We start from the raw sequence: 63,799 nt of genomic DNA on the forward strand, positions 1-63,799 counted from the left end.
GGGCACTCAAAGTGCTTACATTGAGATGCATTATTCATTCACACCATTCACACAGTGGTGGTGGTAAACTACACATGTAGCCACAGTGCCACAGGAGGAGACTGACAGAGACATGGCTGCCAGTGTGCGCCGACGGCCTCCCTGCATTCACACACTGGTCAGAGTGCTGGAAGCAATGTGGGTACCATGCCTTGCCCAAGGACACACAACAATGACCAGGGAGGAGCGGGGGTTCAAACCCAGATGGATGTTCAGATGTACAGATAGGTTGACCTACCACACAGCTGCAGCAGGTGCTGCTTAAAACAGATTCAGCCTCTGAGCAGTGGTGCAGCATGGATGTCTGAACATTTCACACAGATACTGCAAAATCTCTGAAAGATCTTCAGTGTGGACACATGCTTCTTTTCACAGTGCTACTCATGTAATGGGTTTAGGCCATGTGGTGACAAGTTAGCTGATGGATGAGGTGATTATATCCCCCTTTCACTTCACTCGAGGACAGTGCCTAGTTCCTAATTGGTAAGAGAGCAGAAAACAAGGGAAGAGACGTCTTCCTCTCTTTCTCCCTTTCCCCCCTCTGTCCCTTACTACTTCCCCCAGTTCCCAGTCATTTAACTAATCTTGTTTTATCCCCTTGTCGACAGGCACAGGACTCGGGCAGTAAAATGGAGTGCAGTAGAGATAACTTGCATGGCAGGGCCACAGTAATTTAATGGGAACAGATGTTTCCCCTGCTAGACTGACAGCAGATCCTTCTCCAGCTCCCTGAAGGAAGGAGCAGAAATGTTACAGATGGTTGTTGTGCCTGTGGTCATCATTACTAAAGCCTGGGTTTAGACTGGGCTCCAGTTCAGCTGAAGATATGAGGCAGTGATGGACAGAGGAGCTCCTGGAAAAAATGACTTTAAAAGACCTTTGACCTCAAACCTTGAAGCACAACCAGAGAGGAGCAAAACCATGTGAGTGTGAAGAAGTGGGTTTAACTACAATGTCTTTGTGTGTGTGTGTCCTTGGATCCATCACCTCATTTCTCTGTGTTTGTTCTGTATGACTGGACATTACTTTTATGTACAATTTGTGTATGCTGAGACACAGTGTGCGAAATCTCATCACCAGAGGGAGCCTCCACAGACAGTGTGGGGCGCTGCACAACAGTGGCAACACCACAAAACATTAACAGTTATGTAGAGACGAAGAGAGAATAGTGCCTGAAACATATTCCTCTCTACCTATTTTCCCTCTGTCTTGTCTCTTCACATTTAAAAGACAAATCCCTCTCCATAACCTGCTCAAATTGAATTCTTCCCTCTTGTGTCATGAAAAGAAATGAAAAAACATTTCATCCAGGCTCTGCTTTTGCATCATGCTTGTAATTTGACTTGTCAGCTGTGCTGCATAGGTCACACCATGTTTTCCTGACTGTAGAACTGCCACTTCCAGTTCTTTCCACTCTGTTAGACATTAAAATTGAAGAACAATTCTCATTGGCCACATCTATTTATCTGATAAAAATCATGACAAACATGGACTTACACTCTAAAGCAAATATATACAGTACAAGAAAAACAAGTGGCAATATAAGTGGCAGAATAAGATATAAGGATATTTGCAATGGAATGAAGATCTGTGCAAGTATATCCACGGTATGTATAAGAGAAGTATATTCATAATTTGAATAAATAAATAGAAACAGTCTTTTTACAACCAAGCATTATATTATGCAAACAAAAGTAAAAGTAAAGTAAAATAATATAGTGCAGCAGAAACCAGTACAAGTAGTGTTCTTATTTTGATAGTCCTGCCAGTTCATTCTGCACCGATATTTCTCCATGATTGCATCTTAGTGGTTTCTCTGAAAGGTAATCCATTCAAGAAAAACAATGATTTGGGCAATCACTCCCTGTGCTTCCATCACCAACCCCTTAGTGGAAATGCATTTTATGATACAATCTAACCACATTGTACTGTATGCAGCTTTTACTGGCATGGACTCTAAAAGCTATGTTTTGCTTTGTGCGTTATCTCCAATGTGTGTATTTTGTCTTCATTTTGTACTTTTTCTCACAAGCTTTCTATACCAGTAGTTTTCATTGGATTTTCATTGAAGGTGTGAAAATAGCTATAAAGAAATACTTTTTTTCTCCCTCTATGTTCAGTCCATGGATATTACATATTACTGCAAAGAAAGTTTATTTCTCAGTATTGTATTACAGCCCATTAATTCCCTTCATTTCTGAGCATGGCCACATTTTTTTATTGACTGCAACAACACACTCATGCTACATTTCTTCTTATTATGTATCACCATACTGTGCGTTAAATTAAGTCACATTTCAGCATATCGCCCAGGCAACTATAGAAATCATTTCCTAGAAGGAACACTTTTGTCCGAATGGTGCAGAAAGACGAGCACAATGAGACTCCCATAAACTTTCACTGACAACTGACACGTCCAACGTCAAAAAGCTCCGCCATGCTGATTGTACAGTACGTTCTCACTCAGAGTTCCCCAACAGGCGAAAAAATGCAATTTATGTGCATATTAAATGTGAGATCACTCCTGGTTTTGGGAAAGAAAAGCTGTCATATTCGTAAGAGGATGTGCCAATTGGAAAGGTCACAACTGTCTATAGAGAACAAATGAGGCCGGTAATCGTTTTTCCTGCCAGCCTTCTACAGGCACATAAAAGACCAGGTGCTTGTCTGAATCTTGATGATCCCCTCTAAGTGAAATCATTGACGCACATCCAGCTCAATTAAGCAGCCGCTATGGTGAGCAAGGAATGATCACATTCGGTAGACAGTGAAAAAAGTCACACTGTGCTATGAGCATCATGAGGATAAGTCAAATTATTGGTTATGATTGGCTGTAATGTAACAGGGCAACCCTACAAGGAATAGCAGCGCTCCTTAAGTCCTGTTTAAAAACAACCTGTTCAGCCGTGAAATCCGGCAGCCAGAGTGCGTCTGACATCAACTGTTCCTCTGTGAGAACTCAGATGCTGTTAAAACAGTGTGTACTGTTACACCTCAAGGTCGTGTGTGGCAGTGGATGAGGAGGATTACAGGGGCTAATGGACAGTGCTCCAGTTTAATGAAGAACCCTGATGAGGAGGCAGATTGGTCTCTATCGACAGATCAGCTGCTGTCATTTCCATTTTCATGGGTGCACAGATGCTTCACATGGGGGAATATCACAGCTGGCTGCTGATCCCTGTGGACTTAATCTGCCTTTTTTTTACACATATGCTGTGGTAGATTTACAGTAACAGACAATACATGTATAACAGAGCATGTGATTAAGTTAGCTACTTTCTTACAAGTCAAATGTTCGAGTCGCCCTGACAACACATTTTCACCCAGCGTAGAGTTTTGTTTCCATGTGTGGTTAACGTTTTAATTGCTGAATTTGGCATAAAAGCACAAGTGGTTAATGTTTAAGTGTAAGGCAACAAGTGAAAAACAACACCTGCTCATTTTGTTTGCTGGTTTTTTCTCTGAATTGATGCTGTAGAAAAAAAAGGATAAACAGCATTTTGATCCTTTTGCAAGAGTTGTTTAGAGTGATTTCTGGGTTTAGTGTACTTAAGGTAGTACCATTGTTTTACATGCAACATTAAAAATAAGACACTGTTGAAGTTCTGTTACCTGTAAGCTACATAATATAAAAAAGGACCCGCCCAGCGCTGTGTGTGACAGACAGGTAGGCACATTTCAAATACAGCCTTTAGTTCAGCTTGAATTCTCCCCTCAGTGTTCACACTCCTCCTGGTTTGGACTTTGTAACATGTGGCGCATTCAGAAACACAATGTACTGCAAAAGGATTTTAGGTCATAAGTCAGACGCTCTTACACATACACACACACACACACACAGTGTCTATGAAGAGTAATCAAAGCTGTTAGAACTTCTCGTTTGCTTCTCTGCTGTTTTTTTTTTATTTTTTGTTAGTCTGCAGAGCAGCCGGGGAGCGTGAATTGGATTGTGGTTGAGTCCACGATACTTAATCATTTTCTTATCAGTGGTGGCTGTCAGAGCCCTTGCTAAGGAATGACCCCAAAAGCAAGAGGAGAAATGAAGGACGGAGGGCACCACATGTTAGCCTGTCGTCTTCTCTGGCACTCGGCAACACACCTGCCTATTGACACCGGTGCTTTATTCTACCTGAAATCCCCTCCTGATACCCACTCTGTGAAGGTTAATGGGGGATAAAGCATTTTGTCATAAAGCTCACAGCAGCACCTTTTCTCTTGCTCTGGCATTAGAGCCAACAGGCAGGACAGAAAGAAAAATTTATACCACTGCCAGCGGTCACTAGTGAACAACTTGTCATCATGGCCTATTTCAGAACGATATACCGATATAGTGCCAAGCTGTGGATGCTACACACACAAGGGCACAACTTCAGTCTGTACTTTGGCTGCGTCACTGTTTATAGACATGATCTCTGCTCTATATAAAGAAATTAATGAGTCAGATCAGTGTACTGTAATTAAGCAATGTAAAAAAAAACATAGCAACTGTTATATAAAAGCTTTGATGTGAAGAAATCCCTCTCGGCTGAGATGAAATGAAGTGATGAAGGTCAGATCAGGGTGTTTTTCAGGACAGCAGTCTATTTGACATGCAGGTGGAAAACATTTTCCTCCCTAAAGGTCTCCTGAGCCTTGAGGAAGTGAATGTACCTCCAACATAGTGCCTCATTGTCCATCCGTGACATGACCTTCACTAAAAGCCTCTGTGCTGTTCCCCTGTGAAACTGCAACGCAGTAACAGGAGGAACAAAAGACGTCCTGGTGTTTGTTTGTCTTTAAAGCAGTGAGGATTAAACATTCAGAATATGATGATTGTTGCTAACGCTGATGAGGACAAAGAAAGTGAAGTATTTAAGAGATCATTCTTTGTTTTTTTTTTAATAGCAGTGTTTCTTCTGTGGCAACTAATGTCAGCTCAGTGAGCCATCCACATGATTCACACACACACACACAGAGTTCAGTTTGGTTAATTAGAATGGAGCGTGATGGCTGGATCTCTTTTGACTTTATTATGGAGTGAAACTAAAATAATTCAATTATATGATGAAGTAAATTAGAGAAGTGATTGGGTAATTGTTGCACACACACACACATCTTTATGAATCACTGAGCAGTGCTCAGCATCAGTAAACGTTTGTGCAGCATTTGTGGGACAACACTGCCCCCAGCTGAAGTGTGGTACATGCTGCTGGTACTGCAAGATCAATGAAGTTCATGCTGCAAAGGAGAGTAAACACTTAAAAGCAGTCAGTACATTATGTACAACATAAATGTGTTTGCAGCTTACAGGCAATGATTAAGTGATGCAGCTTCTCTTAAACCAACGTTAGACACAGTGCTGCATTTGTCTTTTACTTCCTGCACAAATGTGTTATTATGTCTGCCCTTAAAGCGTGTGATTTTGTGTTTGGTGCATAGGAAACTTCAGCTGACTCTGACACAGTGCTGCTCTTTTAGAATCATGCTATGTTTAGTAACCACAAAAGGTTTGATTAAGCTTATCTGAATCAAATACCAAGTGACCCTGGTCATGTGGACTCATTAGAATTACTGCTTACGGATGTTAACCTCCATCAAAGTCCAATAATCTATATCTGTCCAGACCCATAAATTATACTAATAACGACTCCAGCTCATCCTTAACTGGAAGGAAATATTTGTGCCAAATATGAAGACATGTCCTGTATGTATTCCTTGGACAAAGATTCACCAGATTGACAGTGATATTGACCTTTGACCCTTGAATCTGTGTCTGTTCCTACTTAGGAAAACACAATGACCTGTAACTAATGCTAACTCAGAGGCATAAAAATTGTGTTACGGTTCAGACTTCAGATTAATATTTCTAGGTTTTTTTGACAATCAATACAAATGTTGTATTTTCCCTAGCCTTCCATACAGATTTCTTCAAGTTTTTTTTTTAGTTCTACTACCTTTATTAATTTTCCATACCGGCCTATTCTCTATAGTGCTTGTATTCCATTAGGTCATTGCAGTTTCCACAAGAGGTCAGCATTACTGCCAATTTATATAAAAAATGTTCCTTATGTCATAAAGTCACAGAGGATTATCCCAACAGAAGTGCATTTTATGTATGGCATTTTGTGTCAGATACAATCATCGTGGTTTTAAACAGCCTCTGTAGGCTTGAAATCTGCTGTCATAGTTGCACACATTTTGGGAACAAGACAAGCTTTTCTTACACACATTTTGCCCTTTAACAGAACTGGCCGCAAGTTTTTTTTCCCCTGGAGCTCATATTTCAAACACATGAGTCACATGCAAATGCCACTTGCTGTGCACAACTCTAATGTTAACAAAATGTGACTGTAAATGCTGTGAAGCAGCAGAGTGAGGTCATATACACACACACACACAGACACACACAGGGTATTGATTCACATGTAATAATTTATATTTAAAAAAATGCAAACATGCTTATGTACCCTGTGCACACAGGCCTTGGAATACATGACACTGTCTTTCCAGTTTTTATACATACAATACAGCTTTATTTCAGTTTTTATATGTGTTTTTAACCATTTGAATGCAGCATAGCAGGTTCATTATTTGCCAGCAGGTGGCTCTACCACCAGTGAAATCTTAGTTACACTAAGATTTGTAATTATTATTTGACTCAATATCTTAAAAACACACTACAGACAGCTACAACAAATATACATTTAACAAGTTTCTTAGTAAAACTAGACGCCTGTAGCGTCACATGACAAACAGCATAAAGCCTGAGAAGGTCAATGTGAATGCATAATGTGATTCCCCAGAGGAGCACTACAGGAATGTTACAGCTTGACTGTATTGAACAAACATCATGCTTAAATGTCAACCGAAAAAAAAAACAACCATAGGGAAGAAAGTGATAATGCTTGGATCCTTCTTTCAATGCACAGGCCTGCCCTTTATCGTCCAGTGATGCAGGAATGCAGGAATGTGAAGGATGCTGAGTGCCCACCTGATACCGCTTTGTGCCCGGGGGAGGGTCTCCAGCCTCCACTCTGGCTGCCATAACACGGTTCAGTTCAGCTCGGCGCAGGCAGGCAGCGCATCCTCAGAGAGACACATGATCATAATCAGAAGAAGAACCTGAACGCGGCTCCGCTCAGACGATTCGCCTGGTTTTGCGTTATTCTCCAAAGGACACAAGATACGAGACAGCTTGGCGACGGGTTCGTGCGTGGAGGAACGAGACAAGCCGACATCATCAGCTGCCGCTGCGCCGTGTGAGGCGAGGTCATCGCAGTGTTACTACGGTAAGATGCACGACATGACACACTAGAAAAAAACACGAGGGTCTACTTTGCGTATTTACGCGTAAACACGGCCGGCTGTGTTTGAAGCCATATTTTTCTTTAAATCTCCTTCTGCGTTCAGCGCAGCTTTAATGAAGCAGCCTTCGCGCATCTCTCATAATTAGACCGCATTTCGCTGAAATAAGAAAACGCCTCTGCTACACCAGCTCCCCGGAGAGAGGGGGGAAACGCCTGCAGGCTATGGGGAATGGGCATTATGTATACCGCCTGTCATTCCTGAACATAGACAACATGGATTGCAGTAAATATGGGTTAGTGGAGCAAATCCATGCGCCCTGCGACCACCAGGATGCTCCATGTGGTGATTATATATTTAACCAAGCTCTGCCTTTACAATGACTGTATATATATGCCATGATTTGGCAGTTATATAGAGCATCCTCACTGGCCTAGACAAAAAATACTGAAGGGGGGCGAGTACGCATAGTACACGTAGTAGACAGGCCTATAGGCAGCATTCTCCACAGTCATGCTGTAGCTCACAGAGATGATATCACATGAGGGAATAACAGCATGGCCTATGTTATTCTGAGGCAACTGCAGCATAATTTATGTTTTTATTTATCGTTGAAATCCCTTCCACATATCTATTGAGGCAATAATATCAAAACATCCACAAATCTGAAACAAGTGATTCCATGTACAACAACTACACAGCTGTATAGACTGACAGTATAAAACTGTGAATTGATGGTGTCATAATTGTTGTATTATGGGAAGCTGATTGGAATGCCATGTGTTCATACATGAATTATAAATGCCCCTCATTCAGAATAACCTCATTCACAATAATATAACCTTCAGTTGTATCTCTGATTAAATGGCCTAATAAAGCTGCTGTTATTTTTAGAATTACCTCCTCATCTTTGTATGTCAGTTCATGTTATCACCAAGGGAATACGTGAGCTATAGTTAGACACATGCTAATACAGAGATTCATTTTTGATGATGACTTTTCAATATCCTAAGAGATGCTAGTGAAAGCACACAGTGGTCTTTGTTTGAGGTTGGTTTGCACAGCTGTGTTATGCCAGAATGAATAACAGCTGAAATGTGGGGTATATACGCAGAACACTGAATAGCTGCATTTCTTTGTCAACAGTCACTAAATATGACCCATCTGCTTGAGGTGTAGTTGTCATAGATATTGGATACATTGCCTTAAAGTAGGAGATGAGTTACGCTGTCAAAAACAATATGTCCATGACATACAGCAGTACAGTGCCACATAACTGAGGACTATCTTCTGGATTACAGTTATCCACAACATATTCCAAACAACTACCATGTTAGCTTGTTAGGTCATGATACTTGCAGAAGATTTGGATCCACCACTTTCAACTACCTGTCATTTTCTCGGATGTGAAGGTTTTGCTTCTGGTGGAGTGTGGTCACACTATTACAAGTGCCCTTACACTGATCTCTTGAGACAGCTATGGGAGAAAATGAAAAGGGTTCAGCGTGGGAAGCTGATAAAAGGAGGACTCTTCTACCACAGTCCTCAGTGATGATGGCTGCCATTCAGGATTTGAACTCATTCAATACCTGACATACTCACATGATTTGACACCTTCAGACTGAGCTCAGTGGATGTCTGCTTACAAAACACTTATCACATACATTAACTTTATGAACCCCTCCTGTTTTTGTAGCAATCCACACTCTGAAATCTTTAGTGCATGCATGGCAGTGATGCATTATTTTTCTTATATAAGATAAGATAATCCTTTATTAGTCCCACAGAGGGGAAATTTCTTATGTGATCGGACACACAGTAGTACTCATTTGTACTGCTATGTTAAATCTCCAGGGACTACTGAAAAATGCAGCATCAAAACCTGGTTTTAAATAAAGTTTCTTGCTTGCATTTATTTTCTCATGCTGTTTCTTGTTGATGATATTTCATTAACACAGTCTGTTTCTAGTTTGGCTGCTAGCCATGCGAGGTTGTGTTTTGTAAGTAAACCATGACTTGTGCTGCAATTCATGGTTTATGCCTGTTTATGCTTGTACTTGCTGTGAGAAGAGGAAGTGCTTGTGTTGTCACACTGTCTGAGTATGGGTAAGAAAAAAAGTGTTCATTTTAATGCATGCACTTTAAACACACAGTGCTGTTTTCCACAGCACTGAACAGGGCTGTGATATTTACAAAATCAATGGTTTGATGGGAAAGAAGCTATAAAATGCTTTGAAACATTCCATTTTACAATAGGACTGCAGTGGCTGTTTGTTTCACTTTGTTGTTCTCACGCTTATAGAGGACTCCAGTAAAAGGGACTTGTGGCCCTTTGCTCGGCTGCAGTGGAACGAGTGGGGAAGCTGTAATTGTGATGATTATCATCTCTTGTCTCTGATTTCACCCGCACTGTGCCCCAGAAGTGTCATTTTCAGAATACTCAAACTGCAGACTGGAGATTACTCTGCTCATCCTCTGATATAAAAATACACATTTCTCAGCCATGAGCATTGACAGCATTTTGAAGTTCAGGTTCAGGCCCTCCTGGACATGCTCACTTAGGTTTCAGGATTCATGCGAATGAACTTTAGTGTGAAACATTTTTTTTAGATATAATTTATAAAATCCTTTATCCATCATACCATGTCTTAGCTAAACTATGAAAATGTTGTCTTGTTGTCCAGGCAATTTCTCAGCAGACGGCCTGGCAGATGAAATAGTTATTGTTAGAACAAGAGTATGCCTACAAGTGTGAAATCAATATTGCAAAACTGACTGATAAAAGCAGTCTCAGATTGAGCCTGCATGGATGTGCTTTCTGATGAACTTATATGACACCATCATTTAAGGAAACCATGTGATCTTTTTAAATAAAAGCCATCAATGTTAATTTTAGATGTTGCCATGGCAGCATTCACATGCACTCTGCATGATACTTTTCGAAAAGCAACCATTGCATTTGTGCATGTAACATACAAATATTTGGACCATGCACATCAAAAGCTGTATTTACTTCATTGCTGTGCTTATTGCTGAAGTACTCAGCGTTGCCTGTTTTGGTATAAATTAATGATTGAACCACAGAGTGCTGGGTGATGACTGCACTCACATGAAACTTTGATGATGTGCATGTTTCCCCTAGTTAGTCAATGGGCAGAGTGGCAGCCCAGAAAGGAAGTGCTTGTGTCTGTAATAGCTGCCTGTGTGCTGTGAGCATGTCTCTCTTTTCTTTGGAGGGAAAGTGTGGGGCTGAAAAGAGGAAAAATAGTATGATGATGGCTCCATAAAAGTGTCCCAAAGGACTTTTAGGCAAGTGAAATACAGTATGAATAACTAAGCACATCCTATACATTTTTTATACCTATTATCATTTAGCTCAGGGTTTTTAATATTCATAATAATATATTAACATCGCAAAATCAGTTAATCCATGCGTATTATTACTTCAGTATAACACATTACCTATTTCATCCATTATTAATAACTTTTTACCGCTGCTTAAACTTTTCCCTCAGTGTAACAGTTTTGCCATTTTAAATAAGTCTATAAGACGGAAAGGACGGAAAATGTGCTGAGATTCAGAGAAAAGTGCTAATATTTAAATTCCTGCTTCTTTATACAGTGATTCATCTTTGATTGGCGGATTCATTAACAAAACTTATTGCATTCCAGGTCAAAGGTCAGCTGTGATGCAGCACTTCCATATTTATATATATGGAGAGAGAGAGAGAGAGAGAGAGAGAGGTGAAATCAGAGAGGCAGATTTGATACGACAGTGTGTCCACTTGGGAGTAATACACTATACACTGTGTGACCTTGCTTATCACAGTTTATGTGGGCAAAGGGGAAAATGAATAAATGAATGAATGTGATCATCACTGAATGCAGGTTTTAAATATGCTTTTTCTTCCACACCACTAATTATGAATCATCCCAGTGAAAGTCCACATGTTTTAACCACTTATGACATGCATCAGTTGAAAACATTGCTTTTGTTTCTAATGATAGAGAAAACCCTGTTTCTCATAAGTCTCCTAACTAAAAAGTGCCACGTGAAACCATAACAACAAGCTAAGTGTCAAAGGCGTCGTTTATGAGGGATCTTTCAACCAGAGTTACACTGTGTTCTTTTAATGGCAAAACATGTCAGCCAGCAGCTTTATAAAGCGTTTGGAAAAGTTGAGGCCAGCTCCTACAGGGAAAAGAGGTGTTTTCCATACTTCTTTCTTTCATTTTCCTGAGACTGAGTGGGCTCATCCAGCTGGTTCCAGTGACTAATTCACCTCTCCTTCTCCTCCTTAGCAGCGGCTAAGTGTTAACAATACGCCTTTGTGTCTCACACCTGTGGGCAGCGATGCTCTGGGAGAATAGGAGTGAGTGGGCAAGTGGGGCATGCTTTCTTTCTGTGACTCCAGATAAAATAACATGACAGTAATGTCTTTGTGCAGACAGTGGAGAATTAATTCCAAAGTAGTTGATGTGTTGGTTTGTCTTGTCTAGACACATTAACAGACAGACTCAGAGCTGTGTGTGTTAGCTTTTAATGGTTTTGTGTTGTATTCTGCAAGGGCAGCATTAAGCAAACAGAGCATGTGCGGAACAAACGTCTGCACACACACGCACAGCTGATTAAATGCATTGCACAGTCATCCCTTCTGACACATTGCACAAATGCAAACCATGCTTCTCTTTTGTTTTGTCTTCACAGATTCAAGGGTTTTCTTTGTTTCTTTGAGCCAGCCTCTGATAATGTACTTTTCTAACTATTGTCTTTTGTTCAGTCTTCCAGGTGATCCCCTTGTGCCTTGACCCCAATCTGAATCCCTGACACGCCAATCTCAGCCACCTCTTCATCCACTGCTATTATCGACGTCTCAGAGGATGTGAGCAGGAGGAGGACCGAGGGAAGAAAACCCCGAATAAATCCAATCAAGAAAGGAAGTAGGATCACATGGTGGTTATGGACTGACAGCCGGGTCATCTGATAGCAGATCACAGTGGCTTTGCTTGGAAGTGTAAGTCTTTTATTAATCTATCTGACCACAGAGCAGGTCAAACCTCTTGCTGCAGAATCAATTGAAATTCAATCCATTAATAGGAACTAATTAGATAATGACACTGTCTCCTTTTCTGTGGGTTTTCAGTTGACCCCCCCTCCAAATCAGAGACATGTAAACGTGGCTAAAAATGTGACATCAGCATACAATACCATCCTCAGTAGTGAGTTAAATGTCCTCTTAAATACTTGTAAAGTGACAGGTGTGTTTTCAAAGGCAGTCTAAGCCTCAATCCTCAAACACAACAAGATGCATTGGAAGATACAGCTTGACAGTAAAGCATCATCCTTTTTTACTACCTCTGTGTACCAAGGATATCTTCCATTATGGATGTTATCTCTGAAGCCAGAATCTAGACATTCATCTCCTCCAGCTCCTCTCCTCTCCTGTCTTTTTCTCATCTCTCCTCTCATCTTTCTTCTCTTCTCCGCTGCCACACTTTACTGACATGTGTTTGTGCTCTCATTCTATCCTTTTGCTCGGTACTTCACAATGGAAGCGGTGGCTCTGACTGGTATTTTCTTGCGCTGCCTTTGTTCCTCTGTTTCCTGGAAACACACACAAACACACATACACACAAAATATCTTTTATCTGTTTGTGTACAAGACATACCATTTATTCTGAGCTGAGCACAGAAATGTGGCTCTGTCTTTGAGGCCATATTGATCTGTTAGGAAACTGAGACATGATTGGTAGAGCTGTCTGTTTGATATATTTTCTTTGAGAACATTCTTTACCTTTCTTATAAAGCTGTTGGTTCCTACTCTTCAATACTGCCTGTTCCAGATCAGAAATCATATACTCAATAAGCATACGCGTACGGAAATATCCACAAATGTCCTCCGCACTGTGTCATTGATGGAACAGGCTGAATAATTTAGAAATGCATGCATTTTTTAAAATCAGCGGTGCCTTCACTGGTAGTAAGCTTTTAGCAGGGTCAGGTCAGCGAGGTACTGCTATTTGTTTGCAGACCATCCAGTCTCTTCTGTGCTTAAAAACATATAATCCTCTTGTAATGGAAGAAAGTGACACAGTGATGCATTAGTGCGTAATTTAGTCAAAGTGAGGATGGGATAGAGACAGAGCACAGAAAAAACACAGAGGGGAAAACGATTCATGGCCATTTACCAAGTTTCATATTTGTCCATTTTTCAGGGAAAAAGAGACACTGATGTGACACACATATAGCTACACATGCTAAACATAGCATGTTAACATGTCATAGTCCACCAATGTGCAGCCTTTCAGAGACCTGGTTTTATTGCGCTGTGCATGGTGCCTGTGTTAAGCTGTGTAGTAAACTGAAGTTCGCAGAATATCCCTTCACCCACAATAATTCATGTCAGTATTCATTAATAGAGTACTAAACTGAACGACATGTTTGATGTGTGTTTATATGGACCCTTGTCTATATCTATATCTGCACTATATAAAAGGTGACGATGAGCTGTCCACTGTGTACTCAGGCATCTCTGCCTGGTGCATGCTGGGAGAGATTCAATGCAAGCATACAGTATAATGGCAGCCTGGCTCAGCAGGGTTACATTAGGACCTACACAAAGTCAATGTGAAACAACAAGCCAGGGTGCTGCTGGTGTCATTTTGTTAAACAGTACCAATACAGCATTACCTGTGAAAACCATTATTAAGTGATAAGGGCCACCTTGCGCCTCACTTCAGTGCCTCTATATGCATAAGAACACGAAGCAGAAATGGCTGGTTATATATACCACAGAAGGAGGAAGGAAAAAAAGCCAAGGTATAAATAAATGTGGTAACAGTATGTTTCTTCTAACTTACCGCCACTCTTTTGGCAGAAGCAGTATCTCTGCTGTTACACATGCCCAGGTTAAATGCATCATTTTACAGTGTGCTGTCTTAGGAATTATACAGAGCATCACAAGTAAGCATCACAAGCCATCACTTTAAGGGTAAATACCTATTTGTTTTTATTACACAAGCTCATCATCAGTCAGTGAAGTGTGAATATTTAAAATGTATATAGTTTAAAGTTAAGCAGACAGCAGTGAGCAGCATGCATTGGCTTTATTATTTGCCTATATTCAATGAATTCAATGTTCAATATTCAATGTTTAGCAGAGTGGTTACATGTGTAATGACCTTCATTTTAAGAACTCTTCTCACCGGCTTCTAAGTACTTTCTGTTTCATCATCTCCCCCTGCACAGTTTGGTTTGAATTAATGATAAAAAGTGTACTCATTCCTGTGGTGGGTGTTTCCATATTTCATGTCTGTTTCATTTGCGTCTCAGTTTCAGCTTTGTATGAGTCAGATAGGGGAGATGAGGTCAAACATCTCAGATCTGTTAGTGTGGGGTGTTGTGGTGGATTAATTATTGATTATAGATCACCGAATTGTGTTTCTGTAGCTGCTACACATTTTCAGTAATATACTGTCATATGGTGATCAGTCACATTATCTCTATTTACAAAGCAAAACTGATAAAATAAGGGTTAAACTGGACATTATCCCAGTAAGTTCATGGATACTACCACTGATTTCAGTTTAGCCATTGGGCACCAGGCATTTTGTGCTCTGTTATTAATGAGGCAATGAAATTTACCATACCAAGGGCATCTATAGTATGTAATAGTAATGACCAATCAGTTTCTGCTGTTAACAAAACCATGTAATGATGCTAAATAATGCATATCTGTACCAAAAGTATTAACCCTGGAGGTTCCTACAGAAGATTATGCATTTTGGATCTCAGCATTACATCATGCATGGGTGGGATGATTTGCTTTTGCACTCCCAGCACAAGTGATGCAGTGTAATTTAATTCACCGGGAACATTTGTGTGGAGCAGGTGCCGAAATGTGATGTAATGGTGCTGTTGTAAGTATTTCATTAAAGGAGAAATAAAGGAGGGATCTGGAATGACAAGACGCGTTATTTCAAGCAGGTCTCTTCAGCAAATTACATTTCATATGAGGGTCATATGATGTCATATTCTAATTAAGATATATAAATAGTGCATAGCATGAGCCATAATCGGTCATAATGAGCTGTGGCAAATGGCTACAGTACAGTCTCCTCCATTCAATGCAGATAGTTATGTTTCCTCATTTATTTTTACTATTTGCTCTTAATATGTGCAGAAAGTCATTTTTTATTTAATGCCATTACAGTGCATTTATCTTACATTTCAATCTCGCCATTTCTTCTCCATGTACTGTATAGTATGGCTGCCAGAATATGACAGATATGCAGTGGCCTTGTGCAGTGACCCATTCGCTCAGCATGCCTTGCAGCATAGAGCTGTAGGACGAGGCTGTGTGAGTGGATGTGACTTACCCAGTGGGGGGAGAGCAGGGAACAGGTGCTGGCACTGTCAGCTTGTTAACACTGGAGAGAAAATTGGCATCTCCAACGGAGTGCGGCACATATGCAACACATAGCCTTTGGCTGTGGGACGTATGTGCAAGCATGCATACATGGGAAATAGGAAATGAAGTCTGTGTGTTTATGTGATGGTTATTTAGTTGATTTATTTCCCCAGTTATTATGTAGGTGAAAAATAGACTGTGTTCCAGGCCCAAAATGTGTGTGTGTGTGTGTCAGCATCCTGGGTGTGCATTACTGCAGACAGGGGCTTTATAATGCGCAAAACCCTGAGCCCCTAATTTGTTGTCTTTATAAGTTTTGACATAAATTTTGTTTGGGGAACATTGTTAGAGTGTTATTATGAGGCTTGGTTTTGTACAAAAGCTTTGAGAGAAATAGTTATATGAAACCCCCAAAGGGTTATGTGCAAGAAATTCTCTCAAACATCACAAATTAGGCCCCTAGATGACCCATTTCTACAAGAACTAAATTGACACAATGAATTATTCCATCCAGTCTTGTGGCCTCTATAACAAGAAGGGGACCGAGAACAGAGGATAAATTAGGACACTCAATTCTGGCTCCTCTCATTTATTCCATCAAAGCCATTTACGCAGATTTGCCCCGTTTGCCCAATTTATTCTGTGATTTCTTACCCTCTGATATAGAGGACGACGGAAGAGAAAAAGAGGAAATGAATGAGAAACTGGCTGCTACACTTTAAAGTTAAAAATGGATAATGTGACAGAATCAATTTAATTCTGGTGTAGTTGTGAGGAACGCGACATATCCTTTTTTTTCCTTTGTAAAGACACTTGCGGCGCCTTGCCCCAAATACATCACTAATCGCTTTTAGCAATATAGAAAAAGAGAGAAGTGAGTGTATTTTAGAAAAAATAATGGTTCAGTGAAGAGGGAGGGGAAGGACCTTCTTCATAAAATATTAGTATAACCTTTATATGTATTTAAATGTATACCGCAGTCATAATTCCCCTGAAATGAAGGCCACTAGACTTTTAAATAATCAGGAATACATTAGGGAACAGTGTCACTGTCCTGGTGTCACTAAGCTGGCTGCTTTGCCAGGCTGCTGCACATCAAAGCCAGCCCTGCACAATGAGATGGAGTGTAACAACTTGAGCTCCACTCCATTGGCAAATCCACCGGGTCCACAGGGTATATGGTTACTGTCACCTGTGGGTTAAAGCCTCCTCCCTGGTTTGATGTCTGAATATCAGGTTATTTGACGCTGCTCTTTCAAGTCAGCCTGACAGGACACGACTGCGAGCAGATTTCCCATAAGGACTTTAACTGCTCAGCAGAGAGATGCACAGACTTCACTCTCAGGCCTCATCAAAGCACAGCTCTTCTTTTCTGCCCTCTGCTGTAACCAAGCTGCAGATGTGTTTCATGTTGGTGTGGTGCCGACTGGTGGACTATGTGCAGTATTGCAGGGTTTAGTGTGTGAAGTGGCTGTCGGTGTTGTTTTGTTGTCATATGAGTACAAACAATGCTAAAAGCTCGTACCACCAGCAGAGTTCTTGCTCTAGCGCTTACGTTATGTTTAATCATTGTTACTTATTAATAACTTTATCTTTTTGCAGGTAATGTTGCACAGTCTTGTGGTGTAGGATGACAAACTAAACTTATTTTTTTTAATCCACAGTGACAATGGTGTTGTTTCTGATTGGTTCCACTATTGCTGTAAATAATTCATCTCATCTGAACCAAACTAAAGGTAATTATTCAAACTACTGAGTTGTTATATTGTACAGAACAAAGATCAGTTGAGACTGTGTGAGGTTCCACATAAAGCTGAATCCATCAGCATTAAATCACACCCTTGCTCATTTGTTGCATCATTTTTCTGACTCTCTGGTTAGACGACATTTTTTAACCACAGCTGTCACTTACAGAGTTGGATCTACTGACAAAAAAGTTACATTTGTAATATTTTCTTCATTTTCTTCACTGAAGCTAGTGTCTTTCTGAATAAAAAATGAATCTAGTACCAAAAAAGGATTTAATTGATAATTTTTTTTTAATTAATGATAATGCGTTAAATCATTATCACCAAGTCCTTTGTAGATAATTACATTAGACATTACTGCTAAAGATCATGAATGAGATGATAACACGTTTCATCTTAAACGGTGTGACTGATTATAAAAACCTTTGAACAGACACAAATCTTCTTTCATTATAATGTGTTTGGTTGTACAGTTGGCTCATACTAATGTGCTTCATTATCTTTTTTTATAGAAAACTCCAACATTCATGGGGAAGGCCATGTGCTGCCCTCCACGCTGGTCATCTCCCTGCTCCTTATCATCATCGTTTTGCTGACAATCTACTGCCTGAGGTAAATAAACCTGCACATTTTTTTTAAACCTGCTTCTTTTTGTAAGTCTGTGCGTGTGTGTGAGTGTGGTTGGGTGTTTGTGTAAGGGTCTCAGGGTAGGGGGAGGGGGGGCTGGTTTAGAAACAGGCGGTGAGCAGAGGCTTATGGGTAAACAGCTGCACTTTAAGTAAGACAGCAAAGGGAAAACAGCCAGGTCAGGTCAGGCCACAGACAGTCATTCACTGACCAGCTCCTCATTCTGATCGCAGCATGAGGAGGAACAGCTTTGATCTGAGATGGTTGATATTAGTTTTTGGTGTTGTTTGGTGTTGTTTTACAGCTCTGTTCTAAGGAGCAGAGTTTGCTCTTTTTTTTCCTAATAGATGGTTTTACTTTCTTCACTTCTGTAGGTTCAAAAACCACCGGAAAGCTCTGGTTACCTCAGTGGATAAAAAGATTCCTAATGGCTTCTTGGACGAACAAGGTACTCTTGTGCTGTAGTCAATTGAACCACCAGTGCATGAAAATATAATGCAGCCCTTTTGCAGTTTTATTTCTTTTTTATTTGATTTGTAAATTTAAACTCTTAATGGACAAGTAAAGTTTCATGATCTTAAGTCCAGTGATGTAAAGGTTCAGGAAGGCTCTTGGCTTTCTGAGCACACAGGGAGTCGTATAATCTTACACGTTAACTTACAAAATAAATAAATAAATGTAAAGGCCAGATTCTTAGCTAAGACAGTTTGGTGCAGCAGCACCATGTTTATGACTCAAGAAATCATTTCTGTCATGTATCCACAGAAGTAGGAAATCTTAATAGCCATCAGGGTTGTTTTTGCAGGTGCAGTGAGAGCTTGTAATGTTTTCTATAGGGAAGCATTAGCAGTCTGACCACCATTATGTTCTTTTAAACACAGGAGAGCAGACTGTGGTCCTCCTCCCTAGATCTCCCTCACCATCCAAGAGGTACTTCCCCATCCCTCTGGACTCGCTGGAGGAGGAGTACCGGATACGCTCTGCAGACGATGGCAAGCTCTTCAGAGAAGAGTTCAATGTAAGCACAAGTTTTTATGGTGTGGATGAAGATCTTTGTCCTGCAAGCGCACTACAAGCACAGAAAAACAGTATTGAAATATCATGTTGGAAGGCTTTGTAGCATTGGCTTTAGTTTTTACCTCATGAGGATTGGATTCTCTCTTTATAGTCACTGCCGTGTTACTACCACCATGGGTCCTTTGAGGAGGCGAGCAGAGAGCACAACAGAGAGAAAAACAGATACCCAAACATTTTGCCATGTGAGTGAAGATCTATGTTCCACGGCAGACAATATCAATATGGCCTTCTGTTATGATTGCGGTTTTATTGATATCTAAATCACAGTGAAGTGGGCTGAAACTTTTATTTTTCTCTTCCACAGATGATCATGCGAGGGTGGTGTTAAGTCATCTTGATGGACATCTGTGCTCAGACTACATAAATGCATCTTACATAGACGTGCGTATTCTTTACAGGCAAGCTGGATGTTTGTGCTCCTATGATGTCCTCATAAATGCAGTTTTTTTCCATGCAGGGTTATAAAGAGAAGAACAAATTCATCGCAGCTCAAGGTAAAAATGTGCATTTAATGTCATTTTATACCAGCAGGTCATTGAGTTCATGAACATAATGAACACATTTTCCACTTTTCCTGGTTCTGTTTCAGGCCCAAAGCTTGAGACGGTGGCCGACTTCTGGCGGATGATTTGGGAACAGAAAACAGCGACAATAGTAATGCTGACGAACCTGAAAGAAAGGAAGGAGGTAAGATTTTTCTCCAGCTGCACCGCATTACTGACACATCAACCCAATTTTAGAGCTATCAGCAACAAAGACTGATGAGTATGTCATAAATTTAGCTTTAGAATGACTTTAAACAATATATGGCTCCACTGCACAATTAGTGACAAAAAATAACCTTTTGTATCCTCATGGCCCAAAGTCATAGGTATAATTTATTTGACCCCTTTTTTTTTTCAACCGAGAATCTATTCAAAGTGTCACCCAGCAGATTACTTAGCATCGCATTAAATTTAGCCTCTGAGGGATGATCAATTGAGTGCTCAACAGCAGGTTTGATGGGGCAGAATAGAGGCAGTGGGGATCAATGATGAAATAATTGTTGATAAGATCCTAAGAGGCTTCATGATAATTAGTCTGAGATTCTAGTTAATGAGTTGAAACGTCACTGAGAAGATTTTATTGACTGTCGACAAAGTCGCTGTGATTGCCTTTGGATCACATTGTGAAATGCAAGTTTATATACATAGAATATACACAATGAATGCACTCTATAGTGTAGTGTGTCTGTTTTGTTGGCATGCATTTCTCATTGTTTTAAATCTTTCTCCAGGATAAATGTTTTCAGTACTGGCCAGAAAAAGGATGCTGGATGTATGCGAACATCAGAGTAGTAATGGAGGACGTCACAGTGCTGGTGGACTACACCATAAGAAAATTCTGTGTCCAATATGTAAGTCAAAACCACACACAGATAAAACAGTTTATTCCAAAAATGACTTAACTCTAAGAGAAATTTGTAGAAATAATTGTTGTTCCTAATATCACAGAAAGTATAAAAATCAATTCTCATAATAGTTACACACTTATTAAAAATTAACCACGAAACAAAGCTGCACTGAGGTGGTGTAAAAAATAATGTTCCCCATGAGGAACTTTTCAGAGAACTGTAATAGAATACAAAATATAATAAACAAAAGAAAACCAGCACAGAAACACATTAAAGAATATTAAAGTATATAGATATGAGGCGCAGCATAAATTATGAATATGTAGGTGTATTTAACGTTTCTACAGTGAGCGCTGCGTCTTTAGAAATTCATACTTATCTGTATTTCTTTCCTTGTCTTTTGGAAAGTTGGATGCCAGCTCCGTGTACTGTGAAGCCTTCAGATTGCAAAATTCACTTTGTTCCCTCTCCATCTGAAGGCAGACAAGCACAGACATCCTCTCTGGCTCTAAAAAACTGTGACTGTGCTGCAGCTTCTCACTACAAGCTGACAGACTGGCTGCTTTTACATTTAGCTGTCTGAACACAGAGCATCCGAGTGTTCAAGAGAATGAATTTATGCTCTCCTGAGTATTGATGAGATATGAGAGAAAGGCAAAGGCAAAGCCAGCGTTTGATAATTACATTCTGTCCCCCCCAAAAAAAACATTTAGTTTAAGCTTCCTTCTCTACCAGTTTGTCAGCTGACTGATTTGTGTCGTTGCCGCATTATTCGTCCATTGGTGTAAACTTTGTGTGTCTGTGGTTCGCAGCAAGGCAGCGATGGTCCCCGGGCTCCAAGGCTAGTCACCCAGCTACACTTCACCAGCTGGCCAGACTTCGGGGTGCCATTCTCGCCCATCGGCATGCTGAAATTCCTCAAGAAGGTCAAAGCTGTCAATCCATCTTATGCTGGACCCATTGTTGTGCACTGCAGGTAAAATGTGCACTATGAAATAACTCAGAGTTTGTAAAACTCACTGAAAAAATATGAATAACTGAAAACATTTAGTCCTCTCAATGTGGCAAACATCAGGAGACACTGGCTGTTTATTGAAGAACAAAACAAAAAAAAAAAAAATAAAAAAATAAAACTAATACAAATTAACGTATATTAAAGAATTGAAAATCAAAACTGCAATAAGTAAACCCACTCTGGAAACTAGCTTAAAAGGTAATAAAAATACAAACACTAAAACTGTAATAAATCCAGACCAATCAGGGTGGAGCCTCCCACAGAAATCTGCAGCCGACTGTAACAACTGCAGGAACAGGTGCTGAGGGACAGGGACTGTTGTTCTTGAATGGGGCCCATTGAAGAGGCCTCGCCGCCCCATTGTGGAATCCCAGCTCTGCACTCCCAGAGGCGCAGTCGGCTGAAATGACCCTTGTAAATCTATTAGAGGTTCAGAGGTGAAGCACTTCTACATATGGCTGTTCACGTCTGTGTTAGGAATATGTAGTGTACAGCAACATATGGCAAGAAGGGAGATATACTCTTAAATTTATACACATAGAGATGTAGCAGTTTGACCAGCACGTGCCCAATGAATTACACCTATTTATAGTAAATACTGCACAGTAACTTCTTTATTTATTAAAAATGTTCAATATGAATGAATGGTGTAACTATCTTCTAAATTTAACTAATCTAAATGTAGAATTGTGTATTCTAAATACATGCTCTGTTATTTCCAAACACTATATAAATACAGTGCTGTTGGACATGTTCTGTTTTGTAACCGCTCTCGGCTAAGACCTTGTGCCTTCTTCTTGTTTGTGTTTGTGCAGCGCCGGGGTTGGGAGGACTGGGACGTTCATTGTCATTGACAGCATGATCGACATGATGCACGCAGAACAGAGACTGGATGTCTTTGGCTTTGTGAGCAGAATACGAGAGCAGCGCTGTCAACTTATCCAGACAGATGTAAGTGTTGACCCTTTCTGACCTGTTGTACCTCGGACTGACAGCTCCACTCGCTCGCTCTAGTCGCGGCATAAACAAGCCAAAGACTTGGAAAACAACCATGTCTGTGATGCAAAAATAGTAGGATATAGTTTGGCAAACTAAAGCAACTACTTCGACGTCTTCCTTCTCTTCTTCTCCTCAGATGCAGTACTCCTTCATCTACCAGGCTCTGTTGGAATATTACCTGTATGGAGACACAGAGCTGGATGTGTGCTCTCTGGAGGGCCATCTGCACAGGCTTCACAACACCAGGGCTCCCCACGACAGGCTGGGCCTGGAGGAGGAGTTCAGGGTACGAAGTAAAGAAGCTCCCTCTTAAACCTTTCATTCAGTAATGAATCGTCCTCGACACCGTGCACCCTGCATGAGTATATCTTCATGGAAAACTTGCCCAGGGTGCTGCTCTTGGCGGTAGTAACATAAATAACAATGCTTTGGATGAACTAAAACTTTATAAGACAGCACCACCTGAAAAAAATGCTGCACCGTTCCCTCACTCTGGATGGCATTACTCCCTTCATCTGATCTTTTTATCTACTTATATGAAGCGCTCTTGTCCATACATATTGTCTGTTTCAGCTTTTAAAACAAACTTTTTTTTGATCACGCTGGTCCGTTCGTGTTTTCTCCCATCAGAAGCTGACCAACGTCCGCATAATGAAGGAGAACATGAGAACTGGGAACCTTCCTGCCAACATGAAGAAGAACCGCGTGCTTCAGATCATTCCGTGTAAGGACTGCTCCGATACTCCCAACAACTCCATAATACATCACATCCGAGTAACATCAAAGTATCACACTGCTGCTGATTTCGTAGATGCCGTACACAGATATCTGGCTAATCAGTTCATGTCTGTGTGATCAATGACACTTAAACCGCATCTCTGCTTTGAACAGAGTAGGGAAAGAAATCCTGGGTAAAACTTTTTACACTGAAAGCTGATACAGACTGTAGCAGGCTCGGCCTTAATAACACGGTTAAAGTTTTACTTGGCTGTTTCTTTCTTCTTCCATCAGTTCTTTCAAACTTTTATTTTATTAGGAATCACTTGTGGTAAGTTTCACCCCCCCCCCCTTTTTTCTTTTTGCAGATGATTTCAACCGAGTAATACTCTCAGTGAAAAGAGGACAGGAGTTCACTGACTACATCAATGCCTCCTTTATTGATGTAAGCACTCCCGCACGACCTTCTGTATAGATTTCCCATAGAAGTATAAATAAAGCTCATTGTTTCCTTTACAAACAATGCAAAATATTATGTTTGCTGCACTCTCATGTCTTGTTTACCGGATGATCTGCCCTCCAGGGCTACAGGCAGAAGGACTATTTTATCGCAACCCAGGGCCCCCTGTTTCACACGGTGGAGGACTTCTGGAGGATGGTGTGGGAGTGGAGGTGTCGTTCAATCGTTATGCTCACCGAACTCAAAGAGAGGGAGCAGGTACAGTACGGTGCTCTTGCAAAAGCACAGGCTGAGAAGCAGAGTTGCACATTAAAACAGCCTTTTTTATTTTTCTGTACAGCCTGTGTATATATTCAGTTGTTTTATATTTCTTTGTGGTGCACACTAAAAATTTTGTAACAAAAACAGCATATAAATCAGTCAAATGAGCCCTAATTGTATTTCCATCTGACCTTTCTAACCAGGAAAAGTGTTACCAGTATTGGCCATCAGAGGGCAGTGTTACCTTTGGAGATTATACTGTGGAGCTGACTGGAGATACACAGTGTGAAACCTTCACTCTCAAAGACATGATTCTCACCTACAGACCAGTAAGCACACACACACATATATATATATATATATATATATATATATATATATATATATATATATATATATATACTGTGATTTTCCTTACATTCTACATGAGGCAGTGTGTACATTTTTATATGTACACACTATGTTTGAAAATAACACAGTAATTTGCTCCTCTCTCCAGGAAAAGCAGTCGCAACACGTCCGACACTTCCACTTCCACGGATGGCCTGAGATCGGAATACCAGCCGAGGGCAGAGGGATGATTGACATCATCGCTGCTGTGCAGAGGCAACAGCAGCAGTCTGGAAACCGTCCCATAATTGTGCACTGCAGGTGAGGATCTTCACTTTTGACGATTCTGCAGCATGATGCGACCATCAGATGGAAATTATACGCACTACGTTACAGACTGTATCCGTCCACTTCAACTCTGCTTTTATTATCTGACCACTTGAAATCCCAATTCCAAGAATACATGTTTTTTGTTCCTGCAAATGTCTGCTACAATAAATTGTACATTTTATTTTCTCAGTAGACCTGGTGTTCTCTGCCTAAACCACTTATGTGATCCCTTATAAAGACTTAGCAGTGAAAGCTTTGATCAGAACCTAGCTTCAGGTGAAGTGATTCTAAAGCAGCATGCCCCTGTGGGATTGATCCAATCCACTGATTCACAGTCAATTAAAACCTCTCAAAGTGAAATCTCCTCTGACTCCCACTATGATTAATCTGATAAGATGAGCTAACGACAGGAAATGGTGTCATCACTCTCTTCTATTCCTTCATCACCACTTGTCTAAGAGGGGCTTTTTAAAGCTTTTTCTCCATCTCTGGGGAATGGGGCTAACCCGTTGCAATCCCTAACGTCTCTACACTTCTCCTCTGAATCACACTCGCTCCCTGTCTTTTCTCTCTCCATCCCGCCATCATTGTAAACATTGACTCAGTCAAACACTGAGCTTCCAAACTGATTAGTGTTAGCGTTTGGATTAGCCTCTCTTTAAGTGAGGATAATTATTAGCACCATTACTAAAAGGTCACCTTTTCTCTTGCAAACTCTTTGAGTTAAATGGATGTGGTGAGAGTTTCAAGGCAGAAATGGAGAAGTTGTTTGATATTTCAAGTTTGCTTTTCGTACTTCTGGTGTGCACAAATTGCTACCGCCTTCAAGTGTTTGCATTATATGTGTACTGCAGTTGCCTGATCGTTTTGTCCTTAATGTCCTCAGTGCCGGTGCGGGACGGACCGGCACCTTCATTGCCCTCAGTAACATCCTGGAGAGAGTGAAAGCTGAAGGCCTCCTGGACGTTTTTCAGACAGTCAAGAGTTTACGCATGCAGAGACCACACATGGTTCAGACCGTGGTAGGTGGAAAATGAGATATCATCAAACCTGCTGTGCAGGAAACATCAGCGATTTTACATTTGTCTAGGTTTGCACATACAGTATGCATGGTAACAGTCTTTCTTCTTCTTCATCTTCTCTTCCAGGAGCAATACGACTTCTGCTACAGAGTGGTTCAGGATTTTGTCGACATTTTCTCAGACTACGCCAACTTCAAATAACAACTGTCAGACAATGCTCTGTATGCTTCTGTCAAATTAACGTATGCAATTTTTTTCCTGAATGTTGTTTTTTCTAAAGCTCTTTCTACATTTTGCACTTGATTACAGATCAAAAAAACAATGTTGTAACATATTGTAATATAACTGGAAACATCTGTGACACAGGAGAATCTGTCTCTCAAGAATGTTTGACCATTAAGTAAAATAAAGACATGTAATATAAGTGGCTATTTAATGCGTCGGTTGAATATGTAAAAAATAGTTTTATTAAGGCAGAAATCCAACATTTTTAGGGTTAAAATGTTTAATAAGGATTATTAAATATATTCCAGCATTGTCATAATTAGTTATATATAAATTACATGATATTTATTACTGAAATACATCAACAGTGTGTTGTAGACTATGTTATTAATGCTATATTTTGACCACAATGCCTTTGATTGTCATTTTTTTTAATGTCCCCATGCAAGTTGTTTTAGTGCAGTGCAGAGAACAAACTGTGTATTTGAAGTAAGATACAACATCTTGTTGGACAACAATATTTATGATATATATTTTAGCTCCAATAAAATTTTAGACACATTTTATTTTGCAATTCACCTCACGTCTGTCTGGAACAGCAATTTCATTCAACTTCACCAACTTTTTATTATTATTATTATTATTATTATTATTATTATTATTATTATTTGCCTGTGGCAATTATTACTTAGTGATTTGGTGCCTGAATCTGCAGAAGGCCACTATAGCTCACATTAGAAATAGTTTATTATTGTATGTGAATTTAAATGTATCATTGCTGAAAAGGATCAAGTGTTTTTTATACACTTTAACAAGCCAACTTTACACTTGCATGTTTGCATAAAGCAGTGCCATGTTGATTAGAAATAAAAACAAAAAGTTCTAATCAGGGAAACTTGTCACCAAGTGACACAATTTTTCATATAGTTGAGACAAAAGTTTACTTAATAGTGTTGTTTCTGAATGGTGGTTTCATGTATGGGCCATCAGTCGTTTTGTCTGTACCATATTTAAGTTGTAGGAAATTAAGAGAGCAGAAAAAAATGTGTTTAAATGAATTACTGACAATGTTGCAGCTGATTTTTTAACTAATGTTCTGCCAAAGTATGAAAATGCACACAGATGCATTTCGACACGTTTGGCCCATGATAGCTCTTGGTTTCATATTTAAATCCCAACAAAGCTGCAAAAACCAAATCATATATTTTTTATGCTTATGTTTATAATTCCATTTGTAAGATTGGTTTCTACATGACACACTATCATTTTGCTCATTTAGTGTACATAAATACATGATGTGGTCATCATTAAGGTTTACTGCATTGTTGAATTTAACTTATTGTCATGCTGAAGGATAATAGGAAGTGACAGTTGAGGCCTGGTGTACAAAATGCACAAGCGTCTTGTTGCTCTGATGGTTCAGCCTGTGCGCATTTGAATGACTATTTGTTTGCTAAAAGCAGAATCCAATAAATTATAGATGGAGAGATTTCATCCTAATGTTGTCTCTCCTTTTTTTTTGTTGTACGTCTTACCTCCACACAAAGATGTTTTTCATGCTGTTTGAACCCTGATGGTGATGTCAGCATATCTGAGCACTTAGCTGGCTCCATTAGTCGTATTTTGTGTCCCATTAGTCAGTAAATGTGTCACACCTGCAGAGAGGGGATTATAATCCTTGTACAACACCTATAAAGTCCCCCTCTGGCTAATGCACCACATGCTAACAAGGCAAATACAGAGGTGAGTCAGTCTCCGCTGAACTTTCTTCAATGTTCATTAAGTTAGAATTACTCTTCTTATTAATTTGCAGTGTGAAATGTTGTTTGCGAGCGCTGGGTGATGCTGTGTAACCCCTGATCTGTCGAGCTGTGGAGTTAAGTGAGTGAGGAGGCTGATGTTATTGTGTCTGTTTTTGTTTTTATTACAAATGTGGCAGTCCTAATGGAAGCGAACAGCAGAGTAATGGTGCAGGTGTTGTTGCTGGCGTTGGTGGTTCAGGTCACCCTGTCCCAGCACTGGTCCTACGGATGGTTACCAGGTGGAAAGAGAAGCATTGGAGAGCTGGAGGCAACCATCAGGGTGAGTGATTAAAACTTTAACAGAAGCACCTTCACTGAATTGTTCCATTAAGGCTGACTTTTTGTCCTGTGTGTGTGTGTGGGGGGAGGGTCATAGTTTGTTTCATCTTTTTTTTTTGTGCTTTAGATGATGGGCACAGGAGGAGTGGTGTCTCTTCCTGAAGAGGCGAGTGCCCAGACCCAAGAGAGACTTAGACCATACAATCTAGTAAGTGCTTATTATACATAATTTATAACCAATGTCTACTTCAATTGTACAATATTAATGTACACTACACCACTGTGTTCCAAAGCAGCAATGACAATATACAAACTGCTCAATGGCTGTTTTTATTATTCCCTCTTTGTGTGATTGACTGTGAGCATGATTCATTTTTATCACTTCAGACTTGTTGGGTATTATATACATTAAAATTTAAATATTTGTCAGATTAAATATTCAGGCAGCAGCAGCTGAAATAATCCACTGATATCTAATTTCCAGATTAATGATGATTCCAGTCACTTTGACCGAAAAAAAACGGATCCCTGATAATTGAAGAGAAGAGAAACAGAGACTGTATCATTATCAACAGCAGTGACGGATCAGCCGGGGGGGGGGGGCAGGACTTCAACAAATCACAGTTTATTACACTCATATCAATTACACGTCTTTAATGTTTAAAACCGTGTAAAATTGTAATAAACTTTTGAATTCATGATGTTTATTCATTCAATCTGATTTTTTTTAAAGCTTGTATTTGGTCATTAGGGCTGAAATGATGCTCCTTTTTAATTGCCTTTGTAAAGCAGCCACGACCGACAAGCATGACAAACTTGTGACACAACAATCTTAGCATGACAACAGCTGGTGATTAAGCCAATTTATTAGAAATCAATGACTTAATTGAATTTGTTACAGTTTTGGTAATTCCATTTTCTGCCACGCCAGTCATGTGCATATGTGATGTGGGAAATTACACAAGCTGATTTTTTTTTTTTTAAATCTGAATGTTGATAAGACAACATGCTCCTAATGTCCACAGCAGCTCCCCGCTAAATGAAGCTTACTGCAGTCATCCAAAACAGACCAAACTTCTTTTTTTTTCTCTCTTTCCTTCTCCTCTCTGTACAGGAAATTGGTGTTCATTATAAAAATTGGAATTTCATATCAGGAAAGGAAAAGAATCAGCAGGGGGCATATGTTTTAAAGAGAACTCATTTTCTGGCAAAGCCCCTACAGACAGAGCACCATACTAATCGCCTGGTGCATAAGGGGCCAGGATTCATGAACTGTGCTGACACCAGGGGAGGCCCCCGCATTGTTAGAGCGCAGTTGTAATGCACACCAATGAACCCAAACCCGCTGGCACAACTGGGAAAAGGTGAACATTATAAAAGCACATAGAATTAAAGAGAAATTAAAACACATTCCATTGCACTTGCAGAACAATGCTTGTTCATTTGTGATACTTCACATCGTTGGTTTAATATTCATGGTTGAAATTTGCATAACACAATCATTTTCTTTGATGAGGAAAGTGCTATATATTCTACTTCTACCTTCTTTGACAAAGTTACAGAAGGAAATGTTGTCCTGGGCATTTTCTTCTTTACACTTATCTTAATTTTCAGTGACTCCGGAACATCCTCATGAAAGATAATTATGCTTTTACAACATTTCTAAAATATGGTTTTAATTCAATTTGGACCATGTGTGTGAGAATAATTAATGTTTACAGATAAAGCATAAAATCCTATAAATTCCCTTTAAATAATCCCAAAGCACTTGCTGTGAAACTTTCTCCCTCCCAGTGTCCTCATCAAGGACCTGCCTAATTGCACGTATATCAGGACAACAAAACCTGCTGGTATCTATGTTTCCAAATTTGATTTAACCTCACTTTCTCCTTCCCAGACCCCCTGGTGGATATTCACTTTGTTTACCTCAAATTAAACTTCATATTGTTTACAGCCTCCCGGTCCCTGAACATTTTATAGCATTTTAGAATTATTTATTTATTTATTTTTTGTAATGATTGTAGAGTTGGGATTCATTTGAATGTTTCCCTCATCTGCATGAAAATTATATAATTAACTTTTGATTAACCAGCTCAGTTGAGTTGGTTCCCCCATGCACACTGGTGAATAGTACCCACCGCATTTTAATGACTGTTTTCCAATTGAGTGGCGACCTTTTCATCAAAGAGCCACAACTGGGGCTAAACAACGGATAGAAAATAATCACGGCGAAGACAATGGTAGAGGCCGACTAGGCTAGGATGTCATCCTTAAATATAACAAACAAAGATGAAAGCCGCCTTACTGCATGTAGCGGCTGTGGAGAGAAGCCAAGTGCTTATGCTGCTGGATGCCCCATTGTTAAAGCTGTTGGAGGTCACGTCCATTGGCATAGAGAGGGAAAGGACAGGAAGCTGAGAATGGCCCATTGTTACATGTCCTTGCTCAGAGGGAATTCCATTATGAAGGGCAATACATTTTTGATACTTTGATTTTTGTGCCATTCATTTGTTTGAAAAACAGAACATATTTGGATAATGGCTTCAGGAAAAAAGGGGGTCTCAGAGCACCTCCATCCAAGGCTACAGCAAGGCATTAAAACACCTGCCAATCAAGCACATCCGAGCAGATGTGCATCCTCGCCGAAGCCTAGCATCAAATAAGCATTCTATCATATGCATAATATACTTTTCATTTCATCACTATTATGCTCCTTGCACTGTGTGTGTGTGTGTGCATGCTACTGATGGGTCATAGGAAACTTTCATTGAAGCGGAGTGTATAATAAAGTCATTTTCCAGGTGCTTGTTGTGGCTCTTATTATGAACAGAATGATAATTTCCCCTAGAGGAATCTGGCACTGCATATCAATTGAAGTTTAGTGTGGGTCTTACTATGTTCCCGGAGGCTATAGTAGAAGGCAAAGTCATCTTCAGAGAGAGTCTAAATGTCAGGGAGGTCTTCAAACACTTTTTTTCCCAGAGCCTTACAGAAAAGGGTCTGTTGGAAGTGCAATGTCTTGGAATTGATATAGTGGACGTGAGGTAACAAAAAAAGAAGGGGGGGGGGATGCAGGTGACATGAAATTTAATTAAGAAAATACATATAAAAATACAGGTAGAAAAAAATAACATTATTGCTTTTCTTACTGGGTTCTAAGGTGTAGAATCTGTTCATAGTCACTGTTTTGTCATGTTCGCGCCTCTCCACATGGTGACACTCTTGAGCTGCGTGTTCTGAGTCTCCTCCTGGACGCCGGCTTCTCAGCAATTCCATCACTTAAGTTGCAGAAACTGTTATTCCCCTCTAAATCTAAGGCTTCAATCAATCATCGTGAACAAAAAAAAAAAAAAAAAAGAAAAAGAAAAAATTGCTAATTTGCCTGCACACTGACTGACAGAGTTTGTGTTTATAACAAGGGTTTTGTACAGTTTTGCAGCAGAGCTCCTCGTGGCCTGGAACTATAAAGCTCAGTGTTTAATAAAAAAAAAATACATTTTATCTGTGGAAGAAGTCATTCTTACTTTTGCATTTGTAAGAGCGTTCATTTATTTAATTCTATTTTTTCTTTAGTTCTTCTGTGAGCAAAGTGCTGAAGCATAGCTATAGCTATACGGTAGCATGTACAGTAGTGGATTGGCCTTCCTTCTCCTTCTTGGCTGGCAGGGAACCTTCCTGTTGTGATCCGACTTCTCTCCTTTGATCAAAGAACAGTGTTAAAGCACTGGGAGAAGGAGGAGGTATGAAATATGAATGAATACAGCTGTGTTTTGATGGATATGTCTCAAAGTATCCCAGTAAGAGACTGCTAAAGGCCAGGAAATCTGTTTGTGTTGTGGAAATAGGCTCTTCCTCGCTTGTTTCTTTACCAGCTTCATCTTGGGTAGCTTTTCACTTCATATTTTAGAGATCCTTTGTTAGGAAAGAGATCAGCTCCTCATCCATGCATTTGTAGGAAACTGTTCTAAGAGGGCCTAGTTCATAATATATATCATTAATGACACCAATTCCTTTGTTTGGTCTTGAAAACACCTTTTGAACAAATCGAGCGTCAGCCATGAGAGGAAGAGGATATTTATTATTTTTCTAGGGTAGACCCAAAGTTCTCACAGATGGAATGAGATCTTATGTGAGGTGATGGAGGCTTTGTCACTAGTTATGTCTGTGATTCCATTTCCTTTTCTAAAACCCCACAGGGGAGCTGTGACTCATTTTGAAGTTGGAAGTTGATACTGCAGCGTAAAACTAACATTCCCATCTGAATTAAGAAACTATCAGAGCTCACACACGTTTCAGATTCTTCTGAGTGAGATAAACTCATCTTTCTAATGACTCGTCTTTAATAAACAAAGATAATAAAAACACAGTTATTAGCAGACAATGTAAAATGAAAATGGGCGTCTATAGATTACACCACACAGCAGCTCAACTGTGCGATTAACAAGACTCTCTTTTATATTAACTAAGATCCAGCCTTTGGACCTGTGGCAGGACAATGTCTCTGGGCTACTGAAGGTTCAAAAGTTTCTGCGTGAGCTTTATTAGCCTCACTAATAGCTGGGTTCCCCAAATGCCAGGGTCCACCTCTGCTGGGAGTCGGGGCTCAGATCCTGTCAGAGTGGGGTCGCACTAACCAACTGTAATCTTTAGGGTACTCCACTCCCGCTGACCTACATCTAACGCCGGTTCCATCCCCCCCGCTTACCCCCAACCGTCATCCTTTCCCTTCCCAATCTGGCCTACCCATCCCACGTCAGTTATGCCACCCTTGGCTATCCCTCCCACATCTTACCACCCTTGTGTGATAGCATCCCTCCACCCAACCCGCCCCATGCTTGTTCCAGCCTTGTCCGGCTGGCCGCAGCGAGGAGCACGCCTTATCCTGTGGTAATGGCAATTAGCAGAGTAAAGCAAGCTGTGGAGAAGACTGGATCCCTGTCCACGTTTCAACCCCAGATCACGAGTCTCCAGCTCGACTTCAAGGCAAAACATGCAATTAGCTACAATAATGATAATGTGTTGTAGGGGAACAAAGAGAGGGTAAAACAGACTACTGGTGTGAGGGAGAGTGGGGTGCTAATAGTAGGGGGGTTATTTGAATGCCCTGGTGCAGATAGGAGACCAAATCAGACTGATTATCAAACGTATGATGAATTACATTTTTCCTCTAATTATCCATGCCTTTTATGTGTAAACCAACTGAGTGAATTTTGCATTCTAGACATCTCTGGTCAGTGGTCTTTGGGCATCACACTGGGGTTACGTCTTTTATTTCCTCCAAGAAACATACAAGGAGTTACTCATGTGGCTAGGCTGATGGGAAGAAGGGAGAGATACACTGACAATTTTCTTAGTTGACTTAATTAGATACTTTCAAAAATGTTTGGCAGCCGTACAGTGATGGAGAAAGGGGGGAAGTATGTGGTTTTGATGTTTGACTATCGCAGATGTGTTGACACAGAGTCAAAACATGCTGGAAACAAACCGCAAAACCCAGACCACAAATAACAGCATTTCAAGTCAAGGTTGTGAGTAGATACAGTTGAGAAGCAAGACTTGCCGCTTTTGGTTGGAACACAAAAGTGCAGCGCCTATTCTCTCCGCTGTGAGCAGAGACCATTCCTACAGTCTTACATCCAGAGGTTTATAGAGGATATTTTGCTGGGTGTTGTGCAAAACGAACCGTGTCCCCAGAGCAGCAGCAACTTCACCTTGGCGGAGTAATGCTGTGATATTCTGTTTATTCTTCACTCACTTCATTTTACTCAGAGGAAATCCTCTGGAGATGGCTTATCTTGGAGCTGGAACAGGTGCACTCTAATTTACTCCTATTGCTTGGGGAGCCCAGGGGCCCCTGTAGAGAAGAAAGTAGCGATGTAGCACACTCCACTGTAAAGCACAAACAGTCAGAGAAAGAGCATTTAATCGAAAGAGAAGAAAACTGTGAGCTTTGAGTGCAGCCGTATCATTTGGATGCAGAAAATCAGTTTTTTTTTCCTCAGGAAAAAGGACCCGTCATTTCATTTAACTTTCATTTGTTCAACACTGTTTACTTTGCTTGAAACTGTCATGCTACACTTGGCAGAGCACCAGATGACGTGGGGGGGACCTGTTGTGTTACCCCTGCATAATAAAACACCTTCTCACCAGCCATTCCTAAAATATCTAGAATATTTAGCTTAAAAATGTTTTATAGCATCCTAGATATGAACCAGTTAAGTTAAAGTATAAATAAATGTATATGCTATGGCCTATTTGTTTTAGTAATGCTGCAGGAGGGAAAAAAAAACAAACTTTGTTTCATCTTTCACCCTCATCCCTGCTTTCACTACGAAAAAGGCTAAGCTTTCAACTTTGAATTTACTCTCCAATTCCTTTTCTTTAGAGAACTATGGTTTTGAAGAGTGGAGCTGGTATGTTATTTGTTCGGTATATTATAAGTCTGAATTCAGTCAGTATTTTTGTTTTGTGTTGTTCATCTCTTGGGAATTATGCAATCAAAGCAGATGCCTCAAGCAGTCTAGAAAGCGCCCCTTGTGAATAAGAGAAAATCTTGTACACAGCATTTTTTGTATGTGTGTATGAGGAAGGGGGGCATGACAACAAAGCAAATATATGGCATTGTTCTCTGTATACTATACCCGTATGCTGCACCTTTTTAAAAAGAGAGTATCGCCATCACACTTGTGTTCATTTCTTAAAAAAAAAAAAAAAAACGTCAGACCATTTGACTCTGCTCAAATGACAATTGTGCACCACTGATGAAGTGAATAACTATGAATGATGCAATGGTGTCTCAACCGTAAATGCATCTCTATGCTGAAAAAAAGGTTTGAAGACTGTGTAGCTAGCAGAATTTCACAGAGAGACGTTTCTCACTCAGGAAAAACAAACACACAACAGACAAAGGCAGAAAAAAGTGAAGTAAACACAAAGAGCAACACAAGGACAACAAGAGAAATATCATATACACTTTTAATGAGTGTGCCTGCCCCGAGCTTCTGTTTTTAATCACCTTTCTGTGTGACATAATTTGCTGCAAGATTGTATATGCTTGAGGGACTTTCAGTTCTTGTCAACTCAAGAGCATTTGAACCAATCAATACCTGTCTATCCTGTGGCACACTCATAGTTGGCCATTAGGAAAGAGCTGCTTAAAGTAAGCTCAGCCAATACCATTAGCCCTAGCCTAAGGGCAGTTCCATGCCTTAGTCAGGGTAGGCACCTGCCCCCGTCACCCCCACCTCACCCCCTTAACCCCCCTCCACCCCTCCCCCTACCATTAAGAACCTCCCCTGAGACATCATTTGGACACATCGGCCAAAGAGCACTTCTTTATTCCCTCTCTTTTCTTTCCCCGGCTCTACCAAAAATCAATACATCTCCCCTTTTTCTTATTTTCACAATTTTGCCTCAATATTATTCTCTTCTCTGCCAGAAACCAATGGACTATCCTCTTTTGTCTTTTCATCTACAATTTCCTGTGACTAATGTCTCCACACCTCATGTTTCCAGGGAAGGAATTGGAAAATAATTAAATTATCTTGTCATGTTGATATCAGACACACGTGCGCAAACATTTTGAAAACATTGTGCACATTCTGTATGCAGCTGCTCCCACTTTGACCCTTTATATAGATTTATATCTGTATATATGTGTATGTGTGTGTGGCACTTTTACAGAATTGCGTTTTTATAGAATTGCCTTACAAACTCAGCAGATTTTGTAGCTGTGCCTAAACTGAATCATTTGTTGTTGACACTCAATAAGGGAGACATCAGTGCTCAGATATCTTCACAGTAATGAGTGAACTTCCTCTGTGTCAGTGTTTTTCTGCTTCAACCATGTCATAATACCAAACCCTAGAGAACAGAGCAGCATACGCAGTAATGCCTCCTGACTGCTTCTAATTTTATAGCGAGGCAATGAGTCCACACAGCACAAAGTTTCCCGACGAGTGATACAATATTATGTCCTTAGAAGGGTCACTCAGTTATTGCCCTACCCAACCCAATAGAAACAGCAAAAGTGGGGTACTGCCCTAAATCTTAGCCAGTGCTGTTTACGATAATAACTCTGAAGAGTGATAGCTGGTTCCGCAGCACTGGCGATTTCTGTGGCCGCCTATATCGATCGGGGGGTCCTAATGAGCAGCAGCGGAGCTGTGGCTAATGGTGTTGTGTCTGGTGTCCGTGGTAAACGCCCACGTTGAGATTATCATTCCCAGGGGGGACTGAGAAAGGTTTTGCCAGCCCAAGCCCTCAGGGTGTGAGCGACACACTTCAGGGGTCAAGGTAAACTATCAAATGAACAGCCCGGCCTTTTCCTCCCTTCCTTTAAGGACCATACCATACCACTTCTACAGTAACGTTTCAGTCTGCACACAAACACACATTTTCTTATTTCATACACAAAAGAATATTATAATCTCACCACCCTGTTGCAACCATACTTGATTACTTCCCTTCTTTGTCTCTACAGTAGTTGTAAAAAGCAATTACCGGAGCATTGATGGAGACTTCACCAAACTGCCTAACTGTTATTAAGAGACCTCAAATGAGACCTGGCTTGACAGACTGATAATGGCTTATTTGACTTCAGAGATCGCCCTGGCACAAACACTCCAGCCCCTTCACATACCCATGGCAGTCATTGTCCTTTGCTATGCATGGCCATTCTGGTGGTCTTGAGTGACATCCAACAAGTTCAGCAGATTCCGAATGTAAGTGCACACTAGATAGTATCTTCAAAGAAAGAGCCGGAACTGTCCTGATGCAATGAAGGGAGTTGTTGCTCCCTTCATAAACCTGGCTAGGAAATGGAACCTGCTGTCAACTCACATGTGGGAAACTCTTTAAGCTACGTGGACAATTAAGTTTAAAAAAAAAAAAAAAAAAGCATCTTTATGGCTGCAGCCGCCTCCTCCATTCAACAGACTATCCCTCCATGGATTATGCTTGATGGTATTCAGCTCAGGGTGCGTGCAGAGCATTAGTAGGGCACATTCTAATGAAGTCAAAACCAACGCACAGCACCTCTCAGAGTCATGCCCTGTTTGGAGTCACACTTCCATGTCCTGGCAAATGCTGAGCATGTAAAACAGAACTGTCAATTATTCAACATGAACAGGAGGATGTATGGAGTGACATGGGGGGTGGACAGGGGCCGACTAAGCCTCGGGCAGATAGGGGGTACCACTTTGATGTGAGTGTGTGGGCCTGCAGAGTTGAGCAAGGTGCACTGGGTAATCCACCACCATCACCACCACTCCTTCGTTTTTCTCTCCCCTCCCTTCCAGTGCTGAGGCTCTTTGCACCCTTTGTGTCCTGCTTCATTTTCCCCTCTGACATGCACTCCTCCCTCCATCCCCTCACTGCATCTTCGCACATACATAAACAAACCAACACACTCATGCAGTACATGCACATGTGCACACACAGTGACATGAAAGCAAGCTTCCTTTGTTCGTTAACCAAACAAGAGCAGGCAGCACTTGTTACAGATAATAAAGTTGTGAATGGCTGATTTTGGAGAAATAGCGTTGTTGCAGTGTCACAGGAATGGCATTACTCATTTATACAATGAATACTAAAAGTTCCTCTCTCTAGAGTCTCCTCTCGTAGTCATACAATAGCAAGCTTAATTACATTAAGTTCTGAGAAGAGAGAAGTTAATGGATGACATTTTGCTACACCATGAGTGCTCCTTCCAATAACAATAGAAACCCAAATAAGACCTAATTAATATGCATAGCAGAGCCAATGAACTTAATTGTCAAGTTGCTTTTATCAACCTGTCAAAGGATTGACAATTAAAACAGCCTCCGTTAAAACTTTAATGAGAAGCAAGTAGGATAGAGGGATGATGAGGGAACAAAAAGACGCAAGCTTCATCCGTCATGAAAGACGCTACAAGACAACTACCCATTATTATTTCCTATCAGGATAAAACTATGCAAATCATATTATGCATTTTTAAATAATGAGTCAATGAGTAATATTTAATTTATTACCTATACTCTTAGAATGAATATTTAACGCTGTTTTTAAGTTGATGAATTCATTAGATAATTTAGTGTTGAGCTGTAACAGGAAATTCTTTTCTTTTTTCTTTCCTTTTTTTAAACCTACTACGTCCTTCGGTTTCTGTCCTGCAATCCAGAACAAGTGTGTGTCAGCGTTCAAGTTCAACAAGTAAACTTCCTAAAGTCTTCTCTCAAGGAGGCCAGAGCACCTGATTGTTTTCAGTGCAGCCTGAGCACTGCTCAGGTCTGTACTTGGACCTGGAACTGAGGGAAAGGCTGCATTCTGACTTGAGTTTTTATCCCAACATTGACACCAGCATGTCGATGTTCCAGAGGGGAGTTAAAACTGCTGACTCACTCCCAGTGTGCTGGTTGTTGTTCTCCCTTACAGATGTGACCGTTAATAGGCCTGCATCCATAATCATTAGTGTGTCTCAGTGCACAGGTACCCGATGGGCCCCGTGCGTCTGCCATTTGGTCTCGGTTCACTGTGCTTGCCTGCAGATGTGAGCGAGACACACACCTGCTCAGGGGCTCTCAAACAGACCGGCGCCATCCGTCACAGCTCACGCTACACTCGCTCTGTCGGAACAAGGCCTTGGTTCCGGTCCAACGGCCCTCAGACTGTAGGTCAGCGGCCGTCTCTCGTGATGAACCCACCCTACCATGAATCATATTCTCTCGTCCCTTTATACCCACTCCACTCCATCCAACCCAACCCTCATCGCCCCTGTTCATGGTTCGCTTTTCCCTCAAACAAGCACTCAAGCGCACTGAGGTAGCTCAGGTGAGCCAGGTAAAGACAGCACCTTAAAGAGAGACATAAACTAATGATCATGTTTTCCCACATCCTGTACTCCCCCTGCCCATAAGCCACAATGCACTCAATAAAAAAAAAAGAAAGAAAAAAAATCCGTGTGGGTCTTTCACGGGCATCAGGCCACGCTTCACACTACATTTGTTGATGTGTGCATGCATGTGCACGTCTCATGCCAGCCCGCCTCCCATCAAGTCCTAATGAGGCCAGCTGGCTCTGTGCTCGGACCAAACCAAACTGGAGACGGCACAGTCCTGGCTCTCTCCGCCTTGTACACCCCTCCTCCCAGAAGCCTCCCACCCACCCTCCTTCTCCTCCAGATATCTTGGAGAACCATGGACGGCTGAGCACACAAGGCAGATTTGGAAATGGCCAGTGTGTTTGTTAAAATCTACGATGTCTCCCAGATCCCTTGGCCAGGGCCTGAATTAGAAAGTCCACGGCTGCAACCCCAGACCTGCCTCCCCCAGTTTCTTACCACTACTGTGTTTTCTGCATCTACAACAGCAGCAGTGATGTTAAGGTCTGCTGCAGAACAGCGGAAAGGAGGAGATACCCTGAGGCACAGTCAGGGGAATATTGTACCTGACTATGGAAACAGAAACACAGTCAATGTTACATATATCTACAGTAACTACAATAAAAACACAGACAGATAAAACAGATCCTAGATGACATGTCATAATTTGCTTCTCAAAAATTCAAACAGTTAGAGACATCATTTTAACTTTAGTGTCCATTATCACTGAACTATTTTTTTTAATGGTATTATCGGGAAGATTATTTCTTATTAGACTCCAACAGTTAATTTCACTGCAGACTAATTAGAGCCATTTCACATTATTAACAAGCATTATTGTTGATAAGGGCCAAAGAGGTCTGCAGAGAGACGTGCATTGTCCGGGCTGTTTCTTGGCATGCAGTTATGTCCATGTGGGTGAGTAATTCCAGTTCCCTTGCAACGTCTCCTTGACAACTAACAATAAAATACCTGCTCTTAGCAGCACACGAAATCACGCTCTTTGTGAATGCACATTCAGGGAACATCTCCACGTGCATGATTTAGCAGACACTACACCCACATTCACACATAATCAATGTGTCCGTCTGTGCATAAGCGTGTGTACATCAACATCAGTTAACATTCAGTAAACAATACACAAACACATGTCTTGTCCCCCTTCATGCAGTCAGATAGCAGATCGTGTTCACTATAGTGTGAAGACAGCAGACTGCATGTGAGCTTTTTTGCCCAGGAAGAGAGACTGGACCAGGGGGAACACCTTAACAGGTAGCCCTGGGGTGCTTACCAGAGTTCGGGCAGCCAGGGGGAGAGAGTGGCTCTGGGAAGCCGTACCACCACTATCCTCTCTGTCCACTGATTATGAAGCAGGTCCCAGACGGGTGCCTTTAGGAACCCCCCAGGCTACTCACAGCCTCCTTCTCCTCTGTTACAGGATCTGTCGCTGGGGGATTCGACTGAAGTGTGAAGAGGGGTGTATGTGGAAGACATGCCGAGAATTCTAAATAGGTACATTCTGATTTCATTTGTTGTCTCTGTGTTAAGTTTTGTTCTGGTTACAGATTTGAAAAAAACATTTTTTTATTTATTTTTTTCCTATCGCATTCAGTGTCAGTGTGGAATTGATTTCAGATCATTTCGATTTGACTTGTGTATTCCCCGGATTACCCTGCATGTTTCAGTTGTTGAAATACTCCAGCTCCAAACAGAAAATGTCCTGCTTTGTATGTGCTACAAGAGCTGAGAGGAAAAGGTCTCAACACTTGGGCTCAACTATAACCCTGTCTTGAGTTATGATGACGTCCCAAGTTTGCAAAAGCCCTCTGGCTTCAACTATCTCTGACATGTTGTGCGTGTGCGTGTTTGTGTGTGTGTGTGTGTAAAACTCCTTGCAAAGTCCAAAAAAAGAAAGAAAAAAATCATAACTAATGAGCCCATTTAGCGCCCAGCACCTGACTTTGGCCCGTGATCTCCGGGAGACATTAGAGGCAATTTGCCATCGACTTCAGGGCTCTTGTCCCAAACGTTATCAATGAGCTTGTCAGGTAGAGACCTAACCTCCCTTTGTTTCCTCCTGCACCCCCCTCTCTGCTCCAGTCCCCCAGCCTGCTCCCCGGGCCCCTGAAGAGGAACCAGCGGCATGATGTCACACACCTGTTTGGCTGGAGGCTGCGGCCCGGCGATGCTCGCAGCCGTGGGTGTCGCGTTGGCACCCCTCGCTCCCCCCTTGTCGCTGCCTGCTACGCCCCGTGGATGTGTCAAAATGGCAGATGATGGTTGGGGTGTGTGCAGCTGCTTGGGAAGAGGAGTGCCAAGGGCGCTCATTTCCTGCGGTGAGTTTTAATTTGCTCTACCCGCGTCTTCTGAAGAACCCTACCACCCCTCCACCCCCCCAACACACACACACAAACACACACATTCATCTATTCCTATAAACTTACCTCAGTGTACACTGACTTGCGATAAACACACATACTGTATACAAATCTGCCACCACCCAAGGGAATAAAAGCCCCACATGCCCACATAGAGGTGAGTGCATGGGGGGGGGGGGGGGGGGGGGGGGTTAGCAGGATGGTGCCAGACTTTTGGGTTTGAGTTTTGGAAGCACACTTTTCTTGAAACTTGATCTAACTGGTGCATCTACAAATCACTTCTTAGAAGCATTCAGCTGGGTAAAAAGAGACAAGTCACAAAAACTGCTGCTGCAATATGCGGCTAGCATAGCTACGTTATGCGAGGGGTCTGTGTCTCCTGACATCTGCTGTGCAGTTGTCACTGGTAACTTAAATCCCCATTGATCAGACAGCTAGAGTGAATTTGTGTTTCTGTTTTTTTTCTAACTCCCACTTTGCGAACAAACCCATTTTCACACGGGGCACACGCATATACCTGACAGTTACACCCAAACAAGCCTTGCTGTTTACTCGAGAACAAACACATAGACGCCAACCAGCAAATCTATTCTCAATACACACATCACCCTAGACGTAAAGAGATTCAATTTTCGCCTACCGGGAGTGTTTCCTTTTTTTTTTTTACGCAACAATTTTTTCCTTTCTCTCCTGTGTCAAGACAGCTGCCTTTGATGTTAGCATCTAATATACGGGGCTAAAAAACTATAGTTTGCTGTGAGCTGACAGATAAAACAGTGCAAGACGCCATTACCCCGCAAAGCGGAATAATGAGGAGACCTGAACACACAGAAGACAGGAGCCCAGTTGAATTACCGTGGTCTCTCATCCAAGGTGGGAGCTTTTTGACAGCTTTCCAGGCAGCACAACACATTACCATACTGACGCTGCTCTGTAGTGCCAAAGAAAAGCTTTGATGAAAACATAACTGGGAAACTGGGAAATCTTTATATGTGTGTGAGAGCATTTGTGTGTGTGGCGTGTGTGTGCGTGCACCTCTGCGCGTGTGCACATCCATGTTGCATACGTGTATCTTCATTGAGTGTGTTTGTGCACGTCTGCAAGTGCCTGTGTGTGTGTGTGTGTGTGTGTGTGTAACAACAAAGACGGGACAACAATGGGAAACCAAGCAGTGTCAAGCTGCAACTTTATGTTCTCTAATTACTAAGTGGATACTGTATTCTTGAGTGTGCTCCTATTGGCTGAGATACAAGGGCTTCTTTTTTGATTTATATTCATGTTGATGATTCAGTTGAATTATCAAAGTATCAAACCCATCTGACAATATGTCTAAAAGAAAGTGGAGAGTAATGCTGCCAAATTTATTCTGCCATTTCATTAATGTGGTTAGCTAGTTAGTTATCCATATTCTAACAGAGTAGGCTTGATGTTAGATCTTTGGCAAGGACACCCTGTACTGAGTTTTGGCACGGTACTGTGCCGCAGTATGCTGCTGACTCTGGGTCTTAACGACAGGCTAAACGAAGCGGGCGTTACGGCCCCCTGGATAGGTCATTACTCGTCCGTGGCCAAGAGCTAAACTGGAGCAGGGCTTTTTAAAGAGGGGAGCAGGTGTGTTTCACCATAGGGGCTGGAGCCGGCCCAAGACCAAACAGCCTTAACGGTCTTTATCTCCTTCATAATGAGGCCACGCTCTCCACACACCCGAACTCTGCCCACATGGGCTAATGCTGGAGGTATGGAGACCCAACCCTCCCCCCGGTTAAATGGTGACACTTTCAAAATGACCCATGCCCCGAGCAATGGAGGAACAGTGGCATGTCATGAATGTCTATAGACTTAAAATGATAGGGCGCGCTGCCATTTAATGAGACTTTCTTAAGAATTTAACCCAGTTAATTATCAAAAAGTGCCTCTACAATGGAAGAAAATACCTTTGAGTATACAAGTGATGTGTTGACCTTTTCTTGTTTAAAAGTAAAATGTTTAAATAACTGTGCACTGGATAAGGGTTCCTCAGCGTCTGTGTGTGTGTGTGTCTAAGAGAGTGGTTTGGTGTGTATTTGTATGTGTGAGTGGCTGCGTACGTGAGTGTGTCTGAGTGGTATTGTCCCTCTCCTCTTTCACCTGTCTGAGTAGGTTCTCTAGTATGGTCCCTGCGCTCCCTACAGTCTTCTCAGCCCTGTCAGCCGAGTTGAACTTGATCAACATCAAACGGCATAGCATTCAAAAGTATTAGTGTTCTCTGTTGATGGGCCCTCTTGCTATCACAAATCAGTCCCTGAGCTACTTCATTATTTATCTCTAATTCATCAGTGTTGTCTCCACACACGGGCAGTAATGCACACACATATATCCAATGCATGCACACACACACAGGGACACACATCCAGCACATTAATCTCTGCTTACCTTCAGCAGAGCTGCTTTTGTTTCCATGATGCTCTATGTCATCATTAAAAAAAAATAAAAATGATTTTTCTTCTACCTTTTTTCCTCAGGTCACTGCTAAACCAAAATATTCCTGAGGAATGATTAGGCTCATGCTTGTACTTTGAAAATGCTGATTATTGTATGGACCCCACAGGCCCGGTGTTTTTCTCCGAGCATTCTGGGGATGTGAGTCCGAAAGTAGCCCCATGGTGCCGTGACCTCTGACCTAGCGTGGGCGATCCCACCAGATGTGGAGTGTGTGCTGGGACAGTGGCGAGGGGCAGCTCGGTCTCACGCGGGGAGGCCCTGTCTCCCCAAACTGCCACAGAGAGCATGGCCAGAGGGGTTCTGTCAGCACCGTTATCAATCATACTCCCTCCCTGTCTCTCTCTCCCTCTTTCTCTCCCACTTTTTCTTTCTCTCACTCTCTCTTTCACACCGTTTCCTTTTTGCACTGTCTCTCACTTTACCTCATTCACCGAATTTCCCTGTTCTATTCTCCGCTTTTGTTTTTCTCTCACTTTTTTTTTCTCTTAGATATCTTCTTTTCCACTTTGGCTACCAGCTCTTTACAGTCACATACTGTACACGCCTTCAGCACCCCCCCCCCCACCCCCCTTACATACACACACTTTAACCTTCCTAGTGTGACTTTTTCTCTTTCGTTCACTCTCTCATCTGTTTCACCCCTGTCTTGCTTCCATTTTAACACACTTTTACACTTAAAAATGTTTTTTTTTTTATACTTGTCCTTTAAATTGACAAAGCAGATGCTCTGGAAGGATGCAATACATTGCTCCAAATCCAGAAGGATTACATAGAGAGTGATTGATCTTACCCTAGGAATCTGACTCAAGAAATGAAATAGAGAAGTGGACAAAAGAGCAAATAAAAAAGGACAAAAAAAATCAACATCAGAAAAAAACATATATATATATTTATAGAGGACACTCAGGAAGGCTTCACCAAGATTAAGTTTGAAAATAACTTCATTTTTTTCTTTTGAGGATGCAGTGTAATGGGAGATGGAGGCAGGGGTCATGGTTTGAGAAATAGATGCCAGTTGTCCCTGCCATCCGGTGTGAGGTGTTCTCTGACACATGGCACTTTGAAGGCCCCAGTCCCTCCTATCGCTGCGATCCTTTACATCTGCAATCAGGGCAAATGGGTTACAGCCAGCACAACAGACAACAACTAAATAAACAACATACCTGGGGTGGATCCCCTCCAATTCCGGACTGCCAGTCTGGCTTTGGTGCATTTTTAAAACATCACTAGGTAATTGAACTCGAATGTTCACACTGACACATTTGCATGGGGGTAAAGGAGGGAGGGGGGTTGGTGTAAGCAATGGAGCAGCTGGTACGCACCAGTACGACTCCGGCTCAACCAGTCCTTCTGACTTCATATGTAGCACTTAATTGGTTCCCAAGGCAAGAATGAAATATTTAGCTCGCACGTCCTTTAAAATGCGATTGATTTTGATCTGACAGCTGTGCCTGTCCCGCGCGAGGGAGAGGGAGAGAGAGAGAGAGAGAGAGAGAGAGAGAGGGTGAGGGCTGTCTGGGCTCATTGCCTGAGAATAGTGCGACAACACCCACTCACCCGCACACGAACACCAGTATATGGCCACTGAATGTAAAGGATCACTCATGGATGCCATATGCTTTCAACTAAAGCCTCCTTTTAAACCTCCCTATTTAACCTCTATAAGAGACAACATCCTTTGGAGCTTTGGACGATCATGAGTGAAAGTAGTTTTTTCTTTATCTGTGCAAGTTCAAAGCTGTACAGTATATAAAATTCATATATGGTCTCTTACACCAAAAACTAAAATGCAAATGTATATTTTATATCTAAATGATTAAAAGCATGCAAAGAATTTTCAATTTTCAATGGCACATCTTCCTCAGATTTAAACACACTTAGCTGTAACCTTGTCTCTGTAGGTGCATGTTCCACTCCAGCAGTAACGCTCCGACCAAAGTGAGGCAGATATCCAATCAAATTGGATTAATGTCACTAATTATATGACAGAACTGAGAGATGCAAGGCAATGGTGTGGTCACGCCATAACATGATAGAAATGCATTAAATGGAAACCTGCATGGGATCCATGGCTGGGAACCTCCCCCCTGTCAAATTGACTAAGCTGCAAATTACGCACAAACGGATATATCCTTTATATAACAGCAGTGATTTTCTCCACTTTATCCTACCTGTCAAGCTCAGAACATCACAGGCTAATTCTTTATTAAGTGAAAGGGCATCGGGGACCAGATGATCCAATTTAAGTACATTGGGCAGAATAGAAGACTAATTAAAACCCATATTTTTACATTATTAATTTTGGAACTTCACTTTTAATGAATGTGAAATGACAGGCCTTCCATTTATACACACATACTCTTTGGGATGCTCAACAGGGGAATAAGAGTTACGAGTGTACTGCAGGGGCTAAGAAGAATTTTTAAGCATCCATGACAGACTTAATATCAAAGTTTAGACAAAGGTGCGTATAGCTAACTTCTGCATTGTAAACACAGCTGTTAATTGACTGTATGGAGTCTTGGTTTTATTTGGGGCTGCTGTGAGGCTTGAGACAAAAAGTAATCAGGACGTCTGTTGCCGGGGGTGCAACCTTGTCATTTAGCCCTCATTCTTCCTCTCAGTACCTGGAGAAAGAAAGAAAGAGAGAGAGAAAGAAAGAGGGAGAGAGCAAAAGAGAGAGGAACCTACATGCTGTTTTAATGATGTGCCCCATTTCCAGTCACCTTCTGCTCAAAAGCACTCCACTTTTTTAGCAACGTCACCCTTAATTGTCCATCATGCCCTCTAATCAGACCATGACCCCGTTTTAGTGCTAACTTTAATTATCTTAGCAACAGAACTGCTGGTGAGGCTTTCTGCTTAAAACTTACAGGCATCTTGTCACATACCCAATAATAATAATGAAAAAAAAGAAAACAAACATTCGCTCATTACTAGCTGAAGAAGTAGCTGCAATCTGAACAAGCAAAATGTATGAAAATGGGGAAGGTGGGTCTTGTGTTTACCCTTCGTAAAAAAACAATTCTTTCTGTTCGCTTTTCAATCCCCACAGGCTAATGCATCCTCACTTCCACAAATAGGCACAAGTCAAAGGGCAGTGAGTTTGTAAAATTGAGTCAAATATACAAAACAGCAATATTTAATGGCGTTTCTTTTTTCACATCAAGTGACCCCTACATGGAAACCGATCTTCTTTTTTTTTCTTTTTCCTCCGGTTTCAGGAAACTCTTGGAAGGCAAAAGCAACATCCTGAGTTGGTGAGGAGACAGGAGAGGTGCTGACATGCCGACAGGCAGGGGATCCTGGGAAAAGCCACAGACAGGAAGAGCCTGACTGACTTTGACCCCTGAGGTCAAGGCTGGGGGCTCGGCAACTGAAAGATGTTTCCAAGCCACACTCAGACTATCATGGAGTTTTACAGGAAATAGCTTGGAAATACTGTATGCTGCGAAATGTGGGAGATCTTTTTATTGCTCGCTCTTTTGTTTTGCTCCCTGTGACATAAAATGCTTATTGGCCCTGAGCTATATTTGACTTATTTGTTTGAGGGTTACTGTATGTAATTGAGTTGAGCTCTAGTCCATTTTTTTTCTCATCTCTATAATGTGAAAAACTGTTAGTGTGTGGATGTGCCGTGACTAATAGAATTATAGATGATGGGAAATGCGGAGATTTGTGTGACAGACTGGGATAAAAGTACAGTGTTACTGCGCTGCTCCACTTTCTGACATGTGTTTTGAATCGAGAGAAGTTTCTGTACTTTTTTTAAGATTTGTGCGGTGGGTCTCCAAAGGCCCTTTACAGTTAAATCAAATTGGGTGAGAGGAGATTGTCCTTTTCCCAAGTCTCGCAGAAGAACCTATAAATCAAGGCATCCATCGTTTGTCACACCTCTATCTCTCAGCTCATGGCTCAGGCCCACCACATTCCTACTCTGAGTTTTAACGGCACAAATGTATCCATCAACCCCACCGAGTGGCCGCCAGCCGCCAAGCCGCCTCAGCGATCGATGGGTGCGATGTACCCTCCCTCTCGGCCTGTGTGCAGCTCTCTCTGCGTGGGAAGGGGTAAGAGGAACCTCATTTTAGCTGGTTTTAGCCTCGGGCCACTACTGTGATTTTACCCCATGCTCTTGGCCTGACGTCATTAAAGATGCATGATGATGGATACCATGAAGTCAACCTCTCCGAGGGGGTTTTGAGGTGGAAAGAAAAAAAAACCTTGCTTGTTTTTCAGATCACACTAAGAATAAATCAAGACTGTTTAGATGTAAAGGTTGCAACTGGATGCATGTGACTAATCTTTCAATGCACATCAGAGGAGAGAGCAGTCAGGTATTTAATGGTGAGGCATGTTTTGACCAGTTGGTGGTGCTCCTGTCACAGTGAATTCACAAGCTTGGATGTGTCTCTGTGATTCACATAAATACACTCTTTCCAAAGCAGAGCTGGAGACACAGAAGACAATGATGCAAATTTAGATTTCAGAGCGAGACATGCTTGAGAAATTGTTTCTTTTTCTCCTCTTTTGCAACTGAAACTTGTATTTGCTGTTACTAATTTTAGATTTCTTTTCACACCCACTTTTCATAATCTAAATCCTATCATCTCCTCCCATTGCATGTACATGTTTATAAGATGATGGAGGAGATTCAGGAGGCCCTACTACACCACGTCATGAAAAATTACCAAAAAGTGAATATATGCCTGTGTTTAATTTTTCTGTAAGCGCTTGTAACCTTGAATTTCCTTCTTGTGTCAATGCAACAAATGTGGTGAAAGTGTGTGTCTGTTCATGGTCACTATGTGTGTGTGTGTAATTTCTTGTAAAGAATCTGTAAGTCTCCAAAGGGAATGACAGGGGAGACATTTGACAGCTGTGCTCCTCAGGTTCAAAGGTCATGTCAAGTCCTGGATGAGCCCAAGGTAAAATGCTTCACAGGGCCCGTACCGGTCAATGGGTATCGTTTGCCTCTATAGCAAACAGGGTTGGCGGTAATGGGACCTCAGTCATGTGTCAGCGCTTGGAAGAAAAGTCAAATACCATGAGGCTGCATTTATATCCTCCCAAAACAAAAGGGAAAGTGAAAAGATTGAACTTTTAAACTCCCCAATTTATAGCTTAAAGGTGTCATATGCACGGTATACTCTCTGGGTAGCATCCATTATCAGTCAACACCTTTCTCTCTCTCTCTCTCTCTCTCTCAATCTCTTCTCCCACTTTCTCCTTTACTTTCTCCATCCCACCCTCCCCTCTCAGTGTTTCAGCTCTAACTGCAGTTTCTAGCATCTCCCTTTAACCGGAGCGGTCCATGCCGTCCCTGCTGGGGAGTAGAATCCAGCCCCTCACTGGAAGACCCTGAAATAAGGCCTTTATCAGCCAACCCCACACAGTATCAGGGGGCCCCCCGCTCCTCCAGCAGCCTCTGATGTGAAGGAGAGATGGACAGAGCTCTGTGGTCCTCTGGTCGAGCACCAGAACAGGATTCAGCCTATTGTACCATTCAAATTAAGCAGGCATCAAAAGGGAAGAGGAAGCTGTTGTTGATGTATTGTCTCGTGTTATTTTAACCGGCTTAACTCAAGCCTCTTCATGGTGGAGTGTTGTGGTGCTGGATGCCGATGATGATAAGTGGTGGATTCTCTGTTAAGACTGCTAAGCTGCTGTGCTGGCTGAACGGGGGGCTCTGGCTCCATTGGCTGTCGTAGCTGATTTTGGCTGTGGTTGAACCATTTCAATAGGTTACCATGGATTTATCCACTCAAAACCGCTGACTTGGCTGTCCATGTACAGCCTCTTCATGTCACCAGTGGGAGCCCCCTGTTTATTTCATAATGCTGACATTTTTTTGAGAAGATTTGATGAAAAATTAAAGTTCAACACAACAAAACACAAAGAGAAACTTAGTTTTAAAAGTGCAAAGGCAAAAAGAAGAAATACAAACTTTCTTTTTTATTATTAAATTTAAAAAAAAGCATTACTTTAGTTTCTGTATCATTTACAGTGTTATAAAAGCCAGCAGCCATCATACTCATAAACAAACATAGGCCTGTTGTTAATAATGACACCAATAACATGTAAATAGGCGCTATAAACATACATGTGCGAGGAAATATGTTTTCCATAGACTTAAATTGCAGCATTTTATTTACTGGCCTGGTAAATAATCACCCTGTAAAGACAGTTCAGTCAGCTCTGAGCACTTGTGAACAGCTCTCTCCATTCTCCGCTGAAAGCTGTCTATTTAATTTCTCTCGTCTGTCCTCAGAGCAGTAGCTATTAAGTGCCTTCATATGTCAAAGCAGTGACACCTCCTCCATTCTCTTCAGCTTGTTTAAGCGTGCCCCTGCATTGTTGCCCGCCGTGCTTGACGTGTTAATAGCTTAATAACGTAATCTGGCAAATAATGACACCTCATCACAAAGACGGAGGCCAAATGTTTACAAGGGAAGCTGTAATGTATGATGACAGTAATCTGAATAAAAATGAATTTACCGGCATCCTCTCATTTGCAGTAAATTTTCACTTCTTCCATGCACAACTGATGCTCCGCGGACACCTTCCTTTGCTCTCTAGCTGTCTCATTACCCTGCCTTTCAAGTGGTGGGAGAAAGGGAGAGACGGAGAGAAAAGAGATGGAGAAAGGGTGAGAGGAGTGTGAGAGGGAGGGGGGGGGAGTGAAGAGAGAGAAAAGGGGTAAAAGGAAGAAAGACAGAGAGGGCAAGGAGAAGATAGAGGCACTGATAGAGCTTGTTATTTTCAAAGCTACTTCCCTCTCTATTGTTTGCTGTGGAACAAGAATAAGGAAAAAAGAAGTTCACACCGATTTCAAAAAGTCTCACTTCCTTTTTGACAGATGTGGTGTCAGCTTTGCTGTTTAATTAAAAGGAAATGGAGGTGATGATTGCAACACAGACGTGATCTGATATGATAATGTATTTACAATCATCAAGATGATCGTCATTAAGGATGTGTCAAGGACGAATTCATTGTGGGATTTGGGGTCCTAAGCTGTCAAGTGTATTTTTCTGAGGCAGTTGTGTGATTGTCAGGAGGATGCTGCGACTATGACAGACACAATTAATAATTTGCTAAAAGAATGTGATTGAGTTTTATACACAGTTTTGTCGTGGCGATTTCCAAAGCCCAGAACATTTATACCAGCAGTGTGAGAGGAGGGGGGAGGGAAGGGGGAGCTGTGGGGGGGGGGACGAGGAATGAAGGGCCAGGCAAGACTGAAACAACAGATAAAAAATACCCCTGACATTTATGCTATATGGAATTCTGTTATTAAATAAGTTTGAATTATTTTATGCACAGCGACGTGAATTTTTCATAAGAGGTGCATATGGAAGGTTCATCAAAACAAATTGTTTGATTTTGACAATTACTACAACAATCACACCCTTCTTTCACTGCACCTGTTTCAAAATGAATAATTTGAAGTCATTTTAATTGCTTATGTGACAGCTAATCATCAAGGCATTAATTTATTTATCGAGCTTCATTTGAACTTCCTCCTTAGTGATAACATATCCAGCCTCACTCTCTAGAGTAACAAGATACTGATTAAACTGTAGCAACCTTCTTCAGTATTATGCAGATGCAGAGAAGTGAGCCCAGAGTGGCTGCAATAATAAGATGCATGATCCACACACTAAGTCAAGATTAACCATGTATTGGTCATAGGAAAAAAAATAATAATAACTTGTTGAGCTCATCATAATATTTAAAACTACTTGATAATCTCCGGAGGAGAGTAGGGCTCTCTACATTAATTAAATGTTCATTTAATCATGTTGCTGTTGAACCAAAACTATAAAATGAACACCTAAATAAAAAGACAAACCCGATAGCGTTGAGTTATGTGATGAAATGCACACACACCACAAAAAAAAAGAAAAAAAAAAGTGAGAAACATCTGCCCCAAAGTCTCAGAGAAGCGGAGCATTAGCCTGAATGTTTCTAGCTGCTGGTGGCTCATCTGCAGTTGGTGGTGTGCCGGGATTGGTGCAATGGCAATGGGGAAATCAGCCACTGTTCTCTCTCTCTGGGTCCCAAGCATGGCCATTAACTGACTGCCAGCAGCTCTGGGAAGAGGAACAACAGATGCCAGCAACTGAAAAGCCTCCAGCTCTTCAGCTAAACCAATCCCAACTGAGTCGGGACGGGCCTCTGTAGATTTTTGGACATACAGCGAACAAATGTGGACATGAAAGGGGGAAGAGGAGGGCTGTTCTGGAGGTAAAGATTTGTTAACCCTCTTGAACTTGACAAGAGACGGGACCGAGGCACAGATTAGCCCTCTCAAAGCTGGCTTTTGCAAAAGGTTGCTGTGTGAATATGGGAACGGCAATGTGAAGTGGTGTGTGTGTGTGTGTGTGTGTGTGTATGCACATATGCTTGTGTGTTTGTATGAGCCTGTATTTGAACAAGTTTGCTGTTTGCACATTCTATATGCAGACATGTACAGTTGTAATGACAGCAGCACATTAAACGGTATGTAATTACAGTGATGAAACCATTTAATTATGATGTAATTACATTTTACTTCTCTGCAGTTACCATATGTGTTCAACTGCAAAGATTTCCTTTTCACTCATGTCACTGGATATCATTGTAACCGTTTGCCAGGGTGTTGCATGGCTCAACTTTCATTTCCTTCCACAGAATAGATGGAAAAGACATTGACCTAAAAAAAGTCTCCCACATGTTTAAATCATTCAAATACCTGTCTTCTAACTGGAATGAGGCTTAGCGTGCTAATGCTACCTTCATGTACTTGAACATTACATTAAGCAAAAACTAATGAGAGCAGCCCATTGATTTTGACCAGATCAAGAAGAGGCTCAACAAGGGAATGAGGAAATGACGGGACAGTGGAGCAGGAAGAGGAGGTGGGGAGAGAGAGAGAGAGAGAGAGAGAGGGGTTGGTGGGTGGGGTGGGGTGGGATGGGGTGGGGGGGCGGCAGCAAGAAAGCACAAAGCCTGGGTAAACACCGCTAGGTCTGCATCTGGAACCAACTAAAAAGATGCTTAATAATGCAGAGCCGTGCAGGCGGGCCCTGTGCAGCTGTTGTGTGCGCAGGACCATGAAAGACTCTCCATCTGACAGCTGGCTCCATCTAGCTGGCTCCATCACCCTCTCCCTCTTTCTCTCTTGCCTCCCTCTTTCTCCTCTGTGGTCCAGAATGGCAAGGAGACAGCAGATTAGGGATTAGCCAATCCCTGCCATCCTCATCTGTCCCATCTGCCTGCCAGCCAGCCGGGTTCCTGATTCCAGGGAGAGATGGGACATTACTGGGAGAAGGGGATGTGAGACAGCAAGAGAAGACAAAGCAGGACTGACTGGGAGGGGGGGGGCAGGACTGGGACGAGGCAAAACTACAGAGCGGGATCTGACCTGCGGAAAAAAAAAAGAGTGAGTGGATGTCAGAAACATGACGGCGAAGACAGGACAGCAGGACGTGACTGGGATAGACAGAAACACACTAACTGTACAGTTTGGGGAATAAAAGATGAGAGACCTCACCCTTTCCATGAACTTCAGGCTACTTTAACAATTTAAGTCAATGCCATGATACATGCCATGATTCTGTAATCTCATAAAACATTTAAAGAACCTGCCACTCTGAATATTCAACAACTTTCTCAGCGTTATCGCTGTATCTTAATCTGTGGTTTTTCTTCGCTGCACATGAACGTACATTATTTTCTGTGCAGAGATTTCACCTGAACAAAGCTGGCAACCCTTTATAGAAACTAAAAATACACCCTTGTATTTTGTCTCAGTATCAAAGAGACCACTTGTCTTTTTAATAATCTGCCAGCTCACATTTGGCAGACACCAGAAAGCACACTCAGAGAAATAATTGCTGTTATCTGTTAGAGTCAATAAAACCTCTACAATTGCACTATTTGAGATAAGAGTGTGCTCCTCGCCATGTGTTGCCCCCTCAACCAAGTCCCGCTAAATGATTTAGATGTACGCTCACTAAGTATCTGCTTATACATTATGAGTGTAATAAGCTTCAGGCAATAGCCGGCTATTGGAAGCATCACTCAATGAAGTAAATTGCAAAGAAACAGACGTATATGCAAATGTGGTTTGACCCCAAATCAGTCAGCATTCGGATTTATTTTTTATTTTATGATGATTTTTTGCAGTGTGTTATACATCCAGCTATATGATGTACTTTAAATATACATTCTGTTACTTGTTGAAGTGCTAAGTGAACATTATCAGGTAGAGGCTTTTGTTTCATATTATAAAAACGATTCAAACTTAAGGGACCAAGTTTTCCTCAGCAACAGGGGAATTTTTTGGAAAAGAAAAAAAGTTTGCTCCTTTTCCTCAAGAAAGGCACCCGGTAGCTTAACAGGCCCACAGCTGCAGTACCTGGATCCCTCTGTGCACACCTTTAAATCACACCCAGGATAGTTGCCTTGTCAAAGCTCTTTCAGTAAGCCAGGCATCTGAGAAACATTAAAACACTTCCTCATGCAAGCCCGAGCCTCCCACAGGGCAACGAACGGGAGCAGAGCCTTTCTCTCAGGCCCAGTATCCGGGGAGGATACTGCTCAGTACCGCTTGGAAAGTCCCAGCTCGGACAGCGGTGGTTAATATTTTAATAGCCTACGGCTGAGGCAGTTATCATCCAAGTGTATTCTTGTTGGTGGATTTAAAAAACCCACTCTCACTCCCTCTCTCTCTCTCTCTCTCTCTTTTTCTCACAGTTAAGAACCCGATTTGAGTTTTTAATTATTCTTTTTTGAATTCCCCAACCAGCTCTCCTCTGTTCTTTTTCATTTGTGCTGTGCAGTTTTTCCAAGACTTGTACCCAGGGAATCCCTGACAGTGTCCTACTTAACTTTTCACTTTCTTTCCTGTGATTTGTGTTTTTTTCCCCCCAGTTTGAGGGACGATTACTGATCAATCCACAGTTTCTCTCCAAACACCTGCGATTATATTGATCAGTCATCTGCTTTTCCCTCCTTTTGAGCTGAAGGGAAGACTTGTCAGAACAGGTAAAAGTGATCAAATCCCCTTATGAAGCTACCGGCTCTGTATTGTGAAATCCTTTTGCTTCGGAACAACGTTTGCCCACAAGTGGTGCTGCTTTGGAGTTAAATAGGTAACAACAATAACTTGCAGTGGTCTCTTAACACAACTTTTTAACGACTTTTGGTGTTTCCACTAATCAGGATGTACAGTACACTCCTACAGTGCACTTTAATTTAAAATCACAGGTAAAATGAGAGTGGAATAAATCACAATGTGCATGTTTGTGTGTGCCTACATTGGCATGTGTGTACATGGGTGTATTTGCATATGTTTGCATGGGAACATTTGTGTCCATGCAAATGCAGGTCTACAGGTCTTTTTCAATATGGATGTGTGCGTGCATGTGTGTGTGTGTGTGCTGCTCTGAGCCAGCCGTCAGCACAGCCTGCAGGGAAGGGGGCCGGGGTTACGGCATCAGCTGCAAGCAGGAATGAGAATGGCTGAGAGTCAGACAGACACTGCCGTGGGTTATTATGTTTGAGTCAGACCAAGCACTCCTGGGAGCACCGAAAATATTGCTGTTACAGTTGTAACATTATCACAACAGAATAAATAAAGAGGCAGACCTGGGACACCCAAGGAAAGATTTAAAAAAGAATATATGCATGGGCTAAAGAAACTGGAACTGCAGGGATAATTAATTAAATAAATCTCATCACAGCACTCCTCTGCACACTTAATTGAAGTGTGCTAAACGCAGGCGAGTGCTTTCAAAATTGAGAGGATGGGTCAATCCGAACCTCTGCACCTCCATAATGAAAGAGAAAAAGGAAGATAATAGCACACATAACCTCAAGCAATTAAAGGGCTCTAGAATGTGGTGAACAAGCTTTGCCCTCTTGGACACTGTTGACCCACAGTGCCCAACAAGGTCCCCTGGGAAATAAGCACTTATTAAAAATGGAGGAACAGCCACAATCCCACTGAGGCTGTAATATGCTATAGAGTAATTTAATTCTACTTACATGTATCACTTCAGCTTCCGTGCCGAGTATGAAGCAATTCAGCATTTCATTTGACAAAATATGACCTGTCAAGAGACTGAATAATAACACTGTTAGATCAGATGTGCGGACACGCAATACAGTATTCCAGAAAAAAAAAGGTCCTGCCATTCATGAAGATAGCATCTCAACATAATTGTCGGGTCCTCTGCCTTTCCTGAAACATGACTGCATCTTACAATAAAAAGCAATACTTAAAAAGTCTCATCTACTTAAGGGATTATTTTGAAAGTCTCACTTTACCCTCCAACAGACTGATGAAACACACTTCCATGCTTGATTTGATCATCCTTCTTAAAAAAAGGGGGGGAGGAAAAAGAAGAAGAAGAAGAAAAAAGTATACAACGAAATCACAAGTCCTGGCTTAGGTTTGGGAATATTGGTTGTACCCCTTCTCAAGAGTCAGGAAAATCCCTTGGTATGGTTGCTCTTTCTTTGTGCTGTGTAGCTTCATCGCAAATAAACATACTGTCTGTTATTGTTTTCCCATAAGAACTTCAGAGTTAAAAAAGTATATTTTTTTCTTTTGCTCTTCAAAATGAAATACAGGTCAGTGTCCTACATAAGTTTGCTGCAGTTTTGAAAACATTTCTGCAGCATATTTAAAGTTTGTCTTTTTGCAAAAAAAATAAAAAATAAAAAAAATTCTAAATTCCGTGTGAAGCATTTCAGGCTTATAAAATAAAATAATCACTCACTTTAATGTAAATAATGGTGATTATTATTATTATTATTATTATTATTATTCTTAATATAGATATAGGTTTAAATATGAGGGTGGGGAATGCCACCATGAATAAAACAACTGCTGTAGGGGAACAATTTGGGACGTCTGATTTTCTCTGTGGGTGTTGAGATGAATAAAAACGGCCCTTCTTGAGCATGCATGTGTGGTTGTCTTTGGGAGAGCGGCCATGCCCCGTGGACAGATAAAGGAGTGATAGGACACCGGGGGATAGGGCAAGGACACGTGGCGGCCCGCCCCTGGTCATTGGTGACAAGAGCAGGGGGACGTTAAACACACACACTGGGCTGACTCCACACTTTGATTTAGCGTTTTTGCCTAATGTTACAAAGGGGGGTTACAGAGGCCCATTGGAGATGGGATCAGCAGATCTCTCTCTCCGACTGTCGTCATAAAGAAGCCTGCGGAGGGCTCAAACCTCGCCTCACATCTGATGCACGAGCCAAGCTAGTGTGTGTGTGTGTGAGAGAGAAAGAGAGAGAGAGAGGGGAAAAGAGGGGTGGTCCATAGACCATAGAGAACAATACACAAAGGGCATTTAATGATTCCATATTGATGCTCTGTAAATGGCTTAATTTGTCTGAAGACACACAGCAAAGGCAGTGCTGTGGTGAAAACTGTATTGACTCAAAACACATGATTTAATACATATTAATATTGGATGAATAACTCATTAATGGATGCATCAGACAAATCATAATACTGTGTCATAAATAGATTGAGGGCTTTTTAAGAATTTATGGAATATTGGATTATTTTCCTGAATGTTGCTGTGATGCAGATCTGATTATTATTATTTTTAATATACATGCAGGTAAATAATCTCTGCTTCTTCCCTTTTTTCCAGCTAGTTACTCTCACTGTGGGCTGGGAGCTGATCTCTGCTCCAGACACTTTCAAGTCTACTTAATGTAGCCTACACGGGCTTCACAGGCTGTTTCATGCTCTTATGGAAAACAGGCCTTTGAAATCCCTCAGCAGCCCAATCTTAATCTCATTTGTGAATATGAGCCGAGCCACGACAGGACCAGGAACATCCTCGTCTTCCTAAAGCACCGTTTCATTTGTCAGGAGATTTGGGGCGGTTGACACTAGAGGAGTGATTTAATTGATTTTAATCACACACCTGAGATAGGGAGAGCGAGGGGGCTGCCCTTAACGATTATTCAGAGGGCCCATCCCAAGCTGTATCTGTGCTTCCAGCCCTCTGTTTGTTTTGATACATCAGCATTTTGATGGATAGGACTTAGATTATGAACTTACAAAGCAGTCTGGAATTTTAAACGTGACCTTGGACTTAATTTGCCAATAAGAGGAATAAAAGTATTGTTTGTCAGAGGTAAAGTGAATCAGAATCCTGCACAAGCTTTTTTTTTTCTTCCTCCTAAGAAGCAGCATGCAATATGGATTTTCTATTTCCAAACATCGCTGTCAGCTTCCTGACAACGTTGACTTATTATCTGCAGTTGACTGTCTACTCAATGTTTAACGGACACACACTGTGAAAACGTTCCACAGGCAATGTTCAACTTTGTACCACTTAAAGATGAATTTTTCCCTTTTGCCTCCTCAGGAAGTTGGAGCTTTCTCCCTTCCCTTGGCGTACCACAGTAATTTGTTATGAAAATCTAGACCAAAAGCAGAGGGGAAAAGCAAGACCACGTTGTTGCAAGCCATTAGTTGGGAAAGCTGTTTGGTGAACATTATAATGCAAACCAACCCGAGGAAGGAGAAAAAAACAGTGTAAGACAGCCTGGGGAAAGAGATTTAAATATGTAATAAACTAATATTTCATTTATTTTCCTCACATGGGAACCTGACCATTTAGCTGCAGCATACTCACCCCTTTTCATTTAATGAGTGAAGCCAGCAATTATACACATCCTGGAAAATATTTGAAAATAGATCTGAAGTAGCCAAGGAAAACATTTCAATACACAAGTCGCTTTTAATGTTGTTGTTGTTTATTCTTATTATTTTGTGTCAGATTTATAAGCGGTCTTCAAAATTACAGTAAAAATAATAAAAAAAGTGAAATAAAAGTTATAAAGCTTTTGCTCTGTGTCTTATCAGCTCTCCTGCCCTCATTCCTTCATTCACAGCATTTCTCTGCAGCTTTGGTTTTCTCCCTGTTACAGATGCACTGTGGAAGCCAGTGTTTTATTATCTGATTTTTTTTTGCCCCCCCTCTGCCTGTCTTTTTCTGCTCCATGTAGAATACAATGGCATTCATTCTTGATGAGGTTGCTGTCACTTTTAATTTCTGTTAGTTCGGGTAAAATGAATGACAGTCAGCCTTGTAATAAATATAACATGCGCTGCATTAATTTTTCAGAGAACAAGAATGGGAGGCTCCCGTTACTAATTCCTTTTCAAATGTTTAGATTTATGGCTTTCTCAATGTGTGCATCTTCTTCAAACTTTGTGGCAGCAGAAATACATTTCCATCTCATTAATGAGCAATTAAGGAAAGGGGGGGGTGTACAGCCTGAATCTACATACTAAAGGACATGTCTTTGATGAGTCTTCATGGATGTGTGTGTGTATGAATCTACTAATTTTGTGTATATATGAAGTGTGTTTGCATTTTTTTCATGTAAACACTGTGATTCTTGAGGAAAAGTGTGCATATAAGCAGTGTTTGTATACACACATGTGATATGCAGGTTGTGTGTGTGTGTGCGTGTGTGTGTGTGTGTGTGTGTTCCCACCTCCCCAGATAGATTCTAATTACTGTTGACTCTTATCCCTGAGTTTGCACTGTTCCTGCTGTCTGGATATCATCATTGACAGGTCCGCTCAACTAACCCTCAGACAGTATAAGGAGGGGAGGGAAGCCTCAGCATCACCTGAGCTTGTAGCCACATCAGCAAAAAAATTCAGGACATAATGGTGCTTCTCAGTCAACGTTTTCAAGCTAAAGTGAGAGTAATGATGGTTCCCTAATAAGCCCTTTATCAGCCATCTTTGTACTTTGTTACAGGCAGGAAATTCACTCTAGCAGCTTTAGCCCGTTGAATTAGTTTGTGTTGAGTCCCTACTTTTGTGGCAAAAAAAAAAATAGATTTAAAAAAATGAGAGAGATGAAAACGTTTGGATATGCTCAAAAGAAGTCCTCTCTCAAAGGCAGCACATCCTCAAAGAAGTTGGGGGAATCTGATATTCTTTTTAATGTCTGGAAAGCTGTTGAAGACATGAGATACTGTATGTCCTTGTAGTGGCTTCACCGTGATGATGCATTACAATGGTCTAGGTTAGCCACCAGGTATCCCCAGATATCAAATAAAAGGGACATATTGGATTATATAAAAGCTCAATTAAGGGATTCTGTAGTTCAAAATTAGCATTTTATAAGTAATGGAACTGATATTATATATATTCATTTTTTTAAGTTACTAAAGTAATGCAAACCTTTCTCAATCGACAATATGCAGGCCATATTACAGATATATGCAGCAACTACGAGTTAAGCTTCTGCAGTATGCATGAGTGGTAGTGCTTAAGTTATAAATTGGCAATCACTGCAATAATTTCAAGAATCTGGTTGCTATTCACTGACATTAATTTTAGTTATAATGGCAGTAAAAAATACATTAAGCATAATTTATAGACAGGGGGAACTAATAAGAAGGACTAAATCAGTGGCAATCCTATTTCCATCCAGGATCTTCTTGGAGCAAATGTCATTCATATTTTAGCCCTTATTAGGAATGTCTGCTTCTGAGCCTCTGAATTATATTTTCAGGATTTCTACTCATCTTGAAAGACCAGATCATTTGAATCCTAAACATGGCAGACGTTGACGTTGGAGGTGAGACAGAGAGGGAAAATACATATAAATCCGGAGATACTTTTTCTTCTGGGCTTTTTTTAATGAGCTAAAATTCCCACTTCTTGCCATTTCCCTGCCTTAATTGATGATTATGTTGTTACACAGTAGAAGCGCTTCCCTCTCTCCTCCCAGTCATTATGATATGGACAGGCAGCTCTTGAAGCTTCAAAGGCAGAATGGAGTGATTTAAGCTCAATTCAGCCATCGCTGCGGCCCACAGGTAAAAACCCTTGTAAACAGTGAATGCTAATCGCTAATTAGCCCTGTGGCTGAATCACACGATTTCTGTTTGAGCTGACCGCTGTTACGGTCCTGCTTAAGGGCATGTTGTATCTCTTTTGACGGCCCAATTAGAAATTCAGCTGCAGAACCATAAGGCAACCTCGTCATGAATATTTAAAAAGACTGCCACAGACGAGCATGAAGGGGGCACTGAACCACATGTCATGCAGGGAATATTCGGCAAGTAACCACAATCAATAGTCTCTTGATGTTCTCTGTATTAATGTGATGATTGCTGTTTTTCTTAGGCCTGTAATAGAGAAAGACTACAGGGTCAGGGTGATGAGGGGGCTAAAGTAATAAGGGTTGGGTTCACACCACTGAATGTCCAAATTAAATCTCCAGTGGACATGATCCTATCTGACTCAAAACATAGCAGGCACTCAGGAATCAAACTCCAGCCTCGGTGGTTCAACTCAATCTGAAGGGACTGGCAGGTCTGTGCCACTGCCAGGGAATAATTAGGCTACTGTCCTTCACAATATGTCAGGCTAACTGACTGAGGAAATGCTGCATGCTCTCACTGCACTTTCACTCCATTGCTGTATGGCGAGCTCTGAATATAGAGGCAGCTCATGTGCTGACTCAGTATTGTATCAGGATATTGTGGAATATATACCGTGTCAAATGCAGACACGTCGCAAAGGGCAATAAAGCTATATGCCCATTATCATCTCTGCACAGGCTGAGTTCCGCACCACATATTGGCAGGTGTGATGTCAATCTGCTGTGTTTTGTCAACTTCCGTTTTTTTTTCACTGATTTTTTTTAATTTTTTGATTTTTGTGATAATTTATTTTTGCATGCATCATACATTTTCTTTTCAAGACAGATGATGTGTATTAGGGAATAATGGGCCCCTACTTCCTGTTTCCATGATGATTACAATGCAAGTGTCAGCTAGACGTTGGGTGTTATGTGGTTAATTGGTGTTTTAATGCGCTACCTACAACACCTAAAATTGATTCTTCATTTTCAATAACACTGTAAAACAGCGTGCTACCTCGCATAATTATATCAGTGAATATGAAAAGTGCCTGTTTAAACTTTATTCACCCTCACCTATTCTTCTACCCACAGAGCTGTGAAATAGCTTCCTGAACAAAACAGGAATTCTGGCGGCGGCATTAACAGGAATGTGTTGCCTGTCACTGAATTACAGAGGGTTTAAACACCTTACCTCAAGGTAAACATCTTTTTTTGTGGTGGTGGTGGAGGGGGGTGGCACCGAATGCATTACCATGATTTTAAAACATGCTGGGAAGTGATAGTATACAAAATAACCCTGCTGCCAATTTAAACACAATACAGTTTTATTAAAAACAAAATGAATTACTTTTTAGTTCTACATAATTCTCTCTGAGATTTAAGTATTAGCTACATATTTACATTTGTGCTACTTATTACTTATCGTATGGCTGTGTGGATTATTCAATTCTGATTGGTCAGTTCCAGCAAAAGTGCACTAATGCCGAACTGCCTGTTGCCATGGGGACTGTTGTGATTACAGGAGAGAATCACACCAAAATCGTTGAAGAATTCGTTGGACCAACATTTTTCTTTCCACAAATATTGATATATTTAGAAACTAGCCATGTAATAAGCAAAATAATGTGCAGAGATTTAGCCATTGTAGTTTAATTTAAGACTTCTGGGTTGTCCATGTCACAAAAATCCTATATATCCTATATAACTGGTTTAATGTCAAGAGTCAAAGAAACATTAGGCCTTTGTCCTGTTTGAATCATATATTCATTCAGTGTTACATTCAATAAAAAATGTTTTTTCTTCGCATTTAAAGTAATTTAACATAATATAGTCTGCATATGTAGATAGAATGCACTGTACTCTGACATGAAAATAAAGCGCAGGGTTGTCTTTCCTCTAGAGGGTGACATTTCCAGATTACCTCACTGAGTTTATCCCAGATAAGAAGACGAGGTGTCTGTTTTGAACACGACAGCATCATTTGGATGAAGAGAAAACAACAAGTGTAAACCTCTCACCCTCCACTCACTTACCCCATATCACTCCAGGCAAATTGTTTTTACTGTGGACCCCACGACAGCAACTAAAGACCCACCTGCTCATCCAATAACAGCAAATCAAATCACATAGGCTTCCCTTACTTGGTTTCAAAGGGACATTCTCTAAGTTGATTCTTTTCATTTAATTCCTGCAAAGGGATAGAGCCCCCACCACCGCAACCCCCCCTCCCCTCACACACACTCGCCCTTTATCTGCTCGTGAGAGTGGGGGAAGAAACAGAGGATTATCGATTTGCACTCAAACAGTGGGCCAACCTAAAAAGCCCCAATGAATTGTCACTCATTATTGAAATTATCAGGCACTAATTAAACTGGCAACCCTAAGCCCCCTGGGCTGTGCTCATCTCCAACTGAATTTCAGCTCCTCAGACAGTAATAGGGAGGCAGCATTAGCCGCTACTGGATGCTAATGAGACCTGGAAGCTGTCTCTCCCTCTTAGGGTTTCACAGAAGCAACTGCTGAATGTGAACCACAACTACAGTGCAGCTCTGTTTGTGAGCGCTTGATTGGCAGAAAGAGAGAGAGAGAGAGAGAGAGAGAGAGATTTAAGCTGGCAAGTGTATGAAACTGGATGGTCCTCTGAGTACAGCGTCAACAGTTACATTCAGCAATAATTTTAGTACATGGATTTGAAAGATTTGAGGCTTTCGCACATAATACCTCCCCCTCAGTCGTTGCTCTGCATATTTCCACCTCTCTGTGTATCTCTTACAGCTGTACTGAAGTTGTTGACTTACTCCTCATGCGCTCTCTGCTTTTCTCCTCTATGCGAATCAACAGACATGGTACCAGTGAGAGTCTGACTGACTTTATCACATGGTACACAGCTTGTTAATAACTTCCTCTGACAATTCCTCCTCATCTTTGCTGATGACCAGAGGGACAGCCGTGATTGTCATGTTTGTAGGGAAGAAAGAATCTAAACAATGATGTCACGTCAGCCTCTCTATTAAAAGACTTCATATTTTGAGCGGCATAATTAATACTCTTGGGCACGTCGCTTCCAAGTTGGCACTCCAGGCAAAGGGCTGCCACTCACCTGATAATTATTTTTGGAAATGGAGCCCAAATTACAGTGAT

General features: G+C 41.3%; 2 protein-coding genes across 3 annotated transcripts; both read left to right on the forward strand.

The window, feature by feature from the left end:
* The first annotated feature begins 7,099 nt into the window (after positions 1 to 7,099).
* LOC114447150 (receptor-type tyrosine-protein phosphatase epsilon-like) lies at positions 7,100 to 25,914 on the forward strand. Of its 2 annotated transcripts, none has more exons than XM_028423254.1 (21): positions 7,100 to 7,307; positions 12,105 to 12,338; positions 17,399 to 17,470; positions 17,995 to 18,094; positions 18,484 to 18,557; positions 18,991 to 19,127; positions 19,278 to 19,368; positions 19,491 to 19,567; positions 19,644 to 19,680; positions 19,776 to 19,873; positions 20,463 to 20,582; positions 21,392 to 21,555; positions 22,410 to 22,545; positions 22,730 to 22,879; positions 23,224 to 23,317; positions 23,679 to 23,755; positions 23,894 to 24,028; positions 24,235 to 24,360; positions 24,531 to 24,682; positions 25,578 to 25,713; positions 25,840 to 25,914. In XM_028423254.1, the coding sequence occupies exons 3-21, from the start codon at positions 17,404 to 17,406 to the stop codon at positions 25,912 to 25,914; spliced, it is 2,046 nt and encodes a 681-aa protein (XP_028279055.1). In that variant the 5' UTR covers positions 7,100 to 7,307; positions 12,105 to 12,338; positions 17,399 to 17,403. The 2 variants fall into 2 exon arrangements, with proteins under 2 accessions (XP_028279055.1, XP_028279056.1); XM_028423255.1 differs by having other exon boundaries at positions 12,113 to 12,338.
* Positions 25,915 to 27,882: 1,968 nt separating this feature from the next.
* LOC114447214 (progonadoliberin-3-like) lies at positions 27,883 to 28,558 on the forward strand. Its single transcript, XM_028423353.1, is given in 4 exon segments — positions 27,883 to 28,020; positions 28,147 to 28,227; positions 28,504 to 28,533; positions 28,535 to 28,558. Coding segments are annotated over 4 exon segments (273 nt in total).
* The last annotated feature ends 35,241 nt before the right edge of the window (positions 28,559 to 63,799 follow it).

The sequence above is a fragment of the Parambassis ranga genome, chromosome 15 (genome assembly GCF_900634625.1).
Source record: "Parambassis ranga chromosome 15, fParRan2.1, whole genome shotgun sequence".
Classification (NCBI taxonomy): domain Eukaryota; kingdom Metazoa; phylum Chordata; class Actinopteri; family Ambassidae; genus Parambassis; species Parambassis ranga.

Bases quoted from the DNA above. Each gene is read 5' to 3' on its own strand.
- LOC114447150 (XM_028423254.1), top strand. From the start codon at position 17,404: ATGGTGTTGTTTCTGATTGGTTCCACTATTGCTGTAAATAATTCATCT. The intron at 19,128-19,277 runs GTAAGCACAAGT...CTCTCTTTATAG, and splicing joins TCTTCAGAGAAGAGTTCAAT to TCACTGCCGTGTTACTACCA. The intron at 20,583-21,391 runs GTAAGTCAAAAC...TGTGGTTCGCAG, and splicing joins GAAAATTCTGTGTCCAATAT to CAAGGCAGCGATGGTCCCCG.